This window comes from Pseudorca crassidens, chromosome 2 (assembly GCF_039906515.1).
Source record: "Pseudorca crassidens isolate mPseCra1 chromosome 2, mPseCra1.hap1, whole genome shotgun sequence".
Taxonomy (NCBI): Eukaryota; Metazoa; Chordata; class Mammalia; order Artiodactyla; family Delphinidae; genus Pseudorca; species Pseudorca crassidens.
Window position 1 is genome coordinate 182836579 of NC_090297.1, and position 72089 is coordinate 182908667.

Sequence of the window (72089 nt, forward strand, 5' to 3'; positions counted from 1 at the left end):
GGTTTTCTGTGGGGCCCAGAAGAGCAATCCCCATGGTCACTAGAGTCAGGGGCACCAGGGGTGTCCCCTGAGTGGGTTGCATGCAAGCCCCCACCCTTTTGAAGTGGTGCTGTGGTTACTGCAGGTGCATTGGTGGGTGGGGCTGGCCCCCATCCTGTCTGGCAGTGAGGCCTGGCTTCAGGCACACTGGTGGGCAATAAATGCGTTCTTTTAAGCCACTAACTTTGTAGTAATTTGTTATGTCAGCCATAGAACACTAACTAAATACGTAATCTTCATAATGACATTGATTATAACTTTAAATAAAAGTCTATAATGGAGTGTTTCTTCATGAATAAAGATATGTATTTTATAAATAATGAAGTATTTCCTCATAATTAAATCCTATTTTGTGTAAGTTATAATTAAACTATCATATATAGACCTTTGACATTTTTTAATTTAAAAGTTTTGTGCACTCTGTAGTTCAATACTCTTCTTTTGGTTCAAAGAAGGTGAAATTTCCAAATTTTATGTCCTTTTATTACTAGTAAAATAAAAAACATTGTCCAGATCAAAGCTTATATTTCTCTCCTAGTAATATCAATTTCTATTTTCTCTGTCCTGAACTAATTGACCTACCTTCCCAGGAATGGAAAATGAGGCAAGGGAAACTTTGCAATGTTACAATTAAGATATTCATTCAATTTCTGAACTTTCATTCCATTTCTTAAAAAAGCAAGCCAGGAGTGGGAGATGAATTGGGCGATTGGGACTGACACATTATTGATACTATGTATAAAATAGATAACTGATGAGAGCCTAATGTATAGCACAGGGAACTCTACTCAGTGCTCTGTGGTGACCTAAATGAGAAGGAAATCCAAAAAAAAGAGGGAACATATGTATACGTATAGCTGATTCACTTTGCTGTACAGCAAAAACTAATACAATATTGTAAAGCAACTATATTCCAATAAAAAAAAAGAGGAGGCAAAGATGGATTTATTTAGTTGTTTTTTCAATTCATGCTTTCAAAATATAATTACCTACAAAATCCTGTTTTGAACCCCAAAACTAACTTAAGAATCCCTTAAATATTTTTTTAATATTTTTATTTATTTTTATTTATTTTTATATCTTTATTGGAGTATAATTGCTTTACAATGTGTTAGTTTCTGCTTTATAACAAAGTGAATCAGTTATACATATGTTCCCAAGAATCCCTTAAATATTGAGAATTGATTTTTTTGGATGCTGTGTTCACTAACAAATTTACTAACAAATAAATTGAGAAAGTGTTAACTGACAAAAGGCAATTTTTGGCTCAGATTTTCATCCTGCTTCCCCTGAGTCTAAGAAACTCAGGCCCATCATCTCCAGCTCTTGGATAAAATCCTACCAGTGCCAGGAGGGAGCAGCCCATAAAAAAGGCTGTGTCAGCAGTTCTAGTGATTCCTAAATTTGCCATAAAAAATCTACTGTAGGTTGAAACTTGACACACCAAAACCTCAGTCTGGGAGCAGTTTTATTTTTCTTCAATTTGGAGAAAAGCATCTCAATGGATTGAATTTCTAGAAACATTAGAAGTTAGGTGTTTCAAAGCTGTCTTGTGTTTTCTTATAATAAAACGCCTTTCTTCTTTTAATTATAGAAAACAGGGACGATGCTATCAGTGTGGATCCCTCCCACCCAGCAAGGGCCATAGGTTGGCTTATTTATTGGGTAACTGGTGGCTATGAAAACACTCCACTGCTGTCTGTTAGTTAAAATAATGATTAAATGACATGAAGTTGCACTTTTCAAAGAAAGTCTTTTACTGTAAACCCTCCCATAACAAGGCCATTCAAAATCCTATCTGATAATCTGTGGCCAAATGAAAATAGCGTCTAAAATGAAACACAACAATGTTACTAACTTGAACTAAATGACAGGGGGCAAAGGCCAAACTGAATTAGTCTGAACTTGCAATCTTTTTAAAGAAATGAACATCATTAAGAGAGGAATTAAAGCTCAAAATAGGCAAGAAGATGAAAAGAGACAGTTGTTTTAAATGAATTCAAGACTCTAGGCCCACGCAGATTATACACCAGGATACGGAAAAAACCTGGATATGGAATTGCAAGACCGCTGTTTGTATCTGAATAAATGTGGAAGTTGCCAGAAGTGTTTAAAAGGGCCAGTGTCATACAGGCTTCAAAAAAGGAATAGATGGGTTTAGAAAATGACAGATCAGGAATAGGTTTTCTGTCTTCAGAAATATTAGAGAAAAAATTTAGCAAAGATTTGTGTGACCTTAGAAAATAACCAAAGGAAGAAAGCTCTACTCATGAAGAATCAGTATGAACAGTCCATCCACCTGCACCTCCACTCTGCCTTTCATCTCCAGCTCACCTGCTGCTCCTCTGCGTCCCCCATTTCTCTGAATGGACCATCATCCTCCGTTTCTAGGCTCAAAGCCAGGCCTTCCTTAGCTTCTCCTTGTCCATATTCAGATCAAATCGCTTCGAAGACACTTTGAGAGTTATATGATCCAGGGTCTTAGAGGACATTTTTTAGAATGTTTTAGGACAATTTTCTATTCTCTCTGTGAAAACCTTAAAGGCAACAATTTCTACATTTCACAAATTTTACTACGGGCATTTGAAAATGCTACTGTTATGCTAATTTTTTTCATGACCATTTGAAGCCGCCTTGGGTTTAGTTAAAAATCAACTTTTATTTTTCCTTTTGATTCTTTATGAACCTAAGAGAACAAGTAATCAACATTTCCCTCGTAAGAATCCTTTTTTTAAGGACGCCATCTACTAGGGTGCTCTTTTCTACTCCTTCCTTAACCTTCTGTGATCTTGCTCCTGTTCCCATCATTCTGATAAAACTGCTTTCTCAGCACTCACTTCACTTATGACTTCATTATTGCCAAATTTGGTACATTTTCAATCTTAATTTTTACTTTGACTTTTCTGTAATATTTGACACATTCTTGAAGTAATCATTAGCAAGTGCTTATCCTAGACTATTAACCTCAAATTATAACCTCTATGCGGGGGGGGACTACCTCTGTTTTTTTCATCAATGTACACCCAGTTTCTTATTTTAACATGTGGCAAGGTCTGAGTAATAATTGTTTAACAAATAAATTACATTCTTGACACTCACTTAAGCTCTAGTACTTCTGTACTTTTCAGTTGAACAACTCGCCATTGCGTTGAGTATACATATTACAATTTAATTAATGAATACTTGTCCCTTTCCAACCCAGTTTCTCTTCCTCAATTTATCATCTTATCCAATGACATAATCACACAGTCTATAAAATTTAAGACTAGTATTTAATTCATGACACAGAAACTTTACCTTCGCCAACAGTCTTTCATTCACCAGATCTTGCTGATATTTTACTATGTTCCCCTCCTTTCTAGTTTTATGGACATTTTAGACCACTGGTTTCTATTCTACTAATCTACAAGGATGAAATCTATCCATTTATGAATAAACTAAAATTAAAGAAAATACAAATGAATCAGACAAAATTTTTACCACTTTTTATTTTGAACTGTAGAATAAAATAATCAAAATAAAACCAGAAAAAACAAAACCAAAAACAATCATCTATCTACCTTTGTCAATTTCTTTTTTTTAATTTAATCTTGGGTTTTTTAGATTTTTAAAAAAATTTTTAGTTTGTATTGGAGTATAGTTGATTAACAATGTTGTATTAGTTTCAGGTGTATAGCAAAGTGATTCAGTTATACATATACACATATCTATTCCTTTTCAAGAATTTGATAGAATTTGAAAAAATCTCATGTTGAAAACCCGAAGCCAATTTGACCTTTCACAGTTGCAGGTCCTTTGATAAATGTTGGTAGCCTGTGATAATTGGAAGCAAGCAGGGAGCATGTGCCCCCTTGCCCACACCCTTACCACCTGTTATGATGTTATAAATCCAAAGTCTAAGGATAAACTTGCTATGAATGCAAACATTTATTAGTAAACAGCCCCCCAAACAATCATAAGGCCAGTTCCAGGAGATGGGCAAAGCCCTCTGCTTTCTGGCTTTTCAAGAATTCCAATAAGCACTTGGCAACAAAGGTTACTCCAAGGCGGAAGCAACATGATGCTTCTGGCAGGACCAGTGGACCTTTTCTTGTTCATCCTCTCTTCGGTGGAAGGAGCCAAAACCAGTTTTCTCTAAAGGTACTAGGTTGCTGAACTTGCTATTCTTATATTTTTTTCATGCAAAGATGTAGATACCCACACAATCTTCCCAGGCAATGACATGTCTTGAATACTTCTCAGTTGACCAATTATTTCTAATATCCTTTAATTAACAAGGCTTCTCATTCAGTCATTCATATTTAAAACAGTTGCCCTAGACTCCTCTGTGTTGTGGATTCCTGATTGCCAAGAGCAAACTATGCACCTTGTTGTGTCGATTCTGAATTAGGGTACTTTATATGCTAACAACTTATACAGATCCTCAGCTAGGGTACAGATTAAAGAAAACTTATACATCTATACATACTGTATATCCTGAACTATTTTAAAGAGAAACAATAGACCATCATGTTCTAAAAAAGTTTTAAAAATGTTATAATTAGGATTGTCATATTATTTATTAAAACCAGGATATTTAAAAAAACAGCAACAAATAGTAACTTGTAAGATCTCAGGGAAATTGTGTCTGGTCACTCTACATACAAAGGATAGTTCTTTAAATAACATTATATATGTAGTAGTATCTCATTTGATAAATTTTATTAATTTGGTTGTTTGTTTTCTTATTATTGAGTTGTAAGAGTTCTCTCTATAGTCTCAATTTAAGTCCTTTTTGAGCTATATCTACTATAAATGTTTTCTTCTGGTCTATGATTTGTATTATCCTTGTCTTAACAGTGTCTTTCTAAAAGGAAAAGTTTTTCATTGTGATGATGACCAATTTATCATTTTTTTAATTTTATAGTAATCATTTTGTGTCCCAAGAAATCTGTGCCTACTCCAAAATTATAAAGATTTTATCCTATGTTTCTTTTTAAAAGTTTTATGGTTTCAGCTTTCACATTGAGGTCTGTGGTCTATTCTAGTTAGTTTTGTGAAGGCATGAGGTAAGGGCCAAATATTTTTTCTCATGTGAATTAGTAGTTGTTCCAGCTTAATTTGTTGAAAAGACCTATTCTTTTCTCCATTAAATTACCTTGGCAACTTTGTTAAAATCAATATAAGTATCAATTTATTTTGGTACTCTCTACTCTGATCCATTGAGCTATACTTTATCTTACACCAATACCATACTGTTTTGATTACTGTAACTTTATTATAAATCATAAAATTAGAAGTGTAAATCCTCCAGATATGTTCCTTTTCTCTTTAAAAATTGTTTAAGCTATTTGAGGTCCTTCCAGTTGATTCTACAAAAACAAAAACCAAAAAACCCCTGAAATTATATTGAATCTAAGGATGAATTTGGAGAAACTGTACCTTAATAATATAATCTCCCAATGTCTAACCATGATACAGCTTGCCACTTCTTTAGGATTTCTTTAACTCCTCTCAGCAGTGTTTTATAGTTTTCAGTGTAGAGTTCTTATACTTCTTTCTTAATTTATCATTGAGAATTGTATGTTTTTGACTCTATTGTACATGGAATTATTGTATGCATTTAATTTTTTATTTGTTGATAGGATACAGAAAAACTGGCTTTTGTTTATTGACCATATATGCTGTGACCTTGCAAAATTCAGCTATTAGTTACAATTAGTTACAATAGCCCTTATGCAGATTTTCTACATACATGATCATGCTATATATAAATAATGAGAGTTATATTACTTTCTTTCCAGTCTGAAAGCTTTTTCTTTTTCTTGTCTTACTGTTCAAGGGCATCCAGTGCAATGTTAAATAGCAGTTGTGAGGGACAGCATTCTTATTTTTCTTAATATTAGAGTTTCATCTTTAAATATGGGTTGTCTCTTGATTTTTATAGACACTCCTTATGAGGTTGATGTAATTCCTTTCTTTATCTAGTTTACCAAGAGATATTATCTTAAATGGATGTTAAATTTTGTCAAATGCCCCTATATCCATTGAGATGGTTGTTTCCTGTTCAGTCTGTTAAATGTAAAGAATTACATTAATTTTTGTTTGTTTTTATTTATTCATTTATATTTTGCCTTTATTCTGATAAGGTGATAAAATACATTAATTATTGATGATTTTTTTTTTTTTTTGGTGGTACGCAGGCCTCTCACTGTTGTGGCCTCTCCCGTTGCGGAGCACAGGCTCCGGACGCGCAGGCTCAGTGGCCATGGCTCACGAGCCCAGCTGCTTCATGGCATGTGGGATCTTCCCGGACCGGGGCACGAACCCACGTCCCCTGCATTGGCAGGTGGACCCTCAACCACTGCGCCACCAGGGAAGCCCTATTTTTTTAATGTTAATATTGCATTAATGGGATAAATTCCATCTGGTCTTGATACCATAAATTGTATTGCTAATATTTTATTAAAGATTTATGCAACTGTGTTCAGGAAGGATGTTGACCTCTAATTTTCTTTTCTTTTAATATATTTCTCTGGTTTTAATACTGGGATATATAGGGTTGAGAAATGTTTCCTTCTCCTCTACTCACTGAAAGGGTTGCAGAAAAATTTGTATAATTTATTACTTAAATGTTTGATAAATTCACCAGTGATTCCAACCTGGACCAGAAGTTATTTTTGAGAGGGTTTATATTATGAATTCAATTTTTTTTCTTAGGTATGAAGCTAGTCAGAATTTTTAATCTTCCAGTTTGGGTAATTTGTATCCTTCAAGAAATCCATTTATTTTATCTAAGTTGTCAAATTTATTGGCATAAATTTGGTCATAAAATCTCTTATCTTTACATGTCCATAGTATCTGTAGTGATGTCCTATCTTTTATTCCTGATATGGGAAGCAACATATGTTAGAACACTTGATATTGTTCCAGAGCCTACCAACACTCTATTAGTTATATTTTCCAGTTTTTTCCCCACCACACTTCAGTTTGGATAATTTCTATTATAAAGTCTTTAAGTTAACTGATCTTTTCTTTTGAAATGTCTAATTTCCTAGTAATCCCATCCAGAATATTTTTTACTTCAGATTATTTTTTTTTCAGCTCTAAAAGTTTCATTTGGTTATTTTAAATCTTTCATTTTCCTCCTAATTATGTTAAATTTCTTTTAAATCCTCGAAATATATAAACATTCCTTTCATTATACTTGGGTCTGTTTCTAGTGACTGATTTTTCTCACATGTCTAGCAGTTTTGGATTAGATGGTTGACATTATGAATGTTATATTGTTGGAGATCTGTATGTTATTCTCTTTTAAAGATCTAGATAGGTTTTGTTTGTTTGGTAGGCAGGTAACTTATTGTGGGTCACCCAAATTTTTTGAGGCTTATTTTTAAGCTCTATTAGGAAGGTTCTATAGTAGTCTGTAAAGATAGTTTAGCCCTATTAGGTTTACCTTTTTAAAACCTCTATTTAGTATTTGGCCACAGACTCAAGAGTTTCCTCCATGTGATTTTGGAATTTCCTTTTTATGTACTGCTTTCCTTTCTGGTGCTCTGCCTTTTAAATGCCAGCCATGTTGGCCTCCCCACACGCTCATTACTCTGCTATATGCAACGTGCTCTGCTTAGATCATGCTTCCTTGCATTGCACTGGAAAGTGCCTCCAGCCAGAAAGCCAGGGTAATATTAGGGCTTGTTTTTCCTCCCCTCTTAGTAATCACACACTTGGGCTGCTTGTTGTTCAATGCCTATAAACAATTGTTTCATATTGTTGACCTGAAACAATTAGACTGTCAGATATTTTTCCAGCAAAGATGGCTTTATTCGAGATCAGCAGAGAATTGCAATTTGGGATCTGCAAACATGGTGAGCCACCTGCAAGCCCCCACATGACAAGGTTAAGGAGATTGATTTTGTAGAGAGAAGAAGAAAGTCGGGAGGGCTACAGTAAACAAGTAGTCCATGGATTTTCATTGGCTGAGTTTTTGCAAGTAAGGGTCTTTCTTCTTCCTGTTAGGCTCTGCTCTTGTCACAGAGTGTGAGAGCTTCCCCTCTGGTCTCCCAACTCTATTTAATTGAGGTTTCTGTTTATTAATTTTTTAGAATATTTAGTCCAGTTTTCCAATCATTTCCTATCAGGCAAATCTGGTAACAGTTGCTCCATCATGACTAGAGGTAAAGGTTAAAATTATCTTTTAGAAATACATACTTTTAATGACACTATTATGAGGGAAATAAAATAATTTATAAATCTGTATGTTCATTTGCATAATAGTTTATTAATATGTACTCATAGAAAGGAGACAAGAAGCATGCATATAAAAAATAATGATTGTGGGGATTGGTAGTGAAATTTTTGTTGTCTTTAGTTTTATTTTGCAACTTTTCAATAGCCAATATGCCTTTATTTTTCAATTAGAAAGATTTTTTTTATGGAAATGTAGTTGATTTACAGTTTTTTAGGTATACAGCAAAGTGATTCAGTTATATATAATTTTTCAGATTCTTTTCCATTATAGGTTATTACAAGATGTGGAATATAGTTCCCTGTGGTATACAGTAGGTCCTTGTTGTTTATCTGTTTTATACATGGTAGTTTGTATCTGTTAATCCCAAATTCCTAGTTTATTCCTCCCCCCCTTTCCATTTTGGTAGCCTTAAGTTTGTTTTCTATGTCTATGAGTCTATTTCTGTTTTGTAAATAAGTTCATTTGTCTCATTATTTTAGATTCCACATATAAGTGATACCCTATGATATTTGTCTTTCTCTAACTTACTTCACTTAGTATGACAATCTCTAGAAAAATGTTATTTTAAAAGTTCTGTTTGATATAGAATATGGTATGGTCTTTCTGTATCATCCACTTTTTAGTAAGCATTATTGACATGACGTTAAATAAATAAATAGATGCTTATGAATTTCAATTATTAAATTTAGGGAGTCTTTCTCTACACACCACATTTGAAAAGTTGGGTCATTGTTAATTTAAGACTTAATAATGGTCATGGACTTCAGAGTTGACAGGAACTTCAAAAGTTCGTCTGGTTCAATCTCTGTAAGTAACTGATGTTTTATGAAGTAAAGTGATTTCGTGGAGGTTTGATAGTTAGTTAATAGCAGAATCAGGGCTAATTTCCATTGTAGGGTTTTTTGATACTACTCCAAGCTGTGTACTTCTTTGAAGAGGTCTGGAGGTAACTTATAGGTTAATAGGCCATTACTAAATTAAAGATTTAGGGGTTCATTAGAATTAAGTAAGAAAGGAAGCAGGACTAGATGCTACTAGCTATCTTCGGTTGTAAAACTGGGCAGAAAATTAAGATTTCTGTTGTTGAGACAAAATTGAAAACACTTCCAGCGAGAATAAGCATGCATTTTTATATTTACAGAGGCATACTTTGGGGGAGTATTTATCGTAAGTAGGGTTTTACTGTGTGAAAATGCACTCATATGTATATTTATAACACATTAAATGACTCATTTGTAATTAACAGTATCAGTTTAACACATTTATGTGCAAATGTCATGGAAAGAGTACTTCTAAGTAAGTTAAACATCTGCAATATCGTTTGTATTAATAATTTGCTGAGGAAACCTTATCTTCAAATAGCATAAAATAGTAAGCTCTCGTTCAGCTCAGATCAAAATAAGACAAATTCTATATCAATTTATTCAGAATAAATGAGCTTTTTTTTAAGGGTAGTAGTGATTCATATTCTGGTGTACCCTTAATTCTCTGTGTAAGTCCCTCTTGTAGCTTCCACACTAAACTCAGCCAAATCAGGCAAAAGTGGGCAAAGGTAGCCCATTTGGGTCAATCACATTTTCACTCCACCGGCATTTCCACTTCATCAAGAATGCCACAGAATTCTTTTTCTTTTAAATTTATTTATTTATTTTTGGCTGCATTGGGTCTTTGTTGCTGCATGCAGGCTTTCTCTAGTTGCAATGAGCGGGGGCTACTCTTCGTTGCGGTGCGCGGGCTTCTCTTTGCGGTAGCTTCTCTTGTTGCAGAGCACAGGCTCTCGGCACGCGGGCTTCAGTAGTTGCAGCACGTGGGCTCAGTAGTTGTGGCTCACAGGTTCTAGAGCGCAGGCTCAGTATTTGTGGCGCATAGGCTTAGTTGCTCCGTGGCATGTGGGATCTTCCCAGACCAGGGCTCAAACCCGTGTCCCCTGCATTGGCAGGCGGATTCTTAACCACTGCACCACCAAGGAAGTCCCAGAATTCTTGATGAAAGGAGGTAATAATTAGAATTGATTATTCATCTCATCTCAAGATGCAATCAGGATTAATCCTATTATTCTCTTCATCCAAAATTATTTTAATCTTCACAAGAAGCCCAAGATTCAGTCTCATCCTCAGACCCCTCCATTGTGCCTATGAGACACATTACTTTTCACGGGTAAAATCCCTATATGCTCATCACGATGGGTCTGTGAAAGTATCTTTACCTTCTTCTACTAGAGCGTGGATACTCCCTGAGGATACTGATTCCACAGAAAATGATTCCTTTCCTTTCACACTCACATACAGTTGAGTTGGGGGAAGGGAGTTAGTGTTCTTATTCTTAGTCGCTGCTTCTGGAAGGTTGCTTCTTCCTTTTTCCGCAAAATGCCCAGAGACTTTGAGTTTTCGTCATCTACTCCAGCCAGATTGTGCAGGGGCACAGGAGTGCCTGCACAGTAACTTCCAATCTGACGGGAACACCGGACCTCTTCTTGCTAAGCCAGAAGCCCTGGCTCAGGGATGCATCCTGTTGAGTGAGGTTCCTGTTTCTAAGGGGTTCAAAGGAACCATTCACTTCCAAGTTGACCTTCTGTATGGCAGTGTCTGTCCAGAAGGGGTGCTGGGGTGTTTGTTTTTTTCTAAACAAAGAAAAAGAAAAACAAAAGCGTCGTATGGGCTGGTGGTTCTGGCTTGTCATGCACAGATGTCTGGGTCCCTCCCCCACTCTCCTCAAATCTTTTACGATCTGATTTATGGCTGCTCTCTCCAAAACTACCACTATCATAACCTTGGTGACTCTTCACCTCAGATTTTTCCTTCCGTGCTTATGATCCAACATCTGCACTGGTTCCACAATCTCCAGGCATTCCCCTCTCTGACTTCTACTGCCTGCGCTTCAAGCACATTCACTCCAGTATCTAAACTCCAAACACGTTTGACTCTGCTGGGATTTCCAGGCCATTGACCATTCTTTACCTTATATCCTCTCTTCCTTCCTTACTCAGTTTAGATTCCGTGATCCATCATAGAAATCACTCCTTAAAGCACATCTCTGATTATCTTACCCCTGTCTCTCTTTGTCCTACTTTCTGGTTGAAACGCCAACCCTGGCTAAAATTCAACTCTCTGTTTGTTCTTCACCTTCAGCCGAACAATTGAATATAACTGAAGAAAAACTAACTATGAGACTGATTAGTCTCACTTTCATATGATGACCACAAACCCTACAGAGGCCTTAGGGTTAATCGTGATCCTACTGCATTTTCTTAGTCCAGAGATTGGCCCTCTTCTAGGTGACTCCTTCCCATTATCTCCAACCAAGCAACACCTCATCATATCTTCACATGTTCCACTTCTTATTTCAGGACAAAACAGAAGCAATCTGATAAATTCATACACGTTCCCACCAATAAATATGTAATAAATATGTACACAGTTTACTCTTTACCTGCCTTTTCCCCCACACTTAACATTTAATGAACATCCAATGCTATGCTGGGCATCAGTGATACAAAAGTAAAAAAAACAGTAAAAATTTATAAACAGTCTATAGTAGAGAAAAAGAGAAAACTGACATCTATTGAAATAAATGCAACTTGTGATTCATTCTAACAGTGAGACAAGGTACTTGGAAAACCTAAGGAAAGAGATAACTAACTTAGCCTGAGGAAGGAAGGATCCTAAGAGGAACAAACATTTGGCAAAGGGCAGTTGATGAAGATGGTTATAGAATATAAAATCAGAGAAAATGGGATATAAAAAGGCATTCTACGTGCTTGTAAGGTTGATAGCGGCACCTTATTTATCTACTCCTTTTATAGTAAATCTCCTATAAAGAACTGTGCATACTTACTGTTTCCACTGCTCCTTCAATTCTCCTGAACACACTCCAATGACTTTAGTCCCCACTACTCTGTTGAAACTGACTGTTAGTGTCTTCAATGGCCACGTTATTGCCAAAGTCAATCCATAATTCTCAGTCCTTATCCTATCCTGCCTTTCAGCCTCGTGTGACACAGCTGACCACCACCTACAAACTCTGACATACTTTGGCTACCTGGACTTCAGAGATAGAGGAGCAACACTTTTTCTTTTTCTCCATCCTCTTCTCTTCGACTAATTTTGACTAAACTTTGAAGTGCCCAGGCCTCAATCCTCGGATCCCTTTCTCTCTCTCTCTCCCTTTCTCTCTTTCTCTCCCTTTCCCTCCCTCTCTCCCTCCCCCTCCCTCCCTCTCTCCCCACTCCCTCCCTCTCTCTCTCTCTCTCTCTAATCTCACCCATTTTCTTGACTTCCAGATTCACATCCCCAGTGTCACATTCTCCCCTACACTGCTGACTCTCATTTTTACCACCTACTCCACACTTCCTCCTGTATGTCAAATAGACACCTCACAGTAAACATGTTGATAGGACTCAGGACATGCTACCCCAAATAGGGCATCTTGACATATTAAATACCTTAAACCGCAGGAATTTTCTAAAAGGCAGAAGCAGGAAGGGCACTCTGACCTGTTCCCCCCTCTCCTCTCCTCTGAAACAGGTCATGAAACTCCTACGTGAAAGATACCGTCCCTGTATCTGGAAGAGGGAACACATTCTTATCACCAGAGACAGGGAATCGCGGGCTGAAAAATCTTGCTTTCACAAGATTAGCAAACCTTGTTAAACTAACCTTCATCTTCCTAGCTACCACTTCACCACTTACTACCCCTCAACCAAATGCCTTAGTCTCGTCAATTCTTCACAAATGGATTGTTTGTTTGGAAGGTATAAAAACTTCCTGCTGTGGTCACTTCTTCAGGTCTTCATTGTCTTGTGAAAACTCCCATATACATAAAAATGTAATACAATGTACATGTTTTTCTCCTGTGAATCTGTCTTTGTCAGTTTAATTTTCAGACCCAACCCAGACGCTTAGAGGGTCAAGGAAAGCTCTTCCTCCCCAACAATGTCTAGAGCAGAGCTCTTGATTCATCTGCTCCCTTCCTTACACCCCCAAACTAGCTCTTCCCTCACTGTTCTCTACATAGGATGGAGCAGGGCCACTTACCAAGTTTGTCAAGCCCCAAATCCCAAAGGAGTCTTTACTTCAGATGTACATCTCACCATCCATTCCATTCCATTAGGAAATCCTTTGTTCTCTGTCTTCTAGATGAATCCAGAATCAGCCCACTTCTCACAGCCTGGGTCTAAGCCCTCAGCAGCTCTCTCCTGCACTGTCGCAGTAGCCTCCTAGCCAGTGGTCCCGCAGTCACCGCTGCTCCCATACAGGCTTTTCTACACAGTGTTCAGAGTGATACTTTAAACACTAAAGTCATGTCAATCATGATTTAATATCATATCAATCTTACGTTCCAAAACCTTCTAATGAAATCCCATGACACTTAGAATAAAATCCAAAACCTTTGTCATAGACTAAAAATACCTGCATAAAAGACTTTTCAGACCTAGTTAGCTACCATCCGCCTTCTTTGCCTACACTGCCTCAGTACTGTTGCTTAAACACAGTGGGTACCATTTTGTCTCAGAACCTTTGCATTTATTGTTTCCTCTGCATGGAATGGTCTCTCCTCTCCTCCAGCCCTAATATCTGCATCATCTGTTTCACACATCCTTTTAGATCTTTGCCCAAATATAACCTTATTTGAGGTGGTCAGACCTTTTGGAACTGCTCTCTGTAAAAGACAATATCCTCCCAATCTGGGGTCCCTCTCTTTCTCTACTTTGCTTTATTTCCTTCAGATCACTGATCACAACCTAATATTTTCTCTATTTATTTTTTTATTGTCTTCATCCTCTATTAGAAAGTAAGCTGAATGGGGAATTTTTCTCTTCTGTTCACTGTACTACAGCTAATGCCTAGGCAGTGCTTAGCGTATAGTAGGTGCTCAAGGAGTATTTTTGGATGACTGATTCACTAATTGAATGAATGAATGAACTTTAAGGCCCAGCTCTACCAGGACACAGTTTACTCTTTACCTGCCTTTTCTGCCACACTTAACATTTAATGAACATCCAAATGCTATGCTGGGCATCAGTGATACAAAAGTAAAAAAAACAGTAAAAATTTATAAACAGTCTATAGTAGAGAAAAAGAGAAAATTGACATCTATTGAAATAAATGCAACTTGTGATTCATTCTAACAGTGAGACAAGGTACTTGGAAAGCCTAAGGAAAGAGATAACTAACTTAGCCTGAGGAAGGAAGGATCCTAAGAGGAACAAACATTTGGCAAAGGGCAGTTGATGAAGATGGTTATAGAATATAAAATCAGAGAAAACAGGATATAAAAAGGCATTCTACGTGCTTGTAAGGTTGATAGGGTCTCATGATATTTACCATAGTTGGAAAAATAAAGTAAAATCAGTGCTGAAATCTAAGCAACCAAATATAATTTGGTCTTTGGCCGATTTCTATCCTTTTATTTCTTCTTCATCTTTCTGCTTGTTATTTGCAGAGACTCGTTTTCAAGAGACCTAATTTGGGAAAATTGATTTTCAGAGTCAGAAAATTTCAAGGTCATTTGGAATAAAGACCTAAGACACATATATATTTAGGATTCCCTTTACCTATAGGTATCTAAATACTGACTTTTTTTAGATGTCTGTGCTTCCTTAGGGTACCTCACTCTATGCTTTGTGTTTTCTTTATTTTTAATTGAAGTGTAGTTGATTTACAACATTATATTAGTTTCAGCTATACAGCATAGTGATTCAATATTTTTATAGATTATACTCCATTTAAAGTTATTACAAAATAATGACTGTATTTCCCTGTGCTGTACAATATAGTCTTGTTGTTTATTTTGTACACAGTAGCTTGTATCTCTTAATTTCTTACCCCTATTTGCCCATCCCCTCTTCCCTCTCCTCCCTGGTATCGACTAATTTGTTTTCTTTATGTATCATTTTGTTATATACATTTGTTTGTTTTATTTTTTAGTTTCCATATGTAAGTGATGAAACAATATTTGTCTTCCTCTGACTTATTTCACTAAGCATAATACTCTCTGGGTCCATCAACGTTGTTGCAAAGGTCAAAATTTCTTCTGCCGTATAACAAAGTGAATCAGCTTTACATAAACATATTTCCCCATATCCGCTCCCTCTTACGTCTCCCTCCCACCCCCCCATCCCACCCCTCTAGGTGGTCACAAAGCACCAGCTGATCTCCCCATGCAATACAGCTGCTTCCCACTAGCTATGACTAATATTCCATTGTGTGTGCACGTGTGTGTGTGTGTGTGTGTGTGTGTGTGTGTGCACCACATCTCCCTTATCCATTCATTTGTTAATGGACACTTGGGTTGCTTCCATATTTTGGCTATTGTAAACAATGCTGCTATGAACATTGGGGTGCATGTATGTTTTTGAATTAGTGTTTTTGTTTTTGGATATATACCCAGGAGTGGGATTGCTGGATCATATATATGCTAAAAATAAGGTGTTCTATAAAATATAAAGCTCTCTTAAAATTTTAATACTTAGCATGACACATAGTTAAAACAGTAATATTTAGTGAAGTGTGACAATATTCGGAAATATGAACCAAGGTTTTATACCTGTGTTTCCTTTTACTACTTAACCTTTCTCCAATTTGAGTACTCAGGCCATTAAGCTCTCAATGCCTTAGGGAAGAGATTTAATATAATACAAGTGGAGGGAAAAAGAGCCATCTCTACCTTTTTATTGCCGAAAGCAAAAGCCTCCAGGGGAGGTGTGGCCCAAACAACAGATTCAAAACACCTCTGAAAAACTCAGAGGAGGGTTCCCTGTCTAGAGACAAATTTTGCTTCTCCCAGATTGGTGTGGGAAGCTCGTTAGAAGGAAGCCAGGAGAGAGTAAACTGCTGGATTTGTGAGAAACTGCTCTCTCCATTTGGTGCGAGTCCAACACCCATTGCAGAAATGCAGAATCCTAGGTAGTTTTGCAGAGCCAACAGGAGCAGAAACTATGCCCCTACAGCCTGCTACAAAAGACAGAGCAAGGGCAGTCATACACACGCTCAAGGGTGACCTACAAGTTAATAGGGTGTTAATTCCACAGAATTCCCATGGCTAGTGTTATCTGGGAGCAAGAAAATGATGCTTATGCCCTAAGGAGAGGCACCAAAATGGCAAGAGCAAAAGCCCACCAGGCCTTGAGGTTAGGAATGAGGGACAATGCAAGTCAGCCTTACAGCCTTAAAAGGGACAATACGAGTCCTGGATGAAGGACCAGAGGGCATGAGGATGTGACAGTGTGGATACATAATACAGTGGATAAGCAATTTTAAAACCAGTGAACAGATCAGACCTCCCCCACCCTCAACCTTTGATCTCCTCTTAAAGAACTAGAACCAAAATGAAAACTGAGGACAACTGAGGTTAAAAATAGAAAGTGAATTCAGTGACAGAGAAGGAAAGGAAGTTCTACTTCGTATGCCTTTGAGTTGTGGGCTAAGAATTGGACTTGCGACATTTGTTTTCACACACACATACTGCCATAAGCAAATGTCTAAACGTTTACAAGTCGTGTCTGTTTGTTACAAATCCAAACATACAATCGTCTCTTACTTTGGGAATTGAGCACGAAGGATAGTAGGGATTTCCTCAACTTGGCTCATTCATTATCTTTTTAAATCTACATGTTCTTAGTGATATTTGAGAAACAGTCAATGTTTTTTGACAGAGAAACTCACAAGAGTGGATACAGGAATGCAAAGGGCCTCCGAATGTTTTCCTCTTAAATGAGTTTTAGGCATTTAATTTATGTAAAAATGGTATGAGATCAACTGAGAAGACAGGTCTAAGTTGCCATCATGAAAACAAAGTTTTTAAGTTCCCAGAGCTAAGATCCTACTTAAAATACAGACCATCGAAGATTGAAAGCATTTGTCAGGCTTTAGGAGAAACATATTTGAGTGTTAGAAGAGCTTTAGCATATTATTATTACTAACAATGCAGCATTTGAATGCTGATCTCAGAGAAGCCATCCACTTGGCAAACAAATCAGCAACTCCCGTCTCCAGAGCAGCTGAGATGAGTGTCAATTCCCTGACGAGGCAGATTAATTTCCCGTGAACACGTCATTAAAGCCAGCTCTGTATGCAACACGCAATGTCTCGGCAATCAAAGATCTGTGGCGTCCCGAATATGCAAGGGCAGCAGCTAAGATACAATTTACTCCTTACTGAAGGAAAAGTGATCACCCAGGCACAAAATCCTGTGGAAAAGAAAACATGCAGGATGGGGCCACCTGAGGTTTTGAGTCACTTGCTTTTATCGTATTTCTCGGGACTCGGCTGCTGTGTTTTGTATTTCCCTTGAGATTAGCTGTGACGGACCACTGGGGAGATTTGGAAGGTGTCCTCTAAGTATTTATGCAGAAAAGTATGGAAATGTCAAAAGAGTCAAATGGGTTTTATATGCTTCTTGCATGTTCTCATATAGTGCCTTAATTTAAAATAGCATCTACTGCACAGTATGCAATGTATTAACCAGCTGGAATCTATGGTCCTTGAGATTGAGAGAAAAGAGGCAGCCACATGAAAATCGAGAATAATAGAAGCCTAGTGTGTTGCCCATCCAACAGAGAGCTGCCTGGGGATACTTTATCAGAGGAGTCCACGGAGCTCTATGACCACAGAGGAAGTCCCCGAAGAAAAGCCACACTGTGGCTCTCACTACATTTTGTGTCTTTCATGCAGAAGATCAAATTTGTTGCTGTGATTCAATGCACTCATTGCTCTGTCATTAGAAAAAGGATTTCGGAGTAGCTCTTATACTTGAACTCTCTAATTCACTGTTATGTGATAATCTATAACTAAGTTAGTGGGAAAAGGAGGGGCTCTAATTTATTGAATACCTGGTATAAGTCAGATCCCTTGCTAAATATTTGCATGTGTTAATTCCTTAAGCATCTGAAGTAGATATTACCTCCTGCTTACAGATAAGGAAAATGGGGTTAAGAATGTTCCTGGTCACAGAACCAAACAAATAACAATGCTGAGTCTCAAAGGCAGGTCTTTTGGACTCCAAAGTCCTTGTTTGTGCTACTGTGCCGCGTTCTCCCTTCTCTTAAAGACAGAGTAGTAGTAAATATAACCTTAACAGTAGAGACACCGAGTTGAGGGGAATATGTATACCTTGGGGTGCAGCGTTAGGTGAGCTCCGTGGGAAATCAGACACATGCTCATTTCCCAGGAGCCCCACTACCAGCATCCCCTGCCTGGTGGGTTGATATCTCTTGTCCAGATTGTTCAGAGGAGCTAATGTTATCCCTTGAGGGGGCCTCACAAGTTACCAGCTGAAAAAGGAACAGAAAACAAGTCCACTGAACATTTAAACACAAAACTAACAGAGGAATAGGCATCAGCGGCTCTCTGTAAAAGGAAATTACACCAAACTAGCCTCTGTCAGTTCGTGGAGTAGGTAAATAAAATGCAGATAAGGGAGAACAAGGGGTCCTACTTGGAAATGGATTTGAGGCTTTCAAAAATCTGTCTCCAGTGAGAACCGTTGGGCAATAGAATTACCGTAAGTCCTGCAGCCTATTTTGCCATGCCTAGGGAGCCTTAGCAAAGATGGAAGCCAGTGGAGAAAAGAAAGAGATACTTTATATCATGGAGAAATGTGAGTGGTATGGTATCCCAAGGATTAATGCTTGGAAAAACTTTAGTTTTAAAATTTTATGCATAATTGTAAGGCATAAAAACTCCCCATCGCACACAACAACAGATTCTAATTTGAAATACTAAGATAACAAGCTGGTAAATTTCTCCAAATCATGTGAATGGGCTGGAAGATGAGAGATGAATTCGAAGTAGTCAAGAATTAACTAGCATATATTCAGTCATTCACGTTTTAGGTTTGAGGCCAGACACTAGAAATAAACAAAAGGTTCCAGCAACAAATTAATTCATGACCCTTGGTTTGTAAGTGCAACATTGTGATCTGTGGTGCCAGATAATTTGAATAAAGTGGATAAGTTTCTTTCTCTAAAGGGTATAAAGTATAGATACAAACAAAGAACTATGATACAACATGGTAAGTATAAGGACAGATACACACAAAGAATGTTTTAGCATAGGGCTTCTCTGCCGTAGTATTACTGGCATTTTAAGTTGGATAATTTTTAGTTGCTGGGGAGTGTCCTGTGCATTGTAGACGTTTAGCAGCATCCCTGGCCTCTGCACAACAGATGCCAGGGGCACTGCCTCCCTACCAAATTTTGACGGCCAAAAATGTCTCCAGACATCGCTAGACGTCACAAAGGAGGGATGTGAAATGGCTCTCCCTTGAGAACCTCTACTGCTTAGCAGTTTGCACAAGGGGCATCTAACTCAGCCCCGAGATGATGGTGGGGGAGGGGGCAATCCAGGGGGAAAGAGAGGGGTCGGAGGCTGGAGGAAGGCTTTTGGTGGTGACGCCTAAGCAAAGGTGTTGAGAGCGAGTAGGTGGTGGCCAGCCAGAGGGAAGACATACCAGATCAGAAGCATTCCTGAAAGCGGAAGGTAAAGAAAACTCCGGTTCCTCAGTTTGGAAATTCAATGTGCTCTACTTTGTTGGACATTTATTGAGTGCCTGCCATATGCCAGGTGCTCAGAAGACAAAAGTTCAAACGAGCTCCCAGCCCAGTTAAGCGATCCCCAGTCTCAGCATCTCCCCACACTTGTGTATTGTAATATCGTGATTGTTTGTGGGGTTTGTCTTACACAATTTGTTACTAATACTTCATTTTAAAAAATGTTTGGTAGTGGTTTACTATTACCCATAAGTTATCCCTGGAGTGAAATCATTCTCATTCCCTGGCTTTCTGACGTTTGTTTTGAGTGATGGGTAAAGGGGTGGTGTTCAAGGAAGGCTATCTTACTGGGAAACGTGGTTCATCCTAAATTTGCCTCATTTATGATACAGCTCAGAGATGATTGCCCGAGTGCTTATTATTAGTTTTGGTGGACAAAAGCCTGAGATCTATTTAAATTAGGGGAGAGAGACAACTAAAACAGAGTGTGATAAAACAGAAATAGACTTGCAGACATATTATAGAAAACAAACTTATGGTTACCAAAGGGGAAAGTTGGGGGGGAGAGGGATAAATTAGGAGGTTGGGATTAACAGATACAAACTACTGTATATGTAACAGATAAACAACAAGGACCTACTGTATAGCACAGGGAACTGTATTCAATGTCTTGTAATAACCTATAATGCAAAAGCATTCTGAAAAAGAATATATATAACTGAATCACTTTGCTGTACACCTGAAACTAATGCAACATTATAAATCAACTATACTTCAATAAAAATAATAATTAGTTAAAATAGAGTATGGGCAGAAGATCTAAATACACATTTCTTCAAAGGAGGCATACAGATGGCCAATAGGCACATGAAAACATGCTCAGCGTCGCTAATTATTAGAGAAATGCAAATCAAAACTACAATGAGGTACAACCTCACACCGGTCAGAATGGCCATCATTAAGAAGTGTACAAACAATAAATGCCGGAGAGGGTGTGGAGAGAAGGGAACCCTCCTACACTCTTGGGCGGAATGTAAATTGGTACAACCACTATGGAGAACAGTATAGAGTTCCTTAAAAAGCTAAAAATAGAGTGATCCAGCAACCCCACTCCTGGGCATATATCCACAGAAAGCCATAATTCGAAAATATACATGCACCCCTCACCCCTATGTTCACTGAAGCACTATTTACAGTAGCCAAGACGTGGAAGCAACCTAAATGTCTATCAACAGAGGAATGGATAAACAAGATGTGGTACATATAGACAATGGAATATTACTCAGCCATTAAAAAGAATGAAATAATGTCATTTGCGGCAACATGGATGGACCTAGAGATTATCATACTAAGTGAAGTAAGCCAGACAGAGAAAGACAAATACCATATGATATCACTTATATGTGGAATCTAAAAATGACAGAAATAAACTTATTTACAAAACAGAAATAGGGCTTCCCTGGTGGCGCAGTGGTTGAGAGTCTGCCTGGTGAGGCAGGGGACACGGGTTTGTGCCCCGGTCCAGGAGGACCCACATGCCACGGAGCAGCTAGGCCCGTGAGCCATGGCCACCGAGCCTGCACATCTGGAGCCTGTGCTCTGCAACGGGAGAGGCCACAGCAGTGAGAGGCCCGCGTACCGCAAAAAAACAAAAAAAACAGAAATAGACTCACTGACAGAGAAAACAAACTTATGGTTACCAAGGAGGAAAGGGAGTACGGATAAACTGGGAATTTGGGATTAACATATACACACTAGCATATATAAAATAGATAACCAACAAGGACCTACCATATAGTACAGGGAACTATACTCAATATTTTGTAATAACCTATAAGGGAAAATAATCTGAAAAAGAATATATATGTATTATATATATATATACACACTTGTATAACTCAATATCATTTTGCTGTACACCTGAAACTAACACAAAGGTATAAACCAACTATACTATAACAGAAAAAGAACTTATACCCCACTAAAAAAAAAAGTGTGAAACTCACCCACATATTTTTGACAGTTTTTATCTTGTTTTTATCTCTTCTTTTGGTTTCTTTGGTATCATCTTTCCTAGTTTTCCTTCCTCCCCTTCAACCATTTTCTATCTTAACCTCTCTTGGCATTTTCTGTGGTTCTGGTCTGTTTTCAGCACACGATTTTCTGAGAGCCCACTGTGTGAGGCTACTATTTCAGGCAGTTTTGGTGTTGTTCAGGGATGCCTGCATTTATGTATCGACATTAGTGGCTCAATAACTTGGGGGTGAGATGGAGACTATGAAAAATGTGTCTATTTAGTTTTGGTGGTGTTGCTGCCCCCCTCACATTCCCTGGGGTGATCTTGCGGCCACACTCAAAACCATGGCAGGAGGGAAGAGCTGCTGATGAGGGGCATATGCCTTAAGCTTCCAGCATATTGGGCAAAACAACAACAACAAAAGAAGTTTAGAATCCTAACTGTTTTGAAATATGCTTCTAGAACAATCATCCAAACCTGTGGCTTCAAATACCACCTACACCTTGCTGACTGACTCTCTGACTCATCCAGACCTTCCTCCCAAGCCCCAGAACCATCTCTACATGCTCTAGGATGTCCCCCAGGTACCACTACAAACTGAGCACATCTGGAAATTCATATATTATTTATTCCCCAAATCTCCTGTCTCCTGCAGTTTCTACATCAGTTAAAGTCACAACCCTCCGTCTAGTACCTCAGCCAGAGGTCTGCTCATCTGACATTCCACCCTCCGTTGTTCCTACTCGTCACTCACCGAGAGCTGAATATTCTATCTTCTTAATATATTTTCTGTCATCATATCCCCTCTTTCTCTTTCTCATTGACTTATTTTTAAAAACTCCAGACTGCCTTTGCTCTTTTGGTCTTCTACATGGTTCTCATAGAACAGTCAGATCAAGTCACATCCCAGCTTAAAACCTTAAAATTCCGTATTTCCCTATAGCTGTAAAATAAATTGATGCTTGCCACCCAAATCCTCTTACATTTTGTCATTCCTATCATATATCTGTCTGTCTTCAACACCAAGACCACAAACCTAGCCCAAATCACTGTCGTATCTTGCCTGGGCAAATAAAGCCTTGCTTTTGTTTTCTCTGTGGTCGTGCTTCTCTCTTCATAATCTGTCCTCCACATGGTGCCCAATGTGATCATTTAAAAATATCATCCCTCTGTAAAACCCTTAATAGCTTCTCTGTGAACTAAGGACAAAATACAGTCTTTAACTTGCCCACAAGTCACTGCATGATACAGCCCCTCCCAGCCACCCAATCTGACCTGCGTTCCCTCTCCAGCTCCTCGGGATACTCCAGCCACAATGCTTCCCTTCAGGTCTGCAAATGTGCCTCTGGTTCCTCCTTTCCCCAGGGTCTTCCCACACACTGTTTTCTCTGCCTAAAATACTCTTCCCTCCACGTTTTCCCCAGCTAAGTCTTACTCATCCTTTGGGTATCATCAGACCAAATAACTTGTGGTTTTTCAAAAATGCTGGGCTATTTATGTCACCATTCCTTGCTATTTTTTTTTTTTTTTTTTCATTTGAAATAGTCTTTCTCCCACCCGACATCACATTACTCTGTCCTAAAGAACTTGGTTCATTAGGCGTTTTCTCATTTGGGAACACTTTCTGGAAACCTTAGGCTGATGGATATCCCTCCTCCGTCATCCTGGGGACTGGGACCTAACTCTACCTCGTTTCAATTAAAGTCTCCAGAGACGTTTTTCTATATTGAATTCCTCCTTAGTCGTGAACATATTAACCAGCCACATTCATTCAGTAAATACTCCAGTAAGAACGCAGTGCCGACTTTCCTGGGAATTTAGTTTTAAAAGTTGGAACTTTGCTTTTATTGCTCAAATTTAGTGATTTTTTTTTTCCAGCGACCCATAGCACAAAAATCATAAGGACCACTTGCTTAATTGAACTTATATTTCCATCTCTTTGGAGTAAAATTAGTTTGGATGAATCTGAGTTTTGCTAGACTCTTTTTTTTTTCTTTTTAAGATTTGAAGAGGGTTCTAGGAGAAGGGGAGAAATTAAGTTTGTTTTGCTTATGTTTATTATTGGTTTTGTTTCGATAACTTCATATTTTCGGGGCTCTCATGCAAAAATGTTTGCTCTCCCTTGTATTTCACTGCCTCTGAGTCTACCAGGAGTCCCTGCTAATCAGTCTTCACAGGGACGCAGGGCTTGTTTCTCTTTCTGCACGTGACAGAGGCCCTGGAGCTTTCTGCGGGAACAACTCCTGGGGACAGCATTTCTCCCGGGGAAGGTGCGAGTGGTTTTCCTCAGGCAGCCCTACCACATGGTTGGCATTTTCAAACTGCTCCACCTAAACTGATTCAGTGACCCCCTTTACTATCCGCAGTATTCAGTAACCATTATTAGAATGGACTCCAACAAGAATCATACTGGTGAAACATATTCCGATTCATCCTTAGAAGTCATTACAGCTTTGAGCTCTGTCACCCTCTCTTTCTTGTCCTTCCTCTTTGGCATCTAATCAATGTATTAGACTTGTATCTACGTCCATTTTTCAACGTTTGCTTTTAGTTCTCTTTAAATATGTCTTCTGTCTCAGTACTTTTGTTTTCTTTCTCAGGAATATCAATTTCATATACATTGAATCACTTCTGTATATTTTTCACCTGCTGTTATTTTCGCTGCTTCTGTTAAACTTCTTGTTCATTTCCGTTTTACTTCCTTTAAAAATCCCTCATGTCTTCCTGGCTCGGGGCAGTGTCATTTCTCCTTTGTGCTGACGCTAACGTGGCCTTCACGTGTGTGATCACTTTGTTTTCCCCCGATCTCTTGACGGCTCATCTGCACAGATGCTTCTCCACTCAGCCTCTCTGACTCACTGGTTCATGCAAATGTGGCTTCTTTCTCTTGACACTCGCATTCATCATATGAAGCATGATACTTTCATCAAGAATGTGGTTCCTGCTGTCAATTACCGTTTGGTAATCAGTCGAACAATGTGTTTTGAAATGCACATTCTATCACACCATGGTTGATCCTCTCTTGCAAGTGATAGTTTATTTTCTTTCTTGACAAATTGTTTATAAATTCTCCAGGATGATTATACAGTGAGAAGGAAGCAGAGAAGGTTTTATAGATGAGGAGACATCTACATTTGATTTTGAAAGATTAGGAGTTTTCCGGGACAATAAGGCTGGACACAGGATGGCTAAGCCAATAGAACGTTGTAAACAACCCCGGCACTCATGCTTATCAGATTTTAATGATTCCCCTTGAATCACGGGCCATCTTTGAACTGGTCACAGTGTTCTCCATGCCTGAGTCTGGTTTATATGCTGATGCTATTTGGTCCCTGGGATGAGGCCGATCTCACCCCAGATGACATGGACAATAAATGGGAAAGAAATGACTTTATAATAAATAATCAACTAGAAAAAATGGGAATGGATGTTAGGAAGGAAAAAACGATACATATCTAATGTGATCTAACTCCTGACCACTTACCATCCACATGAATTCTTCTTTCAACGTACAGAATTTCAAAAACGTTTCCACCTAATTTTATGCAGTTGTGCGGTCTACAAGAGATTATGTATTCACTCCCTCCCAAGCAGGAGAAAACCGAAGTCATATCCAGGGGCATTGAACTCCAAGTCCAGGAACTCAAGGGAACGTTTATCCACCTTCATCACAGTCAGTGTAGTTCCTCAGAGTCTGGGGACCTGCACTGAGATAAAGCTCAGTGCAGCCACTTCCAAAACACCCACCGCCTGGTAGAGGGAAAGCAGGCATATGCAAATAGAAACTCACATTTGCAGTTCACAGCTCCACAGATCATTGCATATTCTGCCACAGCGAGCAAACAAAAGTTGACCAACCTTGCTTCTCATATGTCTTCTTCTTGTTCATTGTTCTCTGTGTCCATGTGAGAGCTGGGTACTGAGAAGGTGCTCGTCTGAAGACTGTGCCTCTTTGGGCGCAGATTTGGAAGTCTGGGGAACATCTTAGCATTTAAATAATTAAGCATAGGTCTTTGTTTTCTAGGCTCTGTGTTTACCTGGTTTTTAGTCAATTTTGATTTGTTTACTCATGTTAACCAAAGTCAGATCTTATCCCATGGCTGTCCTTAAACAATGGCTTGGGATGACCCAACTCTTAAAAACTAGGCTCAGCGCTCTCGGTGCAAACCTCAAGCCCTTAGATGAATGGCTCCTATGTTAGCCAACATCTCGGGTCAATGGAAAGCCTTCTGGGAAGAAAGACAGTCTATCCTGCTTACGCGCTGAGTCCCAGCAATGGCCCTTTATGATGGGGTGACTGTCACCATGGACAGACAGCAGGCATTGGTGAGTAGAGCGTCTGGGCCATCAGGAAGTATCTCCTCCCGATCCCCCTCCCACTTTGTTCCACACTCATCTTTGCTCCCGTGTCCTTCAGGTTAGGACAGTTTGGCTTTTTTGATCCAACAACGTACACATCTATCTAGGTTTTCAATGACTTTTAAAACTTCTGGCCAAAGGCAGATAGACTTACTTGTAACACAGTGTATTTTCTTCCATTTTGGTGTTCTTCAGCTTACGTTTTGTCTTTCTCGTTGGATCTTACTGAAAGCGTCAAGGAATTATAATCACAAACCTGACACTCTTTATGAAATTACTCAAGCGCCAGGCTCAGTGAAACACAGGGTTTGTATCTCCAGAGACAGCAGGCATCAGCTGAATCCGTTTCTCCCCTGACATAAAGGAACTGCCCATTTCCCAGTTTGAGACAGGAATATTCTCACTGCCCAGAACTTCATCTTCATGTAGACAAGCCTGTATTTTAGAAGTCATCATGTGTAACATTCTACTTCCAAGTACTAATTTCTGTATTATTTAAGTTTTTTAAAGACGTAAATGACAGAACTCAATTCAAACTGACTTGCACAAAAAAGGCTTTAAGCTGAATCCAGATGTGCAGTGAGGTTTTCTCCATCTACTGCATCTACTTTGTCCATGATGACTTTATTGTTTGGCAAGGTGTCCCCTAGTCATGGCATAATAGTCTGGTTTGCATCACCCAGATTAGCAGCTTCAGCAAGAAGAGGTTCCCTTTCCCAGTGGTTCTAGAAGTGTTCTGACATTTCCTAGGTGTATTAGTTCCCTATGACTGATATAACAAATTACCACAAACTGAATAGCTTTAAGCAATAGAATTTTATTTTTCTCATAGTTTAGGAGGCTAGAAGTCCAAAGTCAAGGTACTGGCAGGGCCATGTTCCCTCTGAAGTATCTAGGAGACCATCCTTCCTTGCCTCTTCTGACTACTGGTGATTCCTGGTGTTCGTTTGCTTGTGGCAACATAACTCTAATCTCTGCCTCTGATATCAGATGGCCTTCTTTCCTGTGTCTATGTCCAAATTTTTCTCTTCTTACAAACATACTAGTCATTGGATGAGGGCACACCCAGTATGACCTCATTTTAACTTGATTCTATCTGTAAAGACCTTATGTCCAAATAAGGTCACATTCTGAGGTTCTGGGCACGTATGAATTTTGGTGGGGACATTGTCAACCCAGTACATGAGGTATCACCAGACTCCTTCTCTGCCTAGAGCCTTTGCACCTGCAAATAACTAAAATTCTCTAATTCTATCAGAACATATTAAATGTCACATTCTCAGAGAGGAATATAATCTAAGATAACCTCTTCTCATTATTCTCTATAGTATATCTATTTGGCTTCTTTCTTTGCATTTATCACAACATGTAATTATTGGTTTGTTTACTTTCTCCTTCAGAAGAATACAATATCCCTGAGGTTGCAGAGCCCATGTCTGTTTTATTTATTCTTTTATCCTTAGCATCTGGCATTATTCTTGACACATGGTAGGACATCAGTAAAAAGTGATGAAGAAATAAATCAATGGATGAATGAATGTATGGGTGGATAGAAGGATGGATGGGTGGATGGATAGAATAACTGATTATAAACAATAGGCATGTGCTACTTAATTATAGTCATTCAATCAACATTTTGCCTTTTGCAATAAATAATTATCATATTTGTATACTTATCTGTTTGTATCTGAGTTAGTATCTGCAGAAAATATTGAGGGCCTTCGACAGAGGCAATGTCCAGGAGAAAAAAATGAGAACAACCTGGATTCAATACTTGCTCCCAGAAGCATATAATTTAAGATAGAAGAAACAGATTAAAAAAAAAGAAAGAAAACAATAATCACCCTTAGAATTTTTATCTTAATGGTGGTATTAATTCAGCATATTCAAAAAAACTGCAAAGTTTTAGGTTCATATATAGTTCACATTCTTCTAAAGTTTACACTGAGTAGCAGTAAACAAGGCTCTCTTAAAGGGTCTGGCACATAATAAACACTCAATAACTATTAGTTGGATAAATTAATGAATGAATATTTTGTAAAGACGCAGAGGAATCCAATCCTTATCTCTGAGGAACAGGCACAGTTTTGCAGAGCTTAAACTGGCAGGAACCATTAATACATACAGTGTTCATGAGGGCCTTTCCCACCAGAATGCCTGGTTAGACCGACCTGTGGCAGAGTTTGTCTTGCTGTCTGAAAATTTGCAAGAAAGGATCCAAAAGTGACAACCGACTTAGCGGGGCTCCTCTCTTTTTAATTTGGGAACATTCCATGATCTCTTTCAAAGAGGGATTGATCAGTAGATTTTTTTTTTTTAGTTAATTAAATCCTCCATCTTGATAAGCAAGGAAAAGCTTAGTAGTAAACTGAAAAATCTATGATCTGAAAAAATAGTGTGTTTCATATAACCTATGGGCTAGATTGCAATGGGGCATTTTAAATATACATATTTCTTGTTCTCCACTAGATAAGGAGAGTGAAATCTGACTTTTTAAACATACTACATGACAAACACGTCCCATGACAATTTAAGCCACGGTGTTGGCAGTTTTCTTGGCAAAAAGCCTGAGGCTGTATTACTAATTTAGCAGCATTGCCATGCACATCTGAGCTGGCTTTCTGCAATTTTCTTGCTCTCGTTCTCTTGGACCCTTACATGTATTCTCCATCTTGGGAGTTAACAGTGTTTCTCCTTTTTACTGCACCTGCCTTTAGATGAATAATTTTATTCATCACTGTCCAGGAACCCTTTGAAAATTCCTTTGTTGCTCAGTCACACAGCTGTATCCTGAGCCTCGGACCACATGGGAGGCCCTTGGAAACCTGCTCTCACAAATCCTATTGTCCATCTCGGGAAGTGCCTCTCCTTGCATGTAGGTTTCTTGAAAATAATGTCTTCTTGAGTTTCTGACATGTTCCCAAACAGTCAAGCTGGCGCTTGCTTTATTCTGGGGATGAAGGAGTAAGATTGATAAGTTTCTCCCTCCCCCACCCCTCCCAATTTGCTCAAATCTGTGAGCTGCTAAGAGAGGAGGTCTGCCTACACGTGTCACAGGCACTGCCATTTAGGGTAATAGACAGGCAGGACCCCGGCGTTGAACTGTGTCATGTGTGACGCTGGTTTACACATAATGAAAACAGGAGAGTCAGGATCTCTCTGACTCATGATGTGTTCTTTTCGAAGAGGGCATTGTGATTTTTGACAGAGGAAGGAAGGAATTCGGACAAAACAAGGGAAGGAAGAATTTGTTATTTCCTTCCACCAGCCAAGTCTCTGGTTCCTGTTGCCAAGAATATAACTAATTTATAAGTCAAATACAAACCTAATTATATATCATTTAAAATTTAATTCGGAGTAACACCATATCTTTGGAGTCAAGTTCTCTATTTTCAGGTTAAGAAAAATAGGAACATGAGAAAGATAAGAATTCTGACAGGTCCCCTAATGCAAATTCCATCACCTCAATATGTGTGCTTAATACAAATATGGGTGTTGAATAAAATTTCATTTCATGAATTATATCTATTTTTAAAGTAAGTCTGCTGAATATATATACCATGCTACAATAAGGAATATGTTCTGATTTTCAGCAAAATACATAATAGGAAGAAGGAAAGTAGAAGAAACAAGGTAAATATAGACCGGAATTATTATATGACAATGTTGTTGTCAGGATACAGCTAAAAACCGAGGACCCTGCTTCACTGTGTCATCTGCAAATAAGGCACAAACCATTACATTAAAAACACATGAGAAACCTGAAATCACGCCAAAGGGATTCTTTGCTGTTTTGTTCATCCCAAAGTAAAACATCCCCACCAAAGCTCACCATTGAGAAAATGTCTGTAAGGAATATATTTCAGTTGAGCTGACCCTTATTTTCTTAATGCAATAGTTTGCGTGTCACCACGAAGGCTTTCTGGCATGAAGACTCCTAAGTTCCCAACAATTAGCTTCAAGAACGAAACAGTGAATATGTGCACAAGCTACCAGCTAGTCAGCCTCAGTTGACGGTGCATACAAAGGCAGCCACCTGAAGCAAATCAACTTGTTTTTGAGAATGAGCTTTAGGGCTAATGCTCTACTGACTTCCATTGTTAGTGAACATAGGTTGGCTTTTCATCTCTCCATACACATGTGAATAAAATCATAGAAAATGTGAGCAAAAGATATTAAACAAGATAGAGGTTTTATGTTCAAATATTCAGGAAATATCACCATTAAGGTCATTTTGAGCAATGTTAAATTGAGAACATTGTTCACTGCCTCTTCACGGAATTACGTATTAGAGTGTAAAAATTATTATAGCATACTGTATAAGTGGAATGTGATAAAATTAACACTCCACTAACAAGAAAACCCAGTAGAGAAAGAGATAAGACAACCATAGATGATCCAATATTTATTTTACTTTTACAGAGGAAAGTGAGCAAAAATCATAACTATTTTGCATTTTAATAGTAATGTTCAGTGTTCATGTCTCCCCATAGATCTAAAAATACTCAGGAGTTTCTTAAAGTTAGTAAATCTATGGTGTTATATTTTGGATTAAAAAAACATTTATTCTATGGTTATGTTTATTTATTTTGAATAGAACAAGAGAAAACTCACTGCATTTTCCTATGAGAAATTTCCATTTCTAAAAGAACAATATATTTTCCCACTTGGTAATTCAACAGTTTTCCAGGGGTCCTTGTGTTCTCAGACATTTTTGTGGTAAAAGGGCATTTCTGCTGCCCCATCACTTCATGGAGCAGAAGCAGAACACAACACTCGTGTTTGTAAGACAGCAATGCACCTTTGGACTCTTGCATGGAAAAATCCATCAGTTAAACACACTGCTTAGAAAGTTATGAAACTTAAAACAAGCTATAGTATTTGGGTGACTGGAATTTCTAAATTAAGTCAATGGCAACAGGAATCATATGTATTTGTGACTGAAACAAGGTTTCACCAGAAAAATTCTCTACCAGGGCTCTCCTTGTGACAGTGTCCCATCTGCTCCCTGCATATATCTTTAAAATTTCCCTTTTAGCTGAATCAGCATATAACCTTATAATAGTTTCTATCATGAGGAAGTCCCTCGACCTCCCATTCTCCACCCAGCCTCTGCCCCATTTCTCTGTCCTGCATTACACAACTCATAACAAATATTATCTCTGTTCCCCGGGCCCAGCTCTCTTCATCCGCAACCTCTTGAACCCACCAATCACACTTTAGTTCCTGCAGCACCCCTGAAAGTGCTCTGCGGAGCTCAAGGTCACCAACGATATCCACATTCTCCATCTGAGTGTTTCATTCTCAGTTGCTGACATTATATACCATAAGCACCATTTGCTAGAATGGATCACTCCTTTATGAAAAACTCGTCAGCATTTGTTTTGCATAAGCAAGTGCTCTGACTTCACTGAATGCTTCATGTCAATATTCTTTTAGGGAATCCTCCCTTTATCTACTCTGGCTTCACAGATGATTTTATTCAACTGTGTCCTTCCTTTTTATTTCTCCCACATAAGGGCACTACTATTCTGACACCTGTCATATAAACTTAGGACGAGATTTGCTTGATTTTTCACTTATCATTATGGCACTGGGAGTCATTGCTGCTTTTGTTGTATTATCAGTAGTTCATTCTTTTACTCTGTTGTGTAGTACTCTGTTATATGAATATTCCAGTTTATTTCCTCTATCGCTGATGAAAATTTAGGTTATGATTTGGGGATATTATGAGTAAAGATACTATAAATATTCTTGACCATGTGTTTGGTTGGCTATAAGCACTTACTCTGGTTGGGAATGTGTTCAAAAAAGGAATTGCTCAATTCCGTTCTTGGACATAGGTATATTTATTTTAGTTGGTACTACCAAAGAGTTTCCTGAAACATTTGTATCAAGTTACACACCTATAATCAACGTAAGGGAGCTTCATTTAATTCAAATTTACACCAAACTTGATACTGATTTTTAATTTTAGCCATAGTGGATGTATAGTGGTATCTCGTGATTTTAATTTGCATATTTTCCTAATGCGGAATGATACTGAGAATTCTTGCGTATGTTTAAAGTCCATTTTTATAACTTCCTTCCTGAAGTGTCTTTTTAATCTTTGCTTATATTTCTTTTGAATGATCTTTTTATTATTAATTTGAAAATTACTTTTTAGCAATCCTAAATGGCTTTATGTATTTTATATAAATATTTGAAATATCTTTTACTGGTCTGTGATGTGCTTGCCTTTTACTTTTTTAATAGTGTTTTGTTTTGTTTTGTGGTACGCGGGCCTCTCACTGCTGTGGCCTCTCCCGTTGCGGAGCACAGGCTCCGGACGCGCAGGCTCCGGACTCGCAGGCCCAGCGGCCATGGTTCACGGGCCCAGCTGCTCCGCGGCATGCGGGATCTTCCTGGACCGGGGCACGAACCTGTGTCCCCTGCATCGGCAGGCGGACTCTCAACCACTGAACCACCAGGGAAGCCCCAATAGTGTTTTTGATGAATAGAAATTTTTAACTTTAATGAAGTCCAGTGTACTGATTTTCTTTTATCATTAGTGATTTTTATTTTTTATACTGTTTTCTTTCTTTCTTTTTTTTGCCGTACGCGGGCCTCTCACTGTTGTGGCCTCTCCCGCCATTGCGGAGCACAGGCTCCGGACGCGCAGGCTCAGCGGCCATGGCTCACGGGCCCAGCCACTCCGCGGCATGTGGGATCTTCCTGGACCGGGGCACGAACCCACGTCCCCTGCATCGGCAGGCAGACTCAACAACTGGGCCACCAGGGAAGCCCTTATTTCTTTTTTTAAATTGAAGTATGGTTGATTTACAATATTAGTTTCAGGTGTACAACATAGTGATTTAATATTTTTATACATTATAATCCATTTAAATTTATTACAAAATAATAGCTATATTTTCCTGTCCCATAGAGTATATCCTTGTTGTTTATTTATTTTATACATAATAGTTTGTGTCTCTTAATCCCATACCCCTATCTTGCCTCTCCACCCACGCAGTCCTCTCCCCACTGATAACCACTAGTTTGGTCTCTATATTTGTGAGTCTTTTTCTGTTTTGTCACATATATTTGTTTTATTTCTTAGATTCCACATATAAGTGATAGCATAGAATATTTGCCTTTCTCTGTCTGACTTATTTCACTAAGTGTAATACTCTCTAGGTCCATCCAAACTGTTGCAAATGGCAGAATTTTATTCTTTTTTATGGTTGAGTAATATTCCATTGCATGTATGTACCACATCTTCTTTATCCATTCATCTGTCAGTGGGCACTTACATTGTTTCTATATCTTGGCAATTGTAAATGATGCTGCTATGAACATTGGGGTGCATGTACGTTTTTGAATTTGTTTTTTTTTTTTCTTTGAATATATACCTAGCCATAGAATTGCTGGATCACATTGTATTTCTATTTTTAGTTTTTTAAGGAAACTTCTACTGTTTTCAACAGTGGCTGCACCAATTTACAATCCCACCAACAGTATATGAGGGTTTCCTCTTCTGCACGTCATCACCAACATTTGTTATTTGTAGACTTTTGATGATAGCCACTTTGACAGGTGTGAGGTGATATCTCATTGTGGTTTTGATTTGCATTTCTCTAAAGTTTAGCAATATTGAGCATGTTTTCATGTGCCTTTTGGCCATCTGTATATCTTCTTTGGAGAAATGTCTTTTCAGGACTTCTGCCCGTTTTTTAATTGGTTTCTTTGTTTTTTTGATATTGAGTTGTGTGAGCTGGCTATAGATTTTGGATATTGATGCCTTATCAGTTATATCATTTGCAAATATTTTCTCTCATTAAGTAGGTGGCCTTTTCAGTTTGTTGTTGGTTTCCTTTGCTGTGCAAAGGCTTTTAAGTTTAATTAGCTCCCATTTGTTTATTTTTGCTTTTGTTTCTTTTGCCTTAGGAGAAAGATTCAAGAAACCATGCTACAATTTATATCAAAGAGTGTTCCACCTATGTTTTCTTCTAAGAGTGTTATTGTTTCAGGTCTTACATTTAGGTCTTTAATACATTTTGAACTTATTTTTGTATATGGTGTGAGAAATGTTCTAGTCTCATTTTTTTCCATGTAGCTGTCCAGTTTTCCCAGCACCACTTATTGAAGAGACTGTCTTCTCTCCATTGTATTTTCTTGCCTCCTTTGTCATAGATTAATTGACCATAAGTGTGTGGGTTTATTTCTAGGCTGTGTTTTCTGTTCCATTGATCTATGTGTCTGTTTTTATACCAACACTATGCTGTTTTAATGACTGTAGCTTTATTGTATAGTCTGATATCAGAGAGCATGATACTTCCCACTTTGTTCTTTTTTCTCTTGGTTTGGCTGTTTGAGGTCTTTTATGGTTCCATATAAATTTGGATTATTTGTCCTAGTTCTGTGAAGAATATCATGGATATTTTGATAGACATTGCATTTAATCTGTAGATTGCTTTGGGTAGTGTGGCCATTTTAACAATAATAATTCTTCCTAGCCAAGAACACAAGATATCTTTCAATTTCTTTGTATCATTTTCAAATTTCTTTATCAATGTTTTGTAGTTTTCAGAGTATAGTTCTTTCACCTCCTGGGTTAAGTTTATTGCTAGATATTTTATTCTTTTTGATGTGAATGTTAATGGGATTGTTTCCTTAATTTCTCTGATAGCTCATTATAAGTGTATAAAAAGCAACATATATGAATCTTGTATTCTGCAACTTTAATGAATTCATTTATTAGTTCTAACAGTTTTTTTGGTGGAGGCCTTAGGGTTTTCCATGTATAGTATTGTGTCATCTGCAACCAGTGGCAGTTTTACTTCTTCCCTTCAATTTGGATGCCTTTTATTTCTTTTTATTGTCTGATTGCTGTGGTTAGAACTTCCAATACTATGTTAACTAGAAGTGGTGAGAGTGGGCATCCTTGTGTATTTCCTGATTTTAGAGGAAAAGCTTTCAGCTTCTCACCACTGAGTACGATGTTAGCTGTGGATTGGTCATATATGGCCTTTGTTATGTTGAAGTATGTTCCCTCTATATCCACTTTGTTGAGAGCTTTTATCGTGAATGGATGTTGAACTATGTGAGACGCTTTTTCTGTGTCGATTGAGATGATCATGTGATTTTTTTATCCTTCCTTTTGTTAATGAGGTGTATCACATTGATATGTGAATATTAAACCACCCTGGCATCCCTGAAATAAATCTCACTTCATAGTGTATGATCCTTTTTATATATTGTTCAAATCGATTTGCTAATATTTTGTTGAGGATATTTGCATCTATATTCATCAGAGATATTGGCCTCTAATTTTCTTTTTCTGTAGTGTCTTTGTTTGATTTTGGTTTGTTCTTTGTTCTTCTTTTTCTAATTCCTTTTGATGAAAGGTTAGGTTGCTTATTTGATATTTTTTTTGCTTCTTGAGGTATGCCTGCATCACTATAAACTTCCCTCTTAGAACTGTTTTTGCTGTATCTCATGGATTTTGGAAAGTTCCATTTTCATTTGTTTTGAGGTATTTTCTGATTCCCTCTTTGATTTCTTTATTGACCCATTGGTTTTTTTAGAGCATATTGTTTAGTCCCCACATGTTTGTGTTTTTCCCATTTTTCTTCATATAATTGATTTCTAGTTTCATACTATTGTGGCTGGAAAAAATGCTTGATATAATTTCTATCATCTTAAATTTGTTAAGGTTTGTTTTGTGGCCTAGCATGTGATATACCCTGGAGAAAGTTCCATGTATACTTGAAAAGAGTGTGTATTCTTCTCTTTTTGGATGGAATGCCCTGTAGATATCTATTAAGTCCAACTGGTCTATTGTATCATTTAAGACCACTGTTGCTTTATTGATTTTCTGTCTGGATGATCTGTCCATTTATGTAAGTGGGGTGTTAAAGTCCCCTACGATTACAGTATTGTTGTCAGTTTCTCCCTTTATATCTGTTTATATTTGCTTTATATAATTAGGTGCTCCTGTATTTGGTGTATACATGTTAACAAGTGCAGTGTTCTCTCCTTGTGTTGATCCCTTTATCATTATATAATGCCCTTCTTTGTCTTTTCTTATAGACTTTGTTTTAAAGTCTCTTTGTCTGATATGAATATCGCTACCGCTATTTTCTTGTCATTTCTATTTGCATGAAATATATTTTTCTGTCCCCTCACTTTCAGTCTGTGTGTGTCTTTAGTTCTGAAGTGAGTCTCTTGTAAGCAGCATATAGATGAGTCTTGTTTATTTTAATCCAATCAGCCACCTTATGTCTTTTGATTGGTGCACTGAGTTTATTGACATTTAAAATAATTATTGATAGGTGTGTATTTATTGCCATTTTGTTAATTGTTTTCTTGTTTATTGTTTGTTTTTGTAGCTCTTCTCTGTTCTTTCCTCTTACTTTTACTTTCTTCCCTTGTAGTTTGATGATTTTCTTTAGTAGTATGCTTGAATTTCTTTCTCTCTTATTTTTTTTTGTATCTGTTGTAGATTTTTGATTTGTGGTTACAATGGGGTTCCTATATGTTGACCTATAGCTATATCTATTTGTTTTAAACAGGTAGTCTTTTAAGTTCAAACATTCTAAAAGATCTACATTTTTTATTCCTTTCCCCCACAGTTTTTTTTTTTCTTTTTATTGAAGTATAGTTGATTTACAATGCTATGTTTCTGGTGAACAGCAAAGTAAGTTTATACTATATATATATAAAAGTATATATAGGGGCTTCCCTGGTGGCGCAGTGGTTGGGAGTCTGCCTGCCGGTGCAGGGGGCATGGGTTCGTGCCCTGGTCCGGGGGTGTCCCACGTGCCACAGAGTGGCTGGGCCCGTGGGCCATGACTGCTGGGCCTGCGCGTCCAGAGCCTTGCTCTGCAGCAGGAGAGGCCACACAGTGGGAGGCCCACGTGCTGCAAAAAAAAAAAAAAAAGTATATATATACTTTTTCATGTTCTTTTTCATTATGGTTTATTATAGGATATTGAATATAGTTCCCTGTGGTATACAGTAGGACTTTGTTGTTCACACTTTATATATATATATATATATATATATATATATATATATATTATTTTTTTTTTTTTTTGCGGTACGCGGGCCTCTCACTGCTGTGGCCTCTCCCATTGCGGAGCACAGGCTCCGGACACGCAGGCTCAGCGGCCATGGCTCACGGTCCCAGCCGCTCCGCGGCATGTGGGATCTTCCCGGACCGGGGTACGAACCCGTGTCCCCTGCATCGGCAGGCGGACTCTCAACCACTGCGCCACCAGGGAAGCCCCACACTTTATATTTTTTATATGGTTCCCTGTGCTATACAGTAGGACTTTGCTGTTCACATTTTGTATTTTTGATGTCATATTTTATATCTTCATTTTTATGCCTTTGCTGATTATTGTAGTTATTCTTGATTTTACAATTTTGTATTTAAACTCCATACTAGTTTATTTAAGTGGTTGATCCTCAACCTTTACTATACATTTGCCTTAACTACTGGAATTTTTCCTTTTATATAGATACTTCTTGTTATACCATTTTCCTTTCCATTTAGATGACACTCTTTAACATTTCTTTGAGGGTCAGTTTAGTATTGATGAACTCTTTTAGTTTTGGATTGAGTGGTTTTTTCTCTCTCCTTCAAGTCAAAATGATAATCTTGCTGGATAGAGTATCCTAGATTGTAGGTTTTTCCCATTCAGCACTTTAAGTATATCATGCTACTCCCTTCTGGCATACAAAGTTTCTACAGAAATATCAGCTGATAGCCTTATGGGGGTTTCCTTGTATATGACTCTTTGTTATATATGATTCTTGCTACCTTTAGAATTCTCTAACTTTTGCCATTATAATTGTGATATGTCTTGGTGTGGGTCTGTTTGGGTACATCTTGTTTAGGACCCTCTGTTCTTTCTGTACCTGGATATCTGTTTCCTTCTTCATGCTTAGTTTTCAGCCTGAATTCTATTAAATACATTTTCAACCACCTTCTCTCTCTCTTCTCCTTCTGGGACCCATGTAATGTGAATGTTGGCACACTTGATGTTATTCCAAAGATCCTTTAAACAGTTTTCATTATTTTTTAATTTTTCTTTTTGATTGGGTGTTTTCTATTCTTCTACCTTTCAGATCACTTATGTGTTCTGTCTGATCTAGTCTGCTGTTAATTCCTTCTAGTGTGTTTTTCTTTTCAGTTATTGTATTCTTAAGTTCTGCTGGCTCTTTTTTATATTTTCTAGTTCTGTGTTAAAATTCTGTGTTCATCTATTCTTTTCCTGATTCAGTCAGCGTTATTATTACTCATACTTTGAAGTCTCTATCCAGTAAACTGTGTATTTCTTTCATTAGTTTTTTTAGGGGTTTTCTCTCTTTCAATTGAGACAAATTCCTCTGTCTTTTCATTTTGCTCATCTTTCTCTATCTCTATGAAATTAGGAGAAACTATTACCTATGGTGCTTCTTAAGGGTGTCCTTATGTGGGAGCATCCCTATACAGACTGTGTGTGCCCAATGCCTTTGGTGGGAGAGCTGGATTTGACATGAACACAAGTCACACCTTTCCTCAGGGTGTGCTGGCAGCTATCACCTTGGTAAGGAGTGGGGCTGGAGAAGGAGGGGCTAGGGCTGGATCCAGGTGTGAACTAGGGCTTCTCCTCTACTCAGTGGCCATCAGTGCCCTCTAGGAGGCAGGGTCAGGTCCCAAGTTGCTGGAGCAGGAGAAACCCTGAGGGTCAGGTCCTAACTAACTCAGTTCCCTCTAATTGTGTGCTCTTGCCTCTCCCAGCACCGGCATCCTGAGCTCTGGAGAGGAACAGTGCCAGGGCAGGAGGGTCTGGTGCGGGTATTCAGGCAAGGGTCGTGGCACCGGGTGCGGCGATCTGTCTGCCGTTAGAGATCTGGTCTGCCTCTGACGCACCACCTGTGCAGTCACCGGTAATGGCTGCCCCTCCCTGCTCAGACGCTGCGTAGGGTTTGTGCTGCCACAGTGTCTCATGGTCAAGCTTTTCCCTCAGGCATGGCAGCCACCACTCCAGTGTGGAGCTGCAACACGAGGCAAACGCTGCTGGAGAATCATTCAGCTCAGGCTTGGATGTGAGTGGAGCGGTTGTGGGAAACCAGTCAGACAGCCAGGTGGTGTCAATGCACCCTTTCCACCCTCTTTTCCCTGCTTCGGGGGCAAACATGCATCCGTGCATTCCACGCAAGTGGAATCCATGCTTCCCACACAGAAGACCTCCTGTTAGTCCCACTAGCCCTCCAACCAGCCAAGGGGGCTCGCCGTTCCCTGGTTGGACCCCAGCTCTGTGGGGACCAATATGTGGCTTGACTGCTCACTGCCCAGGGAGGGTCACCACCTGTGTAATCTCCCTTTTCTTCTGAGTCCCCTCCCAGGGGCATAGGTCCCCTCCTGATCACTTCTCTTCCCTTCCTACCTGACCAAGCATGTAACTGTCTTACAGCCTCGGTTGTACAGGAGTCTTTCTGCCAGTCTCCAGGTCGTTTTCAGTGAGAATTGTTCCACATGTAGGTGTACGTTTAATGTATTCTTGTGGGGAGGTGAGCTCTGCATCCTCCTACTCTGCCATCTTGATTCCTTCCTTGTCCTGTTTTAAAAAAAATTTGCCCATTCCAAGGTTATGAAAATATTATCCTATGTTTTATTTTAGAAGAGGTCAGATATGGGTCTATTTGTGTTTTGGTGGGGGCGGTGGGGGCTCAGGTAGTGATCAGGTTCATTATTTTCCACATGGAGGTACAATTGGCACAACACTATTTATTATAAAGAGCAGCCTCTCCCTCAGTGAATTGCAATGGAGCCTTTTTTATAAATCAGATAACTGTAGATGTGTTTGTGTTTCTCTCCATTTTGTCCCACTAGTGTATCCGTCTATACTTGTGGCAGTCCCTGTTATTTTAATCAGTGTAGATGTAAGTAAGTCTTGATAGGTGCTAATGTAAATTATCCTACTGTTATCTTCTTTGATGCTGATTTTGCTGTTTGAGGTCCTTTGCCTTTCCATATACATTTTAGAAACAGCTTGTGGATTTTCACAAAAAAAGAAACAAACATAAACAACAACAGAAAATCACTTGTGACTTTCACATGGATTGTATTGAGTAGAGCAATGTGAAGAGAACTAACATCTTAACAGTTTTAAGTCTTCTAATTCACAAGCATAGTAATAAACTACCACTTACTGAGGTCTTTAATTTTCTTAATAATGTTTAATAATTTCCAGGGCAGAGTTCTTATAAATCTTTGTTATATTTACTGTTAAGTATTTGATATTTTTTGATATTGTGTTACTGGTTTTTAAATTTCATTTCCATTCATCCATTGCTACTACCTAAAATTACAATTAATTTTTGTATATTGGCCTTGGGTTCTGAGACCTTGCTAAATGGACTTATTAGATCTAGTAGCTTGTTTTAGAATTATCAAGATTTTCTAAGTCTATGAATAAAGTCAGTTTTACTTTTTGTTTTGCCTTATTGCAGTAGCTAGTTTTTCCAGTACAGTGTTGAATAGAAGTGATGAGAACATACTGCTTTGTTCCCGATACTAGGGAGAAAGCAGTCAGCCTTTCAACATTAAATGTGGTGTTAGCTGTAGGGTTTTCATAGATGACCACTTTAGAAAGTTTAACTCTGTTCCTATACTTCTGTGTGTTTGTGTGTGTGTGTTTGTGATTTAAAATCATGAATGGGTGTAAATTTTGCCCAATGCTTCATCATCTTTGAGATCATATTTAATTTTTAAAATTCTGTTTTAAATGTTAAACCCACATTCTTCGACTGAACTCTACCTGATCATTTTATTAGTCAGGGTTCTCCAGAAAAACAGAATCAACAAAAGACATATAGAACAATAAAAGACATGTATATATATATATATAAAAATAAAATAAGAAATTAGCTCACACAATTATGTAGTCTGAGAAATCCCATGATCTGCCTTCTGCAAGCTGGAGTCCCAGGAAAGCTGATGGTAGTAGTTCTGAGAATCAGAGTGCGGACGGTATAAGTTAGTTTCAGCCAAGGGCAGGAGAAGACGATGTTTCAGCTCAACTAGTCAGGCAGAGAGAGAATTCAGCCTTCCAAATTTCCTCCACATTCTTTGTTCTGTTTGTGCCCTCAGTGCATGGATGATGCTCCCACATACTGGGAAGGGCGATAGCTTTACTCAGTTCAAATGCTAATTTCTTCTGGAAACACTCTTATAAATACACCCAGAAATGACATTTTACCAGATATATGAGCATACTCTGGCCCAGTCAAGTTGATGCATCACAGTAATCATCACAGTCTTTAAATATTATAATTTAGGTATTTTAGATAGTGTTGGATGTGACTGTTAAAATTTTGTTAAAGATATTTGCATCTGTATTCATGAGAAATATTTGTAATTTCCTTTCTTGTAATGTCTATCTAGTTTTTGTATTAGGGTAATCCTAGCCTTCTTTGATTTTCTGGAAGCATTTCTGTAAAAATGGCATCATTTCATCTTTAAAAACACAGTAAATTCAGGACTTCCCTGGAGGTCCAGTGGTTCAGACTCCACCCTTCCAATGCAGGGGGCACAGGTTCAATCCCTGGTTGGGGAACTAGGATCCCACATGCCATGTGGCACAGCTGAAAGATAAATAAGTAAAATTTTAAAAATAAATAAATTTTAAAAAATAAATAAAAACATGGTAAATTCACCAATAAAGCCTAAAATTTCCTTTTTTGGAAGATTTTTAACTATGAATTCAATTTCCTTATTAGATATGTAGCTATTCAGATGATCTATTCCTTCTTGACTGAGCTTTGGTAGTTTGTGTTTTGTTATAGAAATGCATCAATTATTTGAGTTGTCAAATTTATTGGTATAAAATTATTTACAGTTCTTCTTACAGTTTGGAGGATCTGTGGTAATATCCCGTTTTCATTACCGATATTGGTTCATCGTGTCTTCTCTTTTTTTATGACCAGTCTGACTAGAGGTTTATTAACATTATTGATCTCATTAAAGAACTAGTTTTTGTTTTCATTGATTTTTTTCAGTTATTTTTTGTTTCCTATTTTTTTAATTTTTTCTTTCCATATTCTTATGTTAAGTTTATTTGATCCTACTTTTCTAGTTTCTCAAGATAGAAACTTATATCATTGATTTTAAGCATTCAAGCTTATAGATTTTCCCCTAAGAACTGCATTGGCTGCATTTCACAAATTTTTATGTGTAGTTTCTTTATTTCACTCAGTCCAAAATATTTTCTAATTTTCATTGTGATTTCTAAATATTTTGATTTATGGCTTATTTAGATGTGTGTTGCTTAATTTTCAATTATTTAGTGATTTTCTCAGTAACATTCTATCATTAATTTCTAGTTTATTTCCATTGTGGTCTTAGGATAAACTCTGAATGATTTCAATTTTTTAACTTATTTTAAAACCTTTGATGGTCCAGAATTTGGTCTATTTTGTGGCTATTCCAGGTGTACTTGAATATATATCCTGTTATTTTGGAGGTAGAATTGTGTAAATCTCAATTAGATAAGTTTGGTTGATAGTGGTTGGTCAATTCTTCTGTATACACTTAACAGATTTTTTTGCCAACTTCTCATAACTGTTACAGAGGAATACTGAAATTTTCTACCATAATTGTGTATTTTAAAAATTTCTTTAGTTTTTGTTTCATGTGTGTTGAAGCTCTGTTATTAGCCTTGTATACATAAAGATTGCTATATCTTCTTGATGAATGGATACTTCTCTTATAGAATATCCCCTTTTATAATAATCTTTGTAAAATAGACCTTGTCATCCACTTGTCTTTTCTTCCATTCACTAAAATTCATTCCACAGTAAAATTCACACATTTTGTTGTACAGCTCCATAATTTTGACAAGCACATATAATTGTGTAATTTCCACCATAATCAAGACCTACAATAGTTCCTCCCAAAATTTCTCCATGTGCTTTTTGTAGTCACCTCTTCCTTCCACCAGCATCTGGTGACAACTGACCAGTTTTCTGTCATAGAATTTGCCTTTTCCATAATGTCCCACAACTGGAATCACATAGTATGTTTCTTTTTGATTCCACATGATTTCCTTAGCATAATGATTCTGGGATTCATCCATGATGTTGCATGGGTCAGTAGTTCTTTTTGTATTTCTGGGAAGTACTCAATTGTAAGGATATGCCAGACACCACTGCCACCTATTTTCAAATTATGCTCTTTCCAGATTCTTGACCATCCAGCCAAACTTTTAGCCACTGGACATAAATCAGCATAGATCTGTACCTCTGGCCACCTTTTCCTACAGGAGAATGAACAAATATCTGTATTGCTTGAAATTCTGCCCACTGGAAGGATTTCTCTTCACAATTGTCCTTAAGAGTTACTCCTGGTTGGAGCTGTAGTGCTCCAGCTGTTCAGTTTGGGTAGTGCCAACATATCATGCAGAGCTATCTATAAACTAAATCTGACTTTTTTATTCTCAGTCAACTGGTTATAGCAAATTCCCCTGGAGGTCATAGGTGTAGGCTGAAAAAGAGAAGAAAATCTGGGCTACTTTCTCAGTAACGTGCTTGTGCTTTCAGTATCTTCTCATACGTGATTTCATATGAACCACTTCTTGAAGAAGTTCAGTGATGCACACCCAACTTTATGGCTTTGATGATGGGCAGCTCATATTGCAGGGTAGCTCGTTGACCTGTGATCAAGGGTTCAGTCTTCAGTAGGATCCAGTAGCAAGTCAGAAACTGTATCTTTAAAAAGTAGAATAATTATCTCCAAAGAAAGGCATAACTTTGCTCCCAAATCTTAGATGTCTATACAGGTTTATTCTGCATCCATGCTTTCCACACGCTGCTCCCAGCAAACGTTAACTGCTGCATATACACTGTCGGGCCCATTCCTGAGAATAAAACTCTGAGAGCTGGCTTTAGCTTGAGATCTTCTTGACGGCCTTGCTGAACTTTTATTAAACTGTATGGCTATTTAGGGCAATTTCACCAACCACCCTTCCCTCTCTCCTTTAACTGGGGTCAGATTTGCATTGTGCTTGGAGAGACTCCCTCCCTATTTTCTCTTACACAGCATTTTCCTCATAAAATACTTGCATGTTTAATCTTGTCATGGGATCTGCTCTCGACGGTCTCTTCTTAGTTCAAACAGTTGTCTTCCCAACCTGGGCAACTGCAGTAGCCTCCTAACTAATCTCCATGTTCTCCTCCAGCCCCCAAAATCTATTCACTGATATTTTCACATTTCTACAGTCAAGGATTTTAGAACCAAAAGATCTTATATAGTCATGAAGTTTATGATTTTCTTCCAGACGTATAAATCGATCAGTTAGTGCAACAATTCTGAATGTCTTATTCTCATCAAGGTGCTCTGTGGCTGTACAAAAGTCATGGTTTCTTTCTTTCAGAAATCTTGCTATTTGTACAGAGAGAAAAAATAATGTATAATAACCAAAAATAATGTAGATTTTCATAAAGTCAGAGACTTTGCCCTTTGTGTTCCTTACTTTCTCAGCTCCTAGAACTGTGCTTTGCACACAGAAAGTTCTCAATAAATATTTGTAAAATGCGTCACTAAGGTAATACACAGACAATTGCAGGGTTATTCCTTCCTTCAACAAATGTATACTGAGTGCCAACTCTGTGTCAGGTATTCTAAATGCTGGAGATAAAGCAAGGAATAAAGTGGGCAAAAATAACTGCCTATAAAGCTTATGTTTGTACATTTGTGTGCCAGACAATCAATAAAATAAATCAATAAAAGAGATAGGTTAGATAGTGGTCAATAAACAGTATGATGGAAAAAAAGCAGGAAAGAGGGATAGGGAGAGTGATGATGGTGGTGGTGGACCTTTCTGAGATGATGACATTACAGTGAAGCAAGAATGAGGAGGAGGTAGCTGAGCAGGTATTTGGGGGAAGATCATTCCAGGTAGAATAAAGAGCAAGCACGGGTGCTCTGAGGGCGGGCACATCTTTGGATGGGTTCCCAGGCCACCGTAAGGGTGTTTGTGTTTACTCTGAATGAAACAGGGAGCTTTGGGAGGGTCTAATTTAGGTTGATGTGGTCACACAAATGTAGTAGATCCTCACAGACATGGAAAATCAGCAGTAGTTGGGCCATCTTTGTGGAGGAGATCAATCTCCAGTGAACGGGGATTCTGATCTATTTCTTCATACCATATACCAAGCTCCATTGGTCTGCACAGGATGAGGACTCATACTGCAGAGCCAAGTGACAGTTCCTACTGATGGGAGAATTTAGCAGGGCGAGTGGTTAAAGTCAGCAGAGAAAGCTTGCAGGTTAACAGATGCAGACGTTTCTGAGGAGGCCAAAGGGAGGTTGGAGGCACCATCTCTCAGCACAGGCTTGGGGTTTGGGGAGTGAGGCTGAGCAAGTACCTGTCTGATGGCATTATTTTCTCTGGGAAGCAGGAGACGAGGTCTCTGCTGAGAGTGCAGGAGGACGCTGAATGTGCTGATAATTTATTCATGTGCTCAGTGATTGAAAAGTCTCTGATATGAGTCTTTGTGATGGCCAGTTCTGTTGGTGCCATCTGTCTCCAAGCGTAAGGCATGAAAAAAAAAAAAAGCTCTATGATCTTTATAATGGTGACTGTGGTTAAAAACTAGGAGCTGAGTAAAAAAGCATTATTGGATGGATGGGTAAGCAGACTTGAATTTCCTCACAAGTCCTGGCTCCTGTGGTGTTTTCCATGGAGTGTATTTTTAATATCACAAAAATTCTGTAAGATAGTCTTTTACTATCCCAGTTTATATATGAAAACTCTGAGGTTGAGAAGGGTTGGTAACTTTCCACACTTCACCACAGCAGAGTTAGAATTTGAAACCACATTTGTTTGACCCCTGAGCCAGTTTAATTGTCAACTAATTATATGCCCAGAAAACTTGATCCAGGGTGGAAAATCCTAAATAGGAGAGAAACATAAACGATTAGGAAGAAGGAGACCAGAGGAGAACAATTAAGACTACTATGGGGTAGGGACACAAGCTCTGTGGGAAAAGGCAAAGTGAGGACAAAGTGAGGTCCACAAGGGAAGATGAATTCCCCCAACAAAGGGATGGCTCATAACAATTTTCAAACACGTGGACCTTTTTCTTAAGGAGAGAATCAAACCATCATTGCTTAAATGTCAATAATCAGAATAGAGTAACACCATTGTTATATGGTACATAACTGGCTACTGCAAGCGTTAACTAGCCCAGTTCCTGTTGACCACGTGGATGGGGAGACCTCCCACACAGCCTGGTAATGCTGTGAAAGAAGCCATTATGGGGTGCCAAGGGAACACAGAACGGGAACCCCCGAGCCAGACAAGGATGGAGGTATCAGGCAGTCTCCCCATGAAGGTGAGAGAGTAGGGCACATTTAGAGAACTGTGGTCATTAATTAAATAAGGCTGAGAACAGGATTCAGGCAGAGTGGCAAATGAGCCAGAGGTAGGCAGGGGCCAAGTTCACAGGACATTTGTTTAAGACTATGAACCCCTGAGGAGCCAGGACCATATCTTGTTCGTCTTTGCCCAGCCCAGCACTTGAAACATGGTTGACTCTATAATCATACCGATGAAGAGATTGTCTTATTCTAAAGGCAAAGGGGCTATTGTAGGATGACGTGCAGGGAGCCACATAATTATAAGAGATTTCTATTTCACAAAGTTTGAGGGTTTCGTCCAGTGCCCTTGGGATGTGGTAGGGTGAGGACCCCAGGTTCGGGAACAGAGGGGTCAGGGCTGGTAGCAGTGAGAGATCATTTGGTGGGGGGCTGCTGGTGGTGATCTTTCAATGCCAAAATGAGCAGTTTGAACTAAAGTGACATAAGGAAATCGAAAGCCATTGTAGGGTGATTGATAGATTGAAAATGTGTCTTAGAAAACTTGATTAGACAATGAATTATAGGGGTAGGAGCCTAGAGGTTGAGTGTTCAGTTTGGGGGCTTCACGGGGGTGATTATGCACTAGATGGTAGAAGTTCAAGCTGGGGTCTCGAGCAGGAATAAAGAGTGAGAGAAATTTTTATAGAAATAGCACTTGGTGATTATATTCATTTCCTCATAATTCTTCAATTTATTCATTAATATGCCATATCATTCAATAAAGAATTTAAGTGACATATGAACAACAGAAAATAAGTTAAAGAAAGCTTCAAGGTTTTCCCAGAGAAAACCATAATTCAAAAAGACACATGCACCCCAATGTTCACTGCAGCTCTATTTACAATAGCCAGGACATGGAAGCAACCTAAATGTCCATCAAGAGAGGAATGAATAAAGAAGATGTGGTACATATGTACAATGGAATAGTACTCAGCCATAAAAAGGAATGAAATTGTGTCATTTGCAGAGACATGGATGGATCTAGAGACTGTCATACAGAGTGAAGTAAGTCAGAAAGAGAAAATCAAATATTGTATATTAACACATATATGTGGAATCTAGAAAAATGGTACAGATAACCTTATTTGCAAAGCAGAAATAGAGACACAGATGTAGAGAACAAATGTCTGGATACCAAGGAGTGGGGTGGTGGGATGAATTGGGAGACCGGGATTGACATATACACTACTATATATAAAATAGATAACAAAAAAAAAGAAAAAAGAAAGCTTCAGGGTTTTGATCCTGGGGAGAAAAGTGCCACTGTGCTGAACAGAAATTTACATGTGAATAATGAGGAGAGAAAAATTTAATTTGTGCATAATAATAAGGTAAAAAAATAAGAAAACCTTTATCAGACATGTGCAATATTCCCCTCACTCTGCTGTGCCTTACGTACATTATTTCCTTCCCATGGCTCGGTGATACGGGTTCTCTTACTGGTCCTATTTTGCCCTTGAGGAAGCTCAGTCTTGGAGGTTATCTAAATTGCCCAAGGTGACAGAGCTATGGTAAGACTGGGCTTCAAAACAAGCTAGATGATTCTAGAGCCACACTTTGAGTCAGTGTGTGACACTGTTCTCCCCTACACCCGTGGTTCTTAGGTGGTAGCTAGGCATCCGAATGGAGATATTCTGGGAGAAGCAGAATATCTGGTTGAAGGGCTCAGACAAGCCTTTTCTCTTTAGTTGTCAGCAATATGGTGATGATACTTGATGTTGAAAGTGTGGATTGTATTTTCAAGCAAGTGGGAGAAACAGGTCGGTGGAAACTAGATCTGAAAATATTTACAACATTGCCTTTTTACGGGTTGCAGGAGGTTTCTACATCTTAGGGTACAAGTTGATTTTTTTTCCTTTCTGGGAGACGTCCCTTTGGAATGTGGTTTCAGACAGCTGTAAGTTAAGTACATAGTGGTTTGGAAAGCTTCCTTCAGAATTAGTAATTCAAGTCCTCTGCTTAGTAATATATACTGGGTTGCTCAGCAGAAATACTTTTCTTAAATATGAGCTTATATTTCTGTGTCTCTGGAAATTACAGTTTGGGGAGAGGTGTGCGTGTGTGTTCTGAGCAGCAGACCCCAGGAAATTGGGCTTATAGACCAATAGGAAAGGATAGAAAAGTGGAAGATGTATCTTCTACTTATTCTGGTAGCAAGAGGCTGGACAAGCAGCCCTGGACTCTTCACCTGGGTGATTTGCTTGTGCCCCAAATACACTGTGATTTTGAATAACTATATTAAACGTTGGGATGGATTCGTGGGTTTTGTGATTGCATTCTCAGGAAGAGGGTGGAAATCTAAACAGGGAGCTTTGTTTTCTAATCTCAACTCTAATCCTGCAAAAGCCACTTAACTTCTTCTCTGTACCTGCAGTACTATCAATAATGGCATTTACCTCACAGGGTCAAACATGTGTGAAGTTCTAACACTGTGCCTGGCACAGCACTAGCACTCCACAAACGCTCGCTTATGGTTGTTAGTCATACCTCATATGTAGAGAGGGCTTATAACAAGCAGGCACGATACCAAGTACTTGAAGTGCATTATTTCATTCACCCTCCATATCAGCCCCATGATGTGGATGACATCATTTCCTCATTTTAGTCGTGGAGACACTGAGGTCCAGGGAGTTGCCATGACTTCCTCACCATCACACAGTTATAAGCAGAAGGCCTGGGATTCAGACTCATCTGAGCTCAATCCATGTTCATCATTCTCTGTTAACCATTCTTCTGCAGGAAAGAGGCCTTGACATGGAGTAGGCATGTCCCAAGTTCGGGTCCCAAGAAGTTCGGTTCTTTCCCATTGTAGGTGCTGAGCTACGTGAAAGTCCCGAATGCTAGGCTTGGAACAGTGGGCCCTAGGACGAGCCTTCTCTTAGAGCCACTTCCATTGCTACTCTATGTGTACTTCAGTCATCCCCAAGCCTTCTGGAGGAATAGGTTAAACCTCCCAGTGTGTCTTGGCTTTCCTTGGGTGGGATAACACAGGTGTACACCAGGCAACATCAGCCTGGAGTAACCAGTTATCAGATGGTGCTGAAGGACCATTATCAGTAACCAGTTATCAGATGGTGCAGGACCCTATGGCTGTAATTGTTTAGGCTATAAGAGCTACAGCTATCGTGAATTTGTGTAACATTGTAAACACTGATGTAGCGAGAATTCCCAGAAATTATATGAGAAGGGGAAGCAAGAGGATCGGATTTCCTGCCGTTTTAGACTTTGAAAATGGTGTGCTACAGTAGCACAGCTCTAAAGGCAGCCTTCACATAGGCCTTGTGCTTCAGAAAGAGCCAATATTTAGAATGCAGTGTGAGGGCTGCTCTCCAAAATTGTATAATGCAGCCCCCTCCCCCGTGTAAAGAAAAACATTACACTCTGAAAATTGGAGTGATGAGGGACATTTGAATTGCATAAAAATCATTATTTAGTTCTAACTATGAGCTAGGCCTTGTACATTCATTATAGTGCTAATCCTTATGACAGTGCCTCTGTATTGAGACTTCAAGGGGTTAAGTCACTTTCTCAAGGTCACATGGCGAATAAGTTTTCAAGCTGGAATTTAAACCTAGGTCATCTCATTCTATGATCTGGCCTTTTTTCATCATACTCTCTTTAGGACTGAGCCTTGGGCAGCAGCAGAAGCAGCAAAACAGGGGAGCGTCTTAGAGGAAGTAGGAGAGGCAGAGAAGTTGGGAGCAATGGAAGCTGTGGGGACTTCAGGATGGAAGCCATGATCAGTGGTGAGAGAAGCAATGGCAGGTGAAATAGCACCAAATAAAGGCAGGAACAACAGACCATGATTGCAATTTTCAACGTGAATAAAACCATATTTACCCTTAGAAGTGGCAGGGTAGTCAGAAAATAGTGGTAACATCTAAAAAACCTTCCATTTAAGAGATTAGGAATTAAATAAACTAAAAACAAAACAATAAAAAACAGAACAGTAAGTGTAGCCATCAGAATAAGCCACTGTAACAAATAGCCTTCAAACCTTAATGGATTAGGGACTTCCCTGGTGATCCAGTGGTTAAAAATCTGCCTTCCAATGCAGGGGACGCAGGTTCTATCCCTGGTCAGGGAACTAAAGATCCCACATGCGGTGGGGCAACTAAGCCCACGTGCCACAACTACTGAAGCCCGTGAGCCACAACTAGAAAGAAGCCTGCACACCACAACGAAAGATCCCACGTGCCGCAACGAAGACCCAACGCAACCAAAAACAAATATTTTTTTTAAAAAAACCTTAATGGATTAACCAAAGTTTTCACCCACCACCTGTCCTTTGGCTGGCATCCTGCTCCACGCCTCCTCACTTTGGGTCCCAAGTTGATGGAACATCCACTGTCTCAAGTACTGACAGGTATCAGCAGATGGAAAGTGGGTTCTGGGCAGTCTTGCTTGGACAACTGTGTATTCTGGCTCAGAAGTGACATATGTCCCTTCCACTCACAACTCCTGATCCACGTGACTGTCATCACACGGCCCCACCTAATCATCAGACTTTCAGCCGGGGTCACAAACCAGACATAGGCAGATGGTCCTAGCAACTCTTTATAACATGGGACCTAAAAGGGATGATAGTACCCAAGATTTTCTTTTCCAAAGGCAAGTTTTATTTTCTTTTTGCTTTGGATACTTGAAGGGAAAAGGAAAAGAGCCAGTTGATTGAAATAGGAAAGATTGTAAATATAAAAAAGCACGTGTCCGTGATGGAGCAAAGTCCTTAAAGCTGGAAAGGAACACAGGAAAAGGATCAGCCTGAGAATGGACAAGCCTCTGAGACCCTGGAGACTGTGAGAGTGAGAAGTATATAAAGAGAAACGTTGGAGTGAGGAGAGAAGAGACACCTGAAACAGTTACTGTGAGAAATGGACTGGAGAGCCTGGTGATGCCTTGTCAGCCCAGCCAGGGCCACACTGAGCACACGCAGCTGAAAGCCGAGCCCCAAAGGACAGAAGAAACTGTAAGCCTAGCTGGCACCTGAAATAGTGTCTTACTTGCATTTTTTGCTTAGGAAAAAAGAAAGGCATTTTAAAGTGATATGGTTTCCTTCATGTTTGGAGACGACAACCACAGCCAGAACCCTGCATCTTATGATATTCTCTCCATGTGCATAAATGTTCAAAAGGAGACCATTTCATGGGTACGAGAATTTTCCTCCGTGGTCCCACCCATCTTCATTGGGCCATATCTTAAGGTGAGACTGGACAAGCAAACACTCTGTATGTTGGTTTTCTTAGATAGCATGAGAATTTGACTCATACTTCTAAGGAAAATAATTCTATTTTAAATGTGAGCAGAAAATTCCATAAAATAGTTTAATCAATGCCTGGGAACATATTCTTTTTCCAGAGTCAGAATACAAATGTGATTTGCTATATATATATATATATATTACTCAAGACTTAGTTCCAAGTAGCAGAAAACCCAGTTTATACTGACTTAAGCAAACAGAATGTTTTGTGTCTTACAACTAAAAAATCTTGGGGGTAGAATGAGGCTCCCACAGCATCTAGGGGTCCTTTTTCTTCTCTCCATCTCCCTCTCTCTCACTTCATCTCTGAAACCTTCTTTCTACTCTTTTGGCTTTATTCTCAAACAAGCTCCCTTACATGGTACCAAGATGTTCACCAGCATCTCATGTTTACATTCCATAAACTTTAAAGAAAAAGACATTTCTTCCTAATAAAGTCAACAAAAAATCCACAGTTGTGTTTCACTGGCTCTGATTGGCTGGCTTGGGACACACACGACTGTCCTGGATACATCCTGTGATGCATTCTCATTAGGCAGATCCAGATCACATGCTCCCCCCCTCCAACCAGGAGTGGGGAGAGGGCAGGGATATCATCCTAAGGAAAATCAGTGTCAATAGTAGATGATGGAGTAACAGATGCTGTTTAAGTCAAAACAATGTCTACTACACTGAAAAAAAATTAAGTATAATTTCAATACTTTCATCTGTTCTGCAAAATTCTGGACTCATGGTAATGACGTCTCTAGTCAAAGAGAATAACATCCATGGTTTTTTAGACTCACCTACTTTTCTAAAGGTGGCTCTTTAAATAAGGACTGTATTGAAGTAGTCAATAGACAAGGAGAAGGTAGTTAGAAAAAAAAAGTATAACCCAACATAAGTTAAAGTCAGAATATCTTCAAAGATGGCTAACTAGAATGATTCTATAATTACTCCATCATGGCCCTGAAATTGTCACCAAGGACTGAATATTTATAAGCTTTCTGACCTCAAAAAATTCAAAATCTTAAATGAGGTCACCTAAGGAGACTGTGGAAAACTTCCATGCAACTTATTGGCAGATGATTTTAGTTCTTATTTCAACAAGCTTGGTATGAAATGCATGCCATCTGGTTACTGGGAAAATTCTAGTCCGTATTAACTGCTTGTGTGAGAGACATTCCTGCCATTTAGTTGTAAATGATTGCACCTGCAAATGAAAAAAAAAGCACGGCTTGTCACTTGCTCCTGGGGCTGGAAGATTTGATGACACAATACTGCTATTTTATCCACTTTTAGAATCTGTGTCTGATCAGTACAGCTGTTCTCCCACACTATTTTGAATATACTGTGTTGTATGATAGAACATAGGATTGTGGGGGGGAATTTTGAAATAGCACAAAGTAAAGATTGCAATGGTCCCATCTCATTTCTTGAAGGCAATTCTAACTACTTCACATAAAATGCAGGTACTTCCGATTTTGATTTTAACCCTGTCAAAGAAGTATATTTCAGGAAAGAAGGCTTTACATAATTCTATGCTTTCCAGACTTGATTCACCTGAGATTGTTGGGAGATCTCTGCCTAAGATGAGGTCATGTAGGCACAAGAGAAAAATCCGTATGGACATCATCACTTTCCCAGTGAGACAATGGACATAATCCAGGCAGACAGCCTAAAACTGGGAGATTCACAGACTTTAAAACTGGAAACCCTGTTACAAAAAGCCTGGCAGTACTACACTCCATTTTGTGGACCCAACCTTTATTGCATTGGTGGTGCACTGTGTATTGCCCTCAATATTGCAAACCCATCAGAGAGCAAAGTTCTTGGTACAGTGGAAAGATGATAGAATTTAGAGTTTAAATAGAGTTTATTCATATCCAAGCACTGCCACTTATTAGCAGTGTAATCGTAGGGAAAGAGGAAGAAATAAAAGGAATCCAAATTGGAAAAGAAAAACTGTCACTGTTTGCTGTTGACATGATACTATGCATAGAAAATCCTAAAGATGCTACCAGAAAACTACTAAAGCTCATCAATCAACTTGGTAAAGTTGCAGTATACAAAGTTAATACACAGGAATCTCTCGCATTCCTATACACTAACTACAAAAGATCAGAAAGAGAAATTAAGGAAACAATCTCATTTACCATGGCATCAAAAAGAATAAACTACCTAGGAATAAAGCTATGTAAGAAGGCAAAAGACCATTACTCCCAAAACTATAAGAGGCTGATGAAAGAAACTGAAGATGACACAGATGGGAAAATATATTGGATTGGATTGGAAGAATCAATATTGTTTAAATTACCATACTACCCAAGGTAATCTACATATTCAATGCAATCCCTATCAAATTACCAGTGGCATGTTTCACAGAATTACAACAAATAATTTTAAAATTTGTATGGAAACACAAAAGACCCCGAATAGCCAAAACGAACTAGAGAAAGAAGAACAGAATTGGAGGAATCACACTCCCTGACTTCAGAGTATACTACAAACCTACAGTAATCAAAACAGTAGGGCACTGGCAGAAAAACAGACACAGAGATCAATGGAACAGAAAAGAAAGCCCAGAAATAAACCCACACACCTATGGTCTATTAATCTATGACAAAGGAAGCAAGACTATACAATGGAGAAAAGACCATCTCTTCAATAAGTGGTGCTGTGAGAACAGGATGGTTACATGTAAAAGAATGGAAGTAGAACATTCTCTAACTCAAAGTGGATTAAAGACCTAAGTGAAAGACCTGACATTATAAAACTCCTAGAGGAAAACATAGGCAGAATACTCTTGGACATAAATCACAGCAATATCTTTTTGGATCAATCACCTAGAGTAATGGAAATAAAAACAAAACAAAAAAACTAAACTGGACCTAAATAAATTTAAAACTCCTTGCACAACAAAGGAATCCATGAACAAAATGAAAAGACAGCCTATGATCCTGCCATCCCATTCCTAGGCATATATCCAGAAAAGATGAAAGCTCTAATTGAAAGAGATACATGCAACCCAGTGTTCATAGCAACGCTATTTACAATAGCCAAGACATGGAAGCAACCTAAATGTCTATGAACAGGTGAATGGATAAAGAAGATGTGGTACAAATATACAATGGAATATTACTCAGCCATAAAAATAATGAAATAATGCCATTTAAGGCAACATGGATGGACCTAGAGATTATCATGACAAGTAAAGTAAGTCAGAGAAAGACAAACATCATATGACATCACTTATGTGTAGGATCTTAAAAAGTGATACAAATGAACTAACTACTTACAAACTAGAAGTAGACACACAGACATAGAAAACAAACTTATGATTACCAAAGGGGAAAGCGAGGGCGAGGGGGGAGATAAATTAGGAGTTTGGGATTAACAGATACACAGTACTATATATAAAATAGATAAACAGCAAGGACCTACTGTATAGCACCGGGGACTATACTCAGTCTCTTGTAATAACATACCATGGAAAAGAATCTGAAAAGAATAGATATAGATAGAAATAAATAGACATAGATATATCTGAATCACTTTGCTATAGACATGACACTAACACAACATTTTAAATCAACTACAATTAAAAATATATATATGCCTAGCTTGTATAATTTTAAATTAAATTTTCTTAAGGGAAGAAACAAAATTTTCTGTAAACATCTGATATTCCAATAGTGTAGGTTTATTAGGTGTGAGTATCTTTAAGGATTTACACTATCAATATAATATTTTTCAACCACTTATTCAATTCTTCCTACAAATTTTTCAGAGATTCTCTGACATTAATAAATAATGATTGTGAAATACAAAAAAGAGTAAAACATTTTCTAACAATCACAGTGGTACTATTTTGCAATTTATGAAATGGATTCATGGTGTAGAACTGATATACTTAATTAAAGTTTTCAAAAGCAGGCTTCCCTGGTGGCGCAGTGGTTGGGAGTCCGCCTGCTGATGCAGGGGATGTGGGTTCGTGCCCCAGTCCAGGAGGATCCCACATGCCACGTAGCGGCTGGGCCCGTGAGCCATGGCCGCCGAGCCTGCACGTCCAGAGCCTGTGCTCTGCAACGGGAGAGGCCACGGCAGTGAGAGGCCCACGTGCCACAAAAAAAAAAAAAAAAAAAAAAAAGCAGCCCAAAGAAATGGTCAAAACTCAACAATATATATTGAATACATACTGTTTTCCAGACAACAAAGAGACATGCAAACAAAATAGAGGTCTTTTTGACGGAGAAAATAATTTAAGTTAAAACTGAAAAAGAAAAAAATCTAAATTATTTTTATAACTTCTCTGCTGAAACAATTTTTGGTAATCAACTTAACCAACATCATTTGCCTATGTCAACATAATGGAGTCGGTGGTTCTCAACTTTTCCCGATCCCGTATCCTAACTGCTTGTCTCATTAAGAAGTCAGGAACACCAGACTAAACAAAGGAAGAGGAAAAAGGCAGTCTACCTGAAAAAGAATTCAGACTAATGATAGTAAAGATGATCCAAAATCTTGGAAATAGCAATGTGATACCATTTCATATCCACCAGAATCCCCGAAGTCCAAAAGATCAAGACCAAGCATGCCAAGGGCTGGAGATAAGGAGTGAACCAGTATTCTCCCATTTTGCTGGTGAGAGGAAAAAATGGGTCAACTATTATACTATAGAGAACAGTTCTGCACTTTCTTACTGTTAAAAAAAAAACTACCTTATGACCCAGCAATTCCATTCCTACTCATTGATCCCAGAAAAAATAATATTTATATTTTTTATAAAATATATAAAAGTCTTAAAAGTTTTATAAAAAAAAGACTTGTACAAGGATGGTCATATCAGCATTATGCATAATAGCCAATAATTAGAAACAACTCAAATGTTCACCAACAAGGATATACAAAGTGTCCTGTATTTATAGGATGGAATGCAACTCAGGAGAAAAGGAACATATTTCTGGTACAATAAGGTCGAACCTCAAAACTTTTCTTAAGTGAAAGCATTTGGACACAAAAGAGAACATGCTCTATGACTATTTATGTTAAGTCCAAAAACAGGCAAAACCAACCTGTGGTGATAGAAATCAGGATATGGTTGCTGGGAGGATTGTAGGGGAAAGGGAACAGCTCACAGGATAAGGAAACTTTATAGGGTGATGGTTTATATCATGTTTTGGAAGTGTGGGAAGTTACACATGTGTATCCTAACTGAACACTTAGGATCTTTTATTTTATGTAAATTCCATCATTTTTAAAAAAATATCTTTATTGGAGTGTAATTGCTTTACAATGTTGTGTTAGTTTCTGCTGTACAACAAAGTGAATCAGCTATATGTATACATATATCCCCATATCTCCTCCCTCTTGAACCTTCCTCCCACCCTCCCTATCCCACCCCTCTACGTGGTCACAAAGCAACAAGCTGATCTCCCTGTGTTATGCAGCAGCTTCCCACTAGCCATCAATTTTACATTTGGTAGTGTATATATGTCAATGCTACTCTCTCATTTCATCTCAGCTTCCCCTTCCCCCCAGTGCCCTCAAGAAAGTTCTCTACATTTGCGTCTTCATTCCTGCCCTGCCACTAGGTTCATCAATACCGTTTTTTTAGATTCCATAGGTACGTGTTAGCATATGGTGTTTGTTTTTGTCTTTCTGACTTACTTCACTCTGTATGACAGACTCTAGATCCATCCACCTCATTCAAAATGGCCATCATCAAAAAATCTAGAAACAATAAATGCTGGAGAGGGTGTGGAGAAAAGGGAACCCTCTTGCACTGTTGGTGGGAATGTAAATGGATACAGCCACTATGGAGAACAGTATGGAGGTTCCTTAAAAAACTAAAAATAGAACTACCATATGACCCAGCAATCTCACTACTGTGCATATACTCTGAGAAAACCATAATTCAAAAAGATACATGTACCACAATGTTCACTGCAGCACTATTTACAATAGCCAGGACATGGAAGCAACCTAAATGTCCACTGAGAGATGAATGGATAAAGGAGATGTGGCACTATATACAATGGAATATTACTTGGCAATAAAAAGGAACAAAATTGAGTTATTGTTCGTATCAATTTTTTAAACTCTGCTTTCAGAGTTGTTTTGAGTTTGGAATTGCAGGTAAAGGACTATGGATCTGTATTAAATACTTATTTCCTGACAAATCTTGCCTTTGATGGAAGAAGTTAAAAACGTGCTGCAGCGCAGAGGAATTCTGTTTCTAGGAACTGCTGGCCTGGTGTTTCTATACGTAGTGACTGTTTGACTTTTCACAGACAAAACATACATAGTTGGGTTTGGTAAACTGGGTGTACTTCAAAGACAGAAAATGTGCTTTAGCATTTAAAGCTTCAAAGTACACCTGAGTCTAATAAACCTCATATTGAATATTTACATCTTCAAGAAAAGGCCCAGAGCCTTTTCTCGCTACCACATCTCCTGCACTCCAAATCATAGCTTGTTAGCTTTCCTACTGATTGGGAGAGTGAAACTGAGCAATGACACTTCACTTGTTCACACTCATTACTGAGGGGTCCACAGATGGGGTACCTGCTGTTCACTTCTGGAGTCCTATCAGCCTTCTACATGCCCAGTCATACAGCGATGCTAGGCCTTAAACTTCCTTTCTGGATTATGTTCCATATTGTAGAATAAACACACGACTCCAATGGGAAAACTCTTCCAGCTGGCAGGTAGAGCGGTTGCTGCAATTAAGATTCTTTGGGGAATGTCCTAATGAAGACTTTCAAACCAGATATTGCTGTCTTCATTTAAATGTGGCTTTGAAGAGGGTGGAAAGCTAAGAGCATCTCTTATACAACTGTCAAAAGTCTAAATGTTTGTATCTCTGCATGTTTCTATGCTAAAGAAAATTCAAACTTGTAATAATCTTAAGTCTTCAAATTGTGTGATGTGTTCCTTAAAGTTCATTGAGAAAAATCTCCTTGTTTACTTTATAATATCCTTGTCCTCATTTAGATTGTAATCTACTGGGTGAGTGGTAGAAAACAAACTATATATATATATATACACACACACACACACACACACACACACACACACACACACTAATGATAATTATGTTATTAATTACATTAGTTATACAACTCTTAAGACAATTCACTCTTTACTCCTGAAAGTAAGAGGCAGTGTGGAATGGAAGAAATCACACAAGTTTGGTGGTAGCTATCTTTCTAGCCCTGGAACCAGGGACACTTTTCTGACTATTTGAGTCCTAGTTTTCTCATTTGTAAAGTGAGGATGATAATATGTACTTCAATAACTACTTTGAAGAGTTACTGAAAGAACTGATGAAGAACCTGTTTATAAATGTCAAGCAGAGAAATGTCACATTTAACTCCTCTTGGCAAATTTTTAAGCAAATGATTTCATTTCTCTTTGCCCCATTTTCTCATCTGCAAAATAGGAATAATATCAGTACCTGACTTGTAGGGTAAAATTGATATATGTAAAGCAGTTGAAACAACGGCTGACCCCCAAAACAAATAAATAAAAGGCACTTAATATTAGCACAGTTTCTCTCCATCCCTCCCATCTGTTGTGACATGAACAGACTAATGTTAATTTCCTCACCACAACTGCTTTGGCTCTTCAGCCATAATTGAGAATTAAGGTCCAGAACTGCTCCAGGTCTGAATAAGTATTAGACTAACACTTCAGTCCTTATCACACAAAAACAGGGTAATAACAGTTGACACTTATTACAAGTCTGTTATGCGTAAGACACAATACTGCTTTACGTGCATTATAATCCTAACAAAACTCATGTGATGTCAGTGATATTATTATCCTCACTTTACAAAGGCAGAAGCTTTCAATGTTAGCCTATCCATGAATAGGCAGCAAAGAGTTAAGCTCCAACCCACGTCTGATAACCCAAGAAACAGAATGTATAACCAAAATGTAGCAAGTCCTCATCAGGAAAGAGGTGCTTTAACTGGGAGTTGGGATGGGGGATCAGGGCAGACCCTGAGCATGAGTGGAGGAGAGGAGAATCACAGCACCTCTCCTGAGCACATCTGACTGGGAGGAAAACTGCCTTTTCATCTCGGATGATCGCCAAAGCCCAACGGAGCCCTTGGTACCTACTAGGAGTTATGATGATGGGTACTAAGCTTAGTATCCTGTTCAAAATTCCCTGACCTAAGGAGAGCGTCCCTGAATCACCCTGATAGGATTAAATACACCTAAACACAGTACAATTTAGTGATCTGCATTAAGACTTTTAAAGGCATTCATACACTTTAAGAGAATCATGTCTCTTCCCAAAACACACTCTTAAAGAGACAATCAGTTGTGAACCAAATTTGTTGTAAAAGGGTATTTCATGCAGAATTACTTAAAAGAGAATAAAATCTAAAACACAGGATATTGATGCTACTGATCTCTGGAACACACTGAGTATTTAAGGGCATTCCCAGGTGAAAAATGTTAAAATCATCTTTGTGACCTGGATCCTGGAGGTGAGCTGATTAGAAAGGCATTTCCTCTACAGGACTGGAAGTTTGAGCTGAATTTTTGGATGGGTTTGGAGAAGAAGGACTTCAATGATTAGGACAAGAAAGATCCAGGGCACAAAGGAATGGCTTTGATAGGGGGTATTTCCCCTACTGAGAACCGGAAATCTTCTCACAGCCCACAGTAAAGCAGTGTTTTAAAGTGGTCTGCACACAGTTGAGACAAGATGCAATAGAAGGACGTGAGCTCACCGCTTCTTATGAAAACACAAAATCACAACTGAACAACCACTGACAAAAGAAATGCTGGAAGCTACCAAAAAAGATCCCCTACAGCCAAAGACAAAGAAGAAGCCACAGTGAAATGTTAGGAGGGACACAGTCACAATAAAATCAAATCCCATACCTGCTAGGTGGGTGACCCACAAGCTGGAAAATGATACCACAGAAGTTCTCCCACAGGAGTGAAAGTTCTGAGCCCCACATCAGGCTCCCCAGCCTGGAGGTCTGGCAATGGGAGGAGGATCCCCCAGAGAATCTGGCTTTGAAGGCCAGTGGGGTTTGATCACAGAAAGTCCACTCTTGAAGGGTGTACACAAGGTCTGGTGTGCACCAGGACCCAAGGAAAAAGCAGTGACTGCATAAGAGCCAGGGCCAAACCTACCTGCTAGTATTGGAGGGTCTCCTGCAGAGGTGGGGAGTGGCTATGGCTCAGAGTGGGGACAAAAGCACTGGCATCAGTAGTTCTGGGGAGTACTCATTGGGGTGAGCCCTCTTGGAGGCTGCCATTTTCTCACCAAGACCTGGCCCCGCCCGACAGCCTGTAGGCTCCAGTGCTGGGATGCCTCAGGCCAAACAACCACAGGGCAGGAACAAAACCCCACACATCAGCAGAAGGGATGCTCACAATCTTCCTGAGCACACAGCTGCCCACTAAACACACCCCTTGACATGGTCCTGCCACCAGAGGGAAAAGACTCAGCTCCACCCACCAGTGGGCAGGAACCAGTCCCTCCCACCAGGCAGCCTGCACAAGCCTCCTAGATCAGCCTCATCCACTAAGGGGGCAGACAGCAGAAGCAAGAAGAACTACAACCCTGCAGCCTGCAGAACAGAAACCACAATCACAGAAATTTAGACAAAATGACATCGCAGAGGAAAATATTCCAGATGAAGGAACAAGATAAACCAGAACAACGACTAATTGAAGTGGAGATAGGCAATCTACCCAAAAAGAATTCAGAGTAATTATAGTAAAGATGATCCAAGATCTCAGAAAAAGAATGGAGACACAGATTGAGAAGATACAAGAAATGTTTAACAAAGACCTAGAAGAACTGAAGAACACACAGAGATGAACAATAAAATAACTAAAATTTAAAATACACTAGAACGAATCAATAGCAGAATAAGTGAGCCAGAAGAATAGGTAAGTGAGCTGGAAGACAGAATGGTGGAATCACTGCCATGGAACAAAATAAAGAAGGAAAAGAAATGAGAACAGTCTAAGAGACCTCTGGGACAACATTAAATGCACAAACATTCACATTACAGGTGTCTCAGAAGGAGAAGAGAGAGATAAAGGGCCTGAGAAAATGTTTGAAGAGATCATAGCTAAAAACTTCACTAACATGGGAAAGAAAACAGTCACTCAAGTCCAGGAATCACAGAGAGTCCCAGGCAGGATAAACCCAAGGAAGAACATGTTGAGAAACATAGTAATCAAATTAACAAAAATTTGGGCTTCCCTGGTGGCACAGTGGTTGAGAGTCTGCCTGCCGATGCAGGGGACATGGGTGCGTGCCCCAGTCCAGGAAGATCCCACATGCCGCAGAGCAGCTGGGCCCATGAGGCATGGCCACTGAGCCTGCACGTCTGGAGCCTGTGCTCCACAACCGGAGAGGCCACAACAGTGAGAGGCCCGTGTACCAGGAAAAAAAAAAAAATTAACAAAAATTTAAAGTAAAAGAAAAAATATTAAAAGCAACAAGAGAAAAGCAACAAATAACATACAAAGGAATTACTATAAGTATATCAGCTGATTTCTCAGCAGAAACTCTGCAGGCCAGAAGGGAGTGGAATGATGTATTTAAAGTGATGAAAGGAAGGCTCTACAACAAAGAATACCCTACCCAGCAAGGCTCTCACTCAGACCTGATAGAGAAATCAAAAGCTTTACAGACAAGCAAAAGCTAAGAGACCCAACAGAGAAATTAAAAGCTTTGCAGACAAGCAAAAGCACCACCAGACTAGCTTTGCAACATATGCTAAAGGAACTTCTCTAGGTGGAAAGAAAAGGCTACAACTAAAAATAAGAAAACTACTAATGGAAATGCTCACCAGAAAAGGCAAAGATACAGTAAAGGTAGGAAATCATCCACAAACAAATATGATATCAAAACCAGCAATCATGAAAAGAGGAGAGTACAAATGCAGGATATTGGAAATGCATTTGAAATTAAAAGACCAGCGATTTAAACAATCTTCTTTACATATAAACTGCTATATGAAAACCTCATGGTAACTGCACACCTAAAATCTACAATAGATACACACACAAAAAGGAAAAAGGAATGCAAACACAACACTAAAGTTAGTTGTCAAATCACAACAGAACAGAAAAGGAAAGGGGAAAAAAGACCTACAAAAACAAATCCAAAACAATGAACAAAATGGCAGTAAAAACATACATATCAACAATTACCTTAAATATAAATGGATTAAAAGCTCCAATCAAAAGACATAAATTGGCTGAATGGATAAAAAAACAAAACCCGTATATATGCTGTCTACAAGAGACCCACTTTCCATCTAGGGACAGGTATGGACTGAAAGTGGGCGGATGGAAAAGGTATTCCAGTCAAGTGGAAATCAAAAGAAAGCTGGAGTAGGAATACTCATATAAGACAAAATAGACTTTAAAATAAAGCCTGTTACAAGAGACAAAGAAGGACATTATGTAATGATCAAGGGATCAATCCAAAAAGAAGACATAACAATTGTAAATATATATGTACCCCACATAGGAGCACCTCAATATATAAGGCAAACATTGACAGCCATAGAAGGAGAAATCAGCAGTAACACAATAATAGTGGGGGACTTAAACACCTAACTTTCATCAATGTACAGATCATCCAGACAGAAAATCAATACAGTAAGGAAACATAGGACTTAAATAACACAGTAGACCAGGACTTAATTGATATTTATGGAGCATTCTATCCAAAACCAGCAGAATATGCATTCTTCTCAAGTGCACATAGAACATTCTCCAGGATAGATCACATGCTGGGCCACAAAGTGAGCCTTGGTAAATTTAAGAAAATTGAAATCATACCAAGCATCTTTTCCAACCACAACACTATGAGATTAGAAATCAACTACAAGGGAAAAAATAAAAAACGTAAAAAGCACAAACACGTGGAGGCTAAACAATATGCTACTAAACAACGAATGAATCACTGAAGAAATCAAAGAGGAAATCAAAAACTACCTAGAAACAAATGACATGAAAACACGATGACCCAAAACCTGTGGAATGCAACAAAAGCAGTTCTAAGAGGGAAGTTTATAGCAATAAAATCTTACCTCAGGAAACAAGAAAAATCTCAAATAAACAACCTAACCTTACACCTAAAGCAACTAGAGAATGAAGAACAAACAAAACCCAAAGTTAGTAGAAGGAAAGAAATCAAAAAATCAGAGCAGGGATAAATGAAATAGAGATGAAGAAAACAATAGGAAAGATCAATGAAACTAAAAGCTGGTTCTTTGAAGAGATAAACAAAATTGATAAACCATTAGCCTGACTCATCAAGAAAAAAAGGGATAGGGCTCAAATCAATAAAATTAGAAATGAAAAAGGAGAAGTTACAGCAGATACCATAGAAATACAAAGGTTCAGAAGAAACTATATGCCAATAAAATGGACAACCTAGAAGAAATGGATAAACTCTTAGATAGGTACAATCTCCCAAGACTGAATCAGGAAGAAATAGAAAATATAAACAGGCCAATCACAAGTGCTGACATTGAAACTGTGATTTAAAAACTTTCAACAAACCAAAGTCCAGGACCAGATGGCTTCACAGGTGAATTCTATCAAACATTTAGAGAAGAGTTAACACCTATGCTTCTGAAATTGTTCCAAAAAATTGCAGAGGGGGCTTCCCTGGTGGTGCAGTGGTTGAGAGTCTGCCTGCTAATGCAGGGGACGTGGGTTCGTGCCCCGGTCCGGGAAGATCCCACATGCCATGGAGCGGCTGGGCCCGTGAGCCATGGCCGCTGAGCCTGCGCGTCCGGAGCCTGTGCTCCGCAACAGGAGAGGCCACAACAGTGAGAGGCCCGTGTACCGCAAAAAAAAAAAAAAAAAAAAAAAAAGCAGAGGAAGGAACACTCCCAACTCATTCTATGAAGCCACCATTACACTGATACCAAAACCAGACAAAGCTACCACAAAAAAAGACAATTACAGGCAAATAACACTGATGAACATACACGCAAAAATCCTCAACAAAATACTAGCAAACCAAATTACACAGTACATTAAAAGGATCATACACCATGGTCAACTTGGATTTATCCAAGGGGTACAAGGATTTTTCAATATCCACAAATCGATCAGTGTGATACACCACATCAATAAATTGAAGAATAAAAAACATAATCATCTCCATAGATGCAGAAAAAGCTTTTGACAAAATTCAACACCCGTTTGTGATAAAAAACTCTCCAGAAAGTGGGCACAGAGGGACCCTACTTCAACATAATAAAGGCCATATATAACAAACCTAGAGCAAACATCATATTCAATTGTGAAAAGATGAAAGCATTTCCTCTAAGATCAGGAAAAAGACAAGGATGTCCACTCTCATGGCTTTTATTCAACATAGGTTTGGAACTCCTAGCCATGGCACTCAGAGAAGAAAAAGAAATGAATGAAAATTGGAAAAGAAGAAATAAAACTGTCACTGCAGATGACATGATACTATACACAGAAAATCCTAAAGATGCTACCAGAAAACCACTAGGGCTCATCAGTGTATTTGGTAAAGTTGCATGACACAAAATTATACACAGAAATCTATTGCATTCCTATTCACTAACAACAAAAAATCAGAAAGAGAAATTAAAGAAACAACCCATTTACTATCTCATCAAAAAGAATAAAATACCTAGGAATAAACCTACCTAAGGAGGCTAAAGACCTTTACTTCAAAAACTATAAGATGCTGATGAAAGAAATCAAAAATGACACAAACACATGGAAAGATATACCATATTCTTAGATTGGAAGAATCAATATTGTCAAAATTACTATACTACCCAAGGCAATCTACAGAGTCAGTGCAATCCCTATCAAATTACCAATGGCATTTTTCACAGAACTAGAATAAAAAATTGTTTAATTTGTATGGCAACACAAAAGACCCTGAATAGCCAAAATAATCTTGAGAAAGAACGGAGCTGGAGGAATCATGTTCCCTGATTTCAGAGTATACTACAAGGCTACAGTAATCAAACAGTACAGTACTGGCACAAAAACTGACATATGATTAATGGAATAGGATAGGAAGCCCAGAAATAAACCTATGAACATATGGTCAATTAACCTATGACAAAGAAGGCAAGATCATACAATGGAGAAAAGACAGTCTCTTCAATAAATGGTGCTGGGAAAACTGGACAAGCTACACGTAAAAGAATGAAATTAGAACATTCTTTAACACCATACAAAAAAATGAACTCAAAAGTATTAAAGACTGAAATCTAAGACCTGATACTATACAACTCTTAGAGGAAAACATTGGAAGAACACAATTTGACATAAATTGCAGCAATACATTTTTGGATCTGTCTCCTACAGTAATGGAAATAAAACAAAAACAAACAAGTGGGACCTAATTAAACTCAAAATGAAAAGACAACCTACAGAATGGGATAAAATATTTGCAAATGATGTGACCAACAAGGGATTAATTTCTAAAATATACAAACAGCTCATGTGGCTCAATATCAAAAAAACAACCCAATCCAAAAATGGGCAGAAGACCTATAAAGACATTTCTCCAAAGAAGACATACAGATGGCCAAAGAGCACATGAAAAGATGCTCAACATTTCTAATTATTAGAAAAACGCAAATCAAAACTACAATGAGATATCACCTCACACCAGTAAGAATGGCCATAATCAAAAAATCTGGAGAGGGTGTGGAGAAAAGGGAACCCTCCTACACTGTTGGTGGTAATGTAAATTGGTACAACCGTTATGGAGAACAGTATGGAAGTTCCTTAAGAAACTAAAAATAGAACTACCATATCATCCAGCAATCCCAGTCCTGGGCATATAACCAGAGAAAACTATACTTTAAAAAGATACATGAATCCCAATGTTCATTGCAGCACTATTTACAATAGCCAAGACATGGAAGCAACCTAAATGTCCATCGACAGATGAATGGATAAAGAAGATGTGGTACATATATATAATGGAATATTACTCAGCCATAAAAATGAATGAAATAATGACATTTGCAGCAACATGGATGGACCTAGAGATTATCCTACTAAGTGAAGTAAGTCAGACAGAGACAAATATCATATGATATCACTTATATGTGGAACCTAAAAAGTGATACAAATGAACTTATTTAGAAAACAGAAATAGAGTCACAGATGTAGAAAAGAAACTTATGGTCGCCAGGGGGGAAGGGTGGGTAGAAGGATAGATGGAGTTTGGGATTGACATGTACACACTGCTACATAGCACAGGGAATGATGCTCAATATTCTGTAATAACCTAAATGGGAAAAGAATTTGAAAAAGAATAGATATATGTATAACTGAATCACTTTCCTGTACACCTGAAACTAACACAACATATACCTACTGTATAGCACAGGGAATTATACTCAATATTTTGTAATAACCCATAAGGGAAAAGAATCTGAAAAAATATATATGTATAACTAAGTCAATTTTCTGTACACTTGAAACTAACATGACATTGTTAATCAACTATACTCCAATATAAAATTAAAAAAAATAAAACCCAGCAAAAGTAAAAGAGTACATAAATTGTGGGAACACCTTAACATGCAATATTATAAAAATTTTATAATGATGCCTTCAAAATTTATTTCATAACTGAAAAAATTTATGAAAAACCATTAAGTGAAAAAGAACTTCAATATATAAAATGCTGGTTCTATAGATAAACATGACCAAGATTTTAAACCACAAAATATATGCATATAAAACATAATTATATGGACACAAGCATATAAAGACAAATACATTATTCTAAAATATGAATGGTGACTGTATCTGACAAGCTCTCAGGTAATTTGTATTTTCTTCTCTTTCATTTTTATGTATTTCTAATTTTCTACAGTTTTATAAATAAAAAGAAAACATTCAAAATCAGAAACTACATTGAAGAGCTAGAAAATAAAAAAATAATTTATGCTGTGAACTTGTCTGTGTCTCTATTGCCAAGCAGGTAGATAGATAGATACATAGATAGACAGAAATAGCATCCAAGGTTATTTCATGAAGAACTACTTTGTGTGTATATATATGCACACACACACATACACTTTACATATGTATGCATATATCTATAAGTTTCTACTTCATAGAATGACAGTTTAGTGCTAGCTTTGCCATTTTCACCACATAACTATAGCCTAGTTGTCTAATGGCCTAAGGCTTTTATTTCTTCATTTTTGAGAAGAATTTCTACTATTCAGTGTTGTTGACAGGATTAGAGATAGTACACAGAAATATGGATATAGTCTAGTATGGTTGCTCAATGAATAGAAGTTCTACTCATTATCATTACATTGTCTTACATTATTGTAGTTTGATTTTTATGTCTATATTAATTAGTTATAATCCCAGTGAGGACAGGGATTATCTGATTCCCCACAGCACCACGCATATAGTTTTGTTAAGAGCAAGTCTTCAAATGAATCCACAAAATAAAGAATAGGCAATTAAGGAATACTTGAAAAATACTCCCAGTTTAAATTTGTCATATCTACAGCCACATATAACATAGAGAGGATCTCACACACAGGGATACAAGTACAGTGACTCACAGTATTCTCTCCTCTCCCAGTAACTCAGAATATGATTGATAAGGCTGAACTTAGAATTCTTTCTCTGAAAGAAACTGGAATAAGTAGAGAGTACAGTAGAAAACAAGCCAGTTCCATCTTTCAAAATATATATAATTGAAGACAGAGAATGTTTTATTTTCGGGTAAGGCATTTACTAATACAAATTATCTTTCAGCTTCCTCTCCTAAACCGTAGGTCTTTCTACTGATTTTCAAAAGTACATATATATATATTTCAAACTATGATTACCTTCAAGCTCTTATATGTTGAAGAAATCTTGGAAACAGAAAGAATTATATTTGTAATAAAAATTTACCACCAAAATATATATCTAATATTTTAACACATGATTGTATTTTCTTTTTCCATTTATCACTGATTTTCAGATTATTTCACACATTTCTATGTTGTGTTATAAAGCTTATATTCACAAATCATCTGTCATTTTTGCACAGTTTAGACGTGTACTACAACCTGGTTTAGTGGCAAGAACAGGGGTTTTGGAAACAGGCTGGGATTTAGACTGCTGCTCTCCACTTACTGGGTGTACTATCTTGGCAAGCAAATCCCTTTGAGTTGTTTCCTTAACTGTAACATATAAATTTAAATGGCACATTTTAAGCATTAAAAATCATTTACTCTGTGAGAACTAAATGAGATTGTATATGTGGAAGCATTTTAACTCACATAAATATTTTTATTATCATCAATGTTTTAAATATGCACTCATCACCAGTCCCTCCCATTAGGAAACTTGCACAAGCCCCATAGATAGCCTCATCCACCAGAGGGCAGACAGCAGAAGCAAGAAGAACTAAAATCCTGCAGCCTGTGGAACAAAAACCACATTCACAGAAAGACAGACAAGATGAAAAGGCAGAGGGCTATGTACCAGATGAAGGAACAAGATAAAACCCCAGAAAAACAACTAAATGAAGTGGAGCTAGGCAACCTTCCAGAAAAAGAATTCAGAATAATGATAGTGAAGATGATCCATGACCTCGGAAAAAGAATGGAGGCAAAGATCAAGAAGATGCAAGAAATGTTTAACAAAGACCTAGAAGAATTAAAGAATAAACAAACAGAGATGAACAATACAATAACTGAAGTGAAAACTACACTAGAAGGAATCAATAGCAGAATAACTGAGGCAAAGGAATGGATAAGTGACCTGGAAGACAGAACTGTGGAATTGAAGATAGCCTAAGAGCCCTCTGGGATAACATTAAATGCAACAAAATTCACATTATAGGGTTCACAGAAGGAGGAGAGAGAGAGAAAGGGCCAGAGAAAATATTTGGAGAGATTATAGTTGAAAACTTCCATAACATGGGAAAGGAAATAGCCACACAAGTCCAGGAAGCACAAAGAATCCCATACAGGATAAATCCAAGGAGAAACACACCGAGACACATAGTAATCAGATTGGCAAAAATTAAAGACAAACAAAAATTACTGAAAGCAGCATGGGAAAAATGACAAATAACATAAAAGGGAACTCCCATAAGATTAACAGCTGATTTCTCAGCAGAAACTCTACAAGCCAGAAGGGTGTGGCATGATATACTTAAAGTGAGGAAAGGGAAGAAACTACAACCAAGATTACTCTACCCCGCAAGGATCTCATTCAGATTCGATGGAGAAATCAAAAGCTTTACAGACAAGTAAAAGCTAAGAGAATTCAGCACCACCAAACCAGCTCTACAACAAATGCTAAAGTAACTTCTCTAAGTGGGAAACACAAGAGAAGAAAAGGACCTACAGAAACAAAAACAAAACAATTAAGAAAATGGTCATAAGAACATACATATTGATAATTACCTTAAACGTGAATGGAATAAATGCTGCAACCAAAAGATGCAGACTTGCTGAATGGATACAAAAACAAGACCTATCTATATGCTGTCTACAGGAGACCCACGTCAGACCTAGGGACACATACAGACTGAAAGTGAGGGGATGGAAAAAGATATTCCATGCAAATGGTAATCAAAAGAAAGCTGGAGTAGCAATACTCATATCAGATAAAATAGACTTTAAAATAAAGAATGTTACAAGAGACAAGGAAGGACACTACATAATGATCAAGGGATCAATCCAAGAAGAAGATATAACAGTTATAAATATATATGCACCCAACATAGGAGCACCTCAATACATAAGGCAACTGCTAACAGCTGTAAAAGAGGAAATCGACAGTAATGCAATAATAGTGGGGGACTTTAACACCTCACTTACACCAGTGGACAGATTATCCAAAATGAAAATAATAAGGAAACAGAAGCTTTAAATGACACAATAGGCCAGATAGATTTAACTGATATTTATAGGACATTCCATCCAAAACAGCAGATTACACTTTCTTCTCAAGTGCGCACAGAACATTCTCCAGGATAGATCACATCTTGGGTCACAAAACAAGCCTCAGTAAATTTAAGAAAATTGAAATCATATCAAGCATCTTTTCTGACCAGAATGCTATGAGATTAGAAATGAATTACAGGAGAAAAAAAGTAAAAAGCAAAAACATATGGAGGCTAAACAATACGTTACTAAATAACCAAGAGATCACTGAAGAAATCAAAGCGGAAATGAAAACATACCTAGAGAAAAACGATAATGAAAACACGATGATCCAAAACCTATGGGATGCAGCAAAAGCAGGTCTAAGAGGAAAGTTTATAGCTATACAAGCCTAACTCAAGAAGCAAGAAAAATCTCAAATAAACAATCTAACCTTACACCTAAAGGAATTAGAGAAAGAAGAACAAACAAAACCCAAAGTTAGCAAAAGGAAAGAAATCAAAAAGATCAGAGCAGAAATAAATGAAATAGAAACAAAGAAAACAATAGCAAAGATCAATAAAACTAAAAGCTGGTTCTTTGAGAAGATAAACAAAACTGATAAACCATTAGCCAGACTCATCAGAAAAAGAGGAAGAAGACTCAAATCAATAAAATTAGAAATGAAAAGGGAGAAGTTACAACAGACAATGCAGAAATACAAAGCATCCTAAGAGACTAGTACAAGCAACTCTATGGCAATAAAATGGACAACCTGGAAGAAATGGACAAATTCTTAGAAAGGTATAATCTTCCAAGACTGAACCAGGAAGAAGTAGAAAATATGAACAGACCAATCACAAATAATGAAATTGAAATTGTGAAAAGATATTCCGATAAACCAAAGTCCAGGACCAGACGGCTTCACAGATGAATTCTACCAAACATTTAGAGAAGAGATAGCACCCATCCTCCTCAAACTCTTCCAAAAAATTGTGGAAGAAGAAACACTCCCAAACTCATTCTATGTGGCCACCATCACCCTGATACCAAAACCAGACAAAGATACTACAAAAAAAGAAAATTACAGTCCAATATCACTGATGAATATAGATGCAAAAATCCTCCACAAAATACTAGCAAACAGAATCCAACAACACATTAAAAGGATCATACACCATGATCAAGTGGGATTTATCCCAGGGATGCAAGGATTCTTCAATATATGCAAATTAATCAATGTGATACACCATATTAAAAAACTGAAGAATAAAAACCATATGATCATCTCAATAGATGCAGAAAAAGCTACTGACAAAATTCAACACCCATTTATGATAAAAATTCTCCAGAAAGTGGGCATAGAGGGAACCTACCTCAACATAATAAAGGCCATATATGACAAACCCACAGCAAACAT

The 72089-nt window shown here is 38.2% G+C and overlaps 1 long non-coding RNA gene across 5 annotated transcripts; it reads right to left on the bottom strand.

Annotated features, from left to right (window-relative positions):
* Nucleotides 1–3502: 3502 nt before the first annotated feature.
* LOC137220157 (uncharacterized) lies at nt 3503–23209 on the bottom strand. 5 transcript variants are annotated; one of them, XR_010941502.1, is made up of 7 exons: nt 23050–23209; nt 21764–21979; nt 18379–18539; nt 14593–14729; nt 13303–13529; nt 12711–12830; nt 3503–10889 (listed from the first exon to the last, which is right to left on the bottom strand). It is a non-coding gene; the product is annotated as an uncharacterized lncRNA (long non-coding RNA). The 5 variants fall into 5 exon arrangements; XR_010941503.1 differs by lacking the exon at nt 14593–14729 and having other exon boundaries at nt 23050–23208; XR_010941501.1 differs by lacking the exon at nt 18379–18539 and having other exon boundaries at nt 23050–23207.
* Nucleotides 23210–72089: the final 48880 nt, after the last annotated feature.